The sequence below is a fragment of the Amborella trichopoda genome, chromosome 1 (genome assembly GCF_054954075.1).
Source record: "Amborella trichopoda isolate Santa Cruz 75 chromosome 1, AtrichopodaSantaCruz75HAP2 v2.0, whole genome shotgun sequence".
Lineage (NCBI taxonomy): Eukaryota > Viridiplantae > Streptophyta > Magnoliopsida > Amborellales > Amborellaceae > Amborella > Amborella trichopoda.
Genome location: NC_142336.1, coordinates 4,831,019 through 4,903,107, shown reverse-complemented (window position 1 = coordinate 4,903,107; position 72,089 = coordinate 4,831,019). Strand labels below are relative to the sequence as shown.

The 72,089-nt window shown below is 35.0% G+C and overlaps 3 protein-coding genes across 7 annotated transcripts in view; 2 read left to right on the top strand and 1 right to left on the bottom strand.

Moving 5' to 3' along the window:
- LOC18426098 (pentatricopeptide repeat-containing protein At1g80270, mitochondrial) overlaps positions 1-7,088 on the bottom strand; it is a 17,112-nt gene extending 10,024 nt beyond the window's left edge. For both annotated transcript variants that reach the window (XM_006832764.4, XM_088858359.1), the window contains exons 1-2: positions 6,868-7,088; positions 5,418-6,018 (exon numbers count right to left, since the gene is read on the bottom strand). In XM_006832764.4, coding sequence (XP_006832827.3) covers positions 5,418-6,018; positions 6,868-6,902 — 636 coding nt within the window. In that variant the 5' untranslated portion in view covers positions 6,903-7,088. The remainder of the gene's footprint in view (positions 1-5,417; positions 6,019-6,867) is intronic.
- A 31,959-nt stretch (positions 7,089-39,047) lies between these two features.
- Positions 39,048-42,209, top strand: LOC18426138 (heat stress transcription factor B-4). The gene is made up of 2 exons (XM_020662339.2): positions 39,048-39,399; positions 41,394-42,209. Exons 1-2 carry the CDS (start codon positions 39,151-39,153, stop codon positions 42,003-42,005), a joined length of 861 nt encoding a protein of 286 aa, XP_020517998.1. The 5' UTR covers positions 39,048-39,150; the 3' UTR covers positions 42,006-42,209.
- Positions 42,210-53,728: 11,519 nt separating this feature from the next.
- On the top strand, positions 53,729-63,358 carry LOC148783492 (uncharacterized). Of its 4 annotated transcripts, none has more exons than XR_016049447.1 (10): positions 53,729-54,154; positions 55,818-55,969; positions 59,901-59,972; positions 60,182-60,262; positions 60,418-60,588; positions 61,864-61,950; positions 62,292-62,352; positions 62,469-62,544; positions 62,759-62,832; positions 62,943-63,358. XR_016049447.1 is itself a non-coding variant. In XM_088858330.1 (10 exons), the coding sequence occupies exons 1-10, from the start codon at positions 54,016-54,018 to the stop codon at positions 63,071-63,073; spliced, it is 903 nt and encodes a 300-aa protein (XP_088714456.1). In that variant the 5' UTR covers positions 53,729-54,015; the 3' UTR covers positions 63,074-63,358. The 4 variants fall into 4 exon arrangements, 3 of the variants coding, with proteins under 3 accessions (XP_088714456.1, XP_088714466.1, XP_088714460.1); XM_088858330.1 differs by having other exon boundaries at positions 60,418-60,447; XM_088858340.1 differs by having other exon boundaries at positions 55,808-55,969; positions 60,418-60,447.
- Positions 63,359-72,089: the final 8,731 nt, after the last annotated feature.

Here is a 72,089-nt window from a genome sequence, read left to right as displayed (position 1 = left end):
AAAATCGCATAAGATGCAATTATTGTGAAAATGATACAAAAGGGAGCATAAACCAGTTTAAGAAACATCTTGACGGTATTAAGGAGAATGTTGCCCTTTGTAAAAATGGTCATGAAGCTATCAGAGAGGAGATTAACCAATATATGAGTTCAGTAAAACACAAACAGGAACAAAATCCTCGTCATTTGGATAGATGTACTCTTGGTTCTGCTAAAAGAGGTGATCCGGGTTGGAAGTATAGTTATAACTCGAAACCAAATGATAAAAATTGTATAAGGTGTAATTTTTGTGAAAAAGATACCAATAGGTATTAGCCGATTCAAGAAACACCTTGCCAATATTAAAAAGAATGTTGCATCTTGTAAAAAGGTTCCTTAGGGATGAGATTAGACAATATTTGAATTTAATAGAACCAGAAAAGGAAGAAAATGAGCCTTGTTCTATGAAAATATCTTCTCCAGATTCTTTTAAAAGTGGTGCTCCACGTTGGAAGTATGATCATAACCCGAATCCGAATGACAAAAATCGTATTATGTGTAATTATTGTGGAAAGAACACTAATGGGGATACTTATTGGTTCAAGAAACACCTTGCCGGTATTAAGGGGGATGTTGCCACATGTAAAAATATTCATGAGGCTACCAAGGACGAGATTATACAATATTTGAGTTCATGAAAGCATAAAAAGAAAGAAAAGGGTGAAGACACACCAAGTAAAGCAGCCAATACTCATCTGCACAGAGTAAGAAGGGGGGTAGAAGAAGAGAAGGAAGAGGCATATTAAAAAAAAACAGAAGAGGACAAACGTTATGTTGAAAAGGGGGATGATTCTGATGATGATGGTCTCGAATCTAATGCATATGAAGAGGCTTACCCTGCTTCATCTGATGATGACTAAAGAATGAAGACACTCGACTCTTGGTATTGACTGTTCAATCATAGACTGTATATTTTTTTATTTTTTTTTTTCCAATTTGTAGTTTCTACTATCAAATTCTTGTGTGTATACTTGTATTGAAATATGGATTATGGACTATCTAAATTCTCCTCATTCACTTATGACCTTTCCAATAAATTTTTTATTTTTTTGCCACCCAGGTTCTAAGCGGCCTACTACCCAACCGCTTAGGCGCCACCTGCCGTTTTTTGAAACACTGGTGCGGGTTTTTTTTTTTTTTTTCAACATGGACTGTTTGCACTAATAGGATTGAGCGTTTTTCATGAGGAATGTTGCATGCTGGAGCTTGGATTTAAATTTCCCTAAAACCACAGTACATTTGGTCCTGAATATAATTACTTACTAATAGGAAGTTGAGTTCTATGGCAGCCGCAAGAAATTTCCAATATTGCAAAATCTTGAAATTATTCGTCATTTTCCTCACATCTTTCAATATAGTTCCCATTTGTTTCCCATATCTGTCCAAACTCCAAACATGTCAAATACATATAATTTCCAAGTTCTGAACCATTTTTTCCCAAGACAATACTGCTAGTTTAATTCATCATCAACCCAAGATGCAAAAAGTAACAAAGACACAACAAGAGGCTTACAACAATGTTTATTGCATGTCAGGCCAACAAGCTACACATAACTCAATTATACAGGTAACACTGTCGATATATAATAAAAAAATAACTTACCAACTACAATCGCCAACGAGACCTCTTTTTTGTAGGCAAACTAAATTCAATACTTAGCAATAAGAATATGGCATTTTATCTTAGGTATAGCTACTAGTTGATTCCATGAATCCCGAAGATGTAACATTCATTCAACAACTTAATGTATAAACTACAATCACTAACCATTGTGTTCAGCATCCCACTATACCTATTAGTGCCTATATTTGCGCACGCATTATGGAACCTTTAAAGGAGATTCAAAGGTCTCATTTTTTATTCAATGGGTAATTCGAGATCATAGCCATTCATTTTTCAAAGACATCATGCCCTGCAAGTCATACTATCAACAAGTTAAGGTAAAAAATACAAACACCAACAAATGCATTCACTAATGGGTAGAATTTGTATCCCTTAAAAACATTATAGGCTATAGCTTTCCCCGACCTTGAAAAACATTTATGAGGTAGTAATGAGGAGCCCATAAATGTTCCAAGTTATGATTCTCCAAGTAAGATTTAAATTGGAGCCCAAAAAAAAGCTCCATATTCCTAAGATTCACCATCCATTCAAAATGGATAACCCAAATCTGATTTTGGGGTGACAAGTGGTTTGGAGATTATTTAGGATATTATTCTCAGAGGCTTCTCCAAAAAAGGATTTCATTTGAAGCACCATAGAAACTCCTAACCCCATCCAGTGCCCTGAACAACCTAGATTTGCGTTAGTTAGCATAGGTACATGCATTAACAAATTTCAAAGGGCTATGAATCACATCAAGGAGTGAGAGAACAAGCTCATATAAAAGCCAACCAAAACTTATCTTCTTCTGCATTTCTCTTCCTTGCTAAGCAAATCCTTTTGATAATTAGTGGGCTCCCTTTCTCTCTAAAAAGTGTGTTTGCTCCCATAACCAATTCATACTCCTTATTCCGAGTTGTTTAGCTTTAGTGGGTTTCCTCCATTGGGAGAACTGGTAAATCATATAATATTTTGGCAATTTAGACCCTCTCCAAGAGTGGAAGCTATAGAGAATAATAGTAGTTCACAGAGAGGTTGTATCTTGGGGGTGATTTCCCCATGCACCCCATTGCATCTTGAGCAACCAAGGGGCATCGACCACCTTGAAGACAATGGCCCTAGTGTGGTACCTCTAGCCCAGAGAAGAAACACTTCATTAAGTTTGTTTTCAAGCCCTACAATCTAAAAAATCTAGTTTCGAAGGACCCCAAAACCAACATACTGGGGGAAGCTCACCATCATGCATACCAGCCTCCGTTATAATCCTTCGTTCAGCTTCCTTTAATCTCCTTTAACAGGCCACATACTCTGAAAGTGGGCTTGTTCTTGCACTATACCCAATAACAATTGAATGAACCTTCCCAATACCTTTTTGTTATAAACAATAGAAGAGTACCACAGTCAAGGTCCCAACATATGGGGGATTAATGAAGCTGCAAGTATTGTAAATCGAGGGGAGAAGAGTTAGACCTTAAGCTATTCATTCAATGACCTTCGGTCAGTGATAGCCTCGAGCACCATAATGTTGGTTTTGGGGTTCTTCAATATCAGATTTTGTACAAAATAGAGATTGAAAACAAACTCTCAAAAGTGCTTGCTCTCTAGACCAGAGGCACAACACTGGAGTCATTATCCTTAAGGTGATTAATGTCCCTTGCTTCATTGCCCAAGACATAAAGTGTCTAGCGAAATCCCCCCCATCCAGGAGACAACTGCCCAGTGAAGCACTCTTCAGCATGCACTTTTAGAGAATACCCCAGGTATCACACTAGCATATTTTGCAACTTCTACCAAATGAGGAAACCCACTAAAAGGGCACTGCTCTGAGAGTGAGAGAGAGAGAGAGAGAGAGAGAGAGAGAGCTCCAAATATGGAGTGCGAAAAACATAGTTGTTTATGAGAGACAGCATACTATTTATCGAAGCAAGCAACTGGTAACAAAAGGGAACTATTTAGCAGATAAAAGAAGCAGAAGATGAGTTTCAGGTGGGTTTACAAAGAGCACTTCTCTCTCTAGTTTTAAGTTATTTATGGGCTCCCTTACCAATCTATGACTACGGTTTTAAACGACATGGTTGGTGGATTTCAAGTAGCAATAAATCACATAGAGGGGAAAGGGGGAGTGGGGGGTAGAGAGAGAGAGAGAGAGAGAGAGAGAGAGAGAGAGAGAGAGAGAGAGAGAGAGGGTGGGAGGGAGGGAGGGAGGGAGGGAGAGCATGTTGGGTACTTTAAGGGCATGCACAGCCCAAAATGCCACTCTCTCATGCATATACAGCAATACGTACACACTGCAGTTTACAGTTCACTGCAGTTTGTGGAACATACCTAGTTGCAACTATCTCACATAGTGGAACAATTTTTTGAGCTCCAAATCAATTTTGTTTTAAGGAGATTGTTTTTGGAGAGGAGATTGATAATTCTATTAGGTCTAAACTCCAAAGCGGTTTGAGGTAAGTTAACATAGAAATCTAATGTTCCAAGGGACAGAAGAAAGTTCACCCGTCAACTATTTCCCTCTAGAGCCTAAATCTTGCAATGAAAATTATTTGCATAATGAAGTATTTATATTAGATTCAAAGGTTGCATGTTTTCTCAAATGGACGATTCAAAGATTACAGTCTTTAGTTTTGAACACCATGCCCTAGAGTCATATAATGACTTAAAACTAAAAGGAAGGAATAAACAAAATAAAAATGCAACAATCACATGTTACTAAAAAGATGACTTTGAACTTCGTGAACAGACAGCTCTCATGAGTCATAACAATCAAACTGGTTACTCCAAATTCCCATGAAAATCAAAGAAGATGTCATTAAGAAGAAAAACTTCCAATGCAGCATGCAAGCATTTTTATGCTATTAAAGTATTAAAAGTGGGTACCCAAGAGCCATCTCCATGAGACGCCACACGCACAAACACACTTACATATGTATGTTGTATGTTGTGAATCGATTTGAATACATGCACATATACATGTATTAACACATATACAGAAAAATATGCATGTGCATTTATTCCACTTAGGCATCCCAACCACGGCAGTCCAAATATTGTCAAGAGACACCAAGTTTTATCAATCATATCATCACACAATCCAAACATCCCGTAATGGCAGGCAGCCAACACAATGTTCAGAGCCACCTAGCACCTTCAAACATGTGTTCTCACAATCCAACAATTGGTTCTTTCTAGGCTAACATATACGAGAAAAACTTGCCAAGGAAGCTCTTCAGCTGTAAGTGTTCCATTTAACAGTTAAGATAACCATGAATCCAAGATTTATTCCCTACCCTAAACCCTAAAATTTAGTTTGCATACTTTGGCAAAGAGATGATGTCTACGGTCAATCATGGGAGCATGACCATCCATCCAGTGCATACATTGTACATGGCTTTCAAAACCACGCTAAAAATAATCCAATTTCAATATGATAACACATGTTTCAAACTTAAAATATCCACAATTAAACTTCAGACTATGACACCATGTTATTACTAAGAAAAAACTGAAGTTATCATCCTACCAAAACAGAAACAGCTTTCCTATCATCTTATTCAAAGCTAACAAACAAAGAATCTGTTAACATTCAATTATGGATGCATCCCATAAAAGTTTTTTTTCTATGACAGGTAAATGATATTCACCAATGACAAGCGGTACACATCAAGTTGCACCAGGAGAAGGCATGCATCAATGCGGATGAGAGAGAGAGAGAGAGAGAGAGAGAGAGAGCAGATACAGCTTGGCATCAATCAAGTTTAAAACATGTTGCTTACCTGTAGAGCCCTTGCAAACATCCGACGCTTCCGAAGATTGAACATGGCTCCCCAAACACCCTCCCTGTTGACAACATTACCATCTGCCACCCACTTATCAATAGCACTATGGATCGATTGGTGCTGAGCATTCAAGATAACCTTAAACAAACGAGATTCGACACTCTTTTTTGGGGCCTCCTTCTCAACACATGATCCTCCTTCTTCTTCTGAAAGACAAGGCTCAACTTGTGAATTTTCTGAAATATTTTCAGTTGAATTGTCGTCAGATAACTCAGGTTCTGAAACCTTTGATTCTCCAACTTCCTCTCCTGACTCATCAGTGTCTTGGGCAGTTTCCAGCTCTGAAAACCCATCTTCTAATTCTTCATCATCCTTACCAGACTCAGTGCCAGCTTGTGAAGAGAGAGAGCGAACCTCCACCATGAATTTATTTTTGAAAGATGGACAGTGGAAAAACCTCTTGGTCGAGTGACACTGATGGCATTCAATGTTATTTACAGTCCTTTGCCAGTTTTGAAAGACATTTGCTTCTGTGTCATTTGGAAATTCTAGCTTGCTAAATGAAGCTCGAGACACACACAAAAGATATCCATTGTTCCTGATAAACATCAGATTATGCATGTCGAATTAACTTAGAGGAATTAACTCAACAATGAACAGAAAGAGAAAACAAGCAATATTCTCATATACATTCAATATGTAAGTAGTTGAAGGGAATTTGCATTTGTCTTTGGGTCAATGAAGAGACCTTAATATAAAATCTACTAATCCCCAATGTGAGAGCAACATTATCACAAACCAATAAAACAAAAAAATATAGAAATAAAGAGGGGGACTCACAAAGCAGACAGTGCAATCACATAAGTATTATTTACAACTACTTGAAAGTTGGAGTCCAATCTGGTTTCATACGATTCCTGAAGATAATGCTGTCCGAATGAAATGAACTGAACAAAAACAAATGGGAATGATCCTTGGACATGAAAATTTCACATTCTAAATAAAACAGGAGCAATTATTCTAAGCTTAAAATATTATAAATCCTATCTGAATTCCTTCCTGCATATTAAGGTGGAACAAAAAAAAAACAGGCGAAGTAAAACAAAACCGGTACAGCTACAAAAGAATCCCAACAAAAAAATGGAAGATAACGTGAATGATAACAGATTCACAGCTTGCAAATGCAAAACAAAATGTTTTTTGGGATAAGCAAATGCAAAAGCAAAGATGTTCATATTGCACTAAAAAACAAAAGCAACAGAACTTCCCTATATAAGCTTGGACTTCTACTGATATACCAATAGAGATGGATAAACTATTAGAGAGAGAAACAAATAACTTACACTCCCTGAAGAACACAGAGAAGTATGGCTCAGAAGTAAGTAAAAACCATGGCGAAAAAAAAAACACAGAGCAAAGGAATTTTAGAGAGAGAAAGAAGCATTACCTGAATGGATTGGCTCCTCTGCGCAGAGCCCACATGACAACAGTTGGTGGGAGAAGGGAGAAAAGAGAGAGAAAGAAGCGTGAGATCAAATGCAGAGAGAGAATATGTCAAATGTTAGAGAGAGAAAGGGGAAGATAGTTGTAGTTTGGAAGTACTGTTAGAGAGCGAGACGTGCAGGGGTGCATAAACCCTAAACCACAGGTACTTCGATCTTGAGTTCTGAAGTTTGTTAGAGACGCGCAGGGGTGCATAAACCCAAAACCACAGGTCACGGATGTTTATCGGAAAATGGCATTCACTCCCAAAAACAGAGAGCGGGCATACTATGCTCCGGCGGGATCAAACTATTCATTTGCTTCCTCGTGCAAAAACATGTACTAAAAACTTTTTAGATCTGAAAATCTGCAAACCATTTAAATATCGTAAGGTGATTACTTCCAAATAAAAAAGTTGAATTTAGATTTTTCTTTGCAAGAATCGGGTGGTGTTTGTTCAATTTGGGACATTGCTTTAGTCTTGTAGAATGTGTGCTTGATTTCTCCCTCTTTTTCTTTTTCTTTTTTAGAGAAATTCAGAGCTTTATTAATCAACAATTAAACGGAAATTACAGAATTTGATACCAAAGTTTCAGCTAAAGCAGTGCCTCCTTTGGCAAGGAAATCCGCCAATACATTAGCTCACGGAAAACATACACAAAGGAGAAGAGAAAAGGCCTAGATATGTCCCAAATTTGTAACAAAATGGACCGAAATCCCAATGCGATTTTTGCTCCGTATTACACCACTTTGATGACATTCAATGAATCACCTTCCACAAACCCTAAATTCCTTGCCACAAAAAGTTTTAAACTATTAAAAAGAGCGAAGAGTTTTGCACAGTTTGCAGTTTTCTCTCCCAGAGGGCCTGCATAAGCAAAGATAACATATCCATTTCAATCCCTCACCACTCCTCCAAAACCAGCTAGACCTAGGTTTCTTAATGAGCTACCATCGAAATTAAGTTTTAAAATCCCTTCCAAAGGAGGTACCTATCTCCCCTTAGGCATGCACGTAAAAGAGCCAAATTGGAAAAGATTCAATAGGTTTCTCCTATCATCCACGTCTAGAATATCTTTCTCAACTTTTGTAATTGAGCATGAAAGCCAAATAGAGTGTAACATTTTTTCCAAAATTCTCTCAATAGACATACAAATTCCATCAAACACTCTTCTATTTCTTTTAATCCAAACTTCTCATACTATCAGTCCTCTTGCAATTTGCCAAATCTCCATGCTTGTTTGTGGAAGCATAGATAACACTAAGTTTGAGATTATCCCCTTGACTTCTAAAAGCATAACCATTACAATCCCAAGTTGGTTAAAAAATTATAGCCAAATTTTAAAAAGCAAAAGAATAATGGAGAAACAGATGAGTACATGTTTCAACATCATCCTTACGCAATAGGCATATATTAAGCAAAATCTTGCCTATCTTAATATGATTATCAACTGTGAGAATCTTATCTTGCACTGCCAACCATAAAAAGACATAAATCTTAAGCGGCAAAGGTCACTTTCAAATAATGGCAATTTCAGGCATAAACCATCCCCAACGGTCATGGAAAAGTAGCTTATACATTAACTTCACCGAGTATGAGCCATTTGAGTCAATCTCCCAAACAACCTCATCGGATGCATTCTGTGGAATATAAACTTTCTAAAGAAGTGTTAACAGTCCAACATACTCTTGAAAAATCTATTCCAAAATTCTATTAGAGGGGAGAAAAATATTCCATATAATCTGATTGCCCCTAATTTCAAAAATATCGGCAATAACGGCATTGGGATTATCCCTCTTTTTCTTTTTCATTCTCTCAATTTTGTTTGGGTGCAATTTGGAAGTAATCACCTTATGATATTTAAATGGATTGCAGATTTTCAGAAAGGGTGCGGTTTCAACAGAGCCGAGGCTCTAAACAACAAAATTAGAACCCACCTTCACATAGTGTCGAGAAATATGGTTTCAATACTGGAAATCATTGACTAGCCTTAAAATATATTTTCATCTTTAATTATAAAACATAAAACTTCAAAAATAGTGTAGATCTAGTAGATCTATAGAAATTTGAATAACTTAAAATTTGACTGTCTAAAAATGTGTTACAAGATGCACTATTTCCAAACACTTGAAATCCATTTTTTTTTCTCAAGTCCATGCATCTTGATGTCAAGATGATCAATTTGAGGATATTTGGGCATCAAAACAACCTCTTCTAGTGAAATTTTTAGATTAGGCTCTAATTTAATTGTTTAGAGCCTAGGCTCTGCATATACTTTTCCCATTTTGTTTTATAGAGTTGGTTTTTATATGGTACATTCCCAAAATTTGGGGTACTAACATTAGGCTCATTTTATTTTTTAGTGTTGGAGTAAATGGACAGTTTACTCCTTCGGCAGAAAAAAGTTATTTGGCAAATAAAATATCCAAATATATATTGAGAGAGGAAAGAAGGAAAGAAAGTGTGGAGAGAGTACAACAAAGAGACTTCAATTATGTTGTTACAAAGGGTTTATCACCACCGTCCAAATAGTAAGTTCCAAGATGATGAAGAGACCAAAACCATCCCTTTTTTTTGGGTAAGTCAGTGGGGGACCCGTTTTATCGTTAACAAAAGAGCAAAGAAAAATAATTAACATACAGCCCTATGATAAGGCAATTTCGCCAGATCATGTAATGAAAGCTATGAAAGGAAATCTAGTGGTCTATGGCACCACACAGTAGCACCAGGGCCAGCAGCTTCCCTCTTAGCTAGGGCATCAGCAACCATGTTAGCCTCCCGAAAGACATGTGATATGGACCATCGATGAGAAGAAAGTCTAGTGCAACAATTGTCTACAACCATATTTAGCCTTCATAGAGCACGTCATCGATTCTGAATGACATTCACAACCAAGGCTGAGTCACTTTTTATCTGAATTGGAAAGCAATTCCTTTGAATAACCAATTGAACTCCTTCTTCAAGTGCCAAGAATTCGGCATGGTTATTAGAAGAAAACCAAAATGTTTTGCGAAAGCAGCAATAAAACCGCTCGCTCTGTTCCTGATAACTCTACCACCACCTGCTAAACCAATATTTCTCAAGGAAGCATCATCAATATTGAGCTTGTAATTATGAGCCTCAGGAAAAAACCACGGTATCGTAATAAAGGATTCTGACCTGTGCTGCTATCAAGTTATCCGAAGACTACCAATGATGGCCTTTCCTGATAAATGAAAAGAGCACTTCTTAACTTCTGCTAGTGCCTGAACATGTAAGAAAGTCATTTTCACAATAATCTCTCTCTTGGTAGGTCTTGACTCAAATACTATTATGTTACGCTCTTCCCATAGAAACCAAATAGCAGTAAAAAAAAATGGAAGACCAAATATTATGAAGTCCATGTGATTTAAATCTGAAAAGTAACCACCACCTACGTAAATTAGGGATAGAAGTACTGAGGACGAACTGTTTTCCACATCTCCAAGCTAGTGATCTCCATACACCCTGCATAAAGGCATATTGGAATAATAGATGAAAAAGGTTATCATAATGGTTACTACAAAAATGGACATAAGGAATCCAGTTGCATGCCACGCTACTGTAATAAAAATGAACTAGGCAATCAATTATGCAAGGCCAGCCATGAAAACCATTTCATCTTTGGGTGGCATTTAGAGGACCAAAGTACACGGAAAAATAGGTTGTGATGAGCCTTGATGCCTAATAAAATCCCATGCCCTTTTAATAGAGAATAATCCATCAGTATAATGAATCCAAACTAGTGAATCCTTCTTGGGCTATAGAGAGAGAGTATAATTATCAACATCTCTCTATATATTGCTCAAAAATTCAAATGTGGGATGTGGCAAAACCCAAGATTGAGGTGCACCTCTGATAAAGTTTGACACCCTCCTTCCTACAGCATCCCCCAAATATTCATGAATGTCATTATCATCGAAATCTGAAAGTGATAGACCTGTTAACCACGGGTCCATCCAGAAATCCACATTTGACCATTACCAATATTCCACTGTACATTGCTCATATGAGAGATCCACATTTGACCATTACCAATATTCCACTGTACATTTCTCATATGAGAGACATAAAGGCTACCAAGACCCAATCTTAACGAACACAACTTGGCAATAACTGTGCCTCAAATCTCTACGAAATAATGGTAGGCCCAAATAGCAGACTGGAATGACTCATTCAACAAACTTTAACTCCCTTAGAATTCTCTGACGTCCTCCCCATGGTGCACCAAAGAAAAAAACCTTGTTTTTAGATGAATTTAGAATATGACCAGTACCCCTTTCAAACTTATGAATAAGTTCACGCATAGTTATGGCAGAAGAGATGGATGCTTCACAGAAAATAAACACATCATCAGCATAAAAAAAATGAGAGATCCCATAGTCACACCCTGAAGGAAACGCCTGGGAACCATACCTTGAAACATAGTACAATCAAGTTGTCTACTAAAAAAATCCATGACCAGCAAAAACAGATAAGGAGATAGAGGATCCCCTTGCCTCAAACCTCTCTTCCCTTTAAACCCTTGGGTGAGCCATTCCTCAGAACAAAGAAGAAAGTAGTGGAAATACACAAGTGAACCCGAGAAACAAATAACGCAAAAAAACTCAAAGCATACATCTTACCCACAATAAATTCCCATGACACCCTGTATGCATCCTACCCACAATAAATTCCCATGACACCCAGTCATGGGCACTGCTCAACTCGATTTGCAGACATATTTTAGGCCAAGCAGAATTCATATGGCAAAGAGACAAAAGTTCACTTGCCATGATAATATTATCAGTAATAAGCCTACCTTTCAAAAATGCAACTTGCCTAGGGTCGATAAAGTCCACAATAACAATTCGTAGGCGATTAGAAATTATTTTGCTGATGATTTTGTATAAGACATTACACAACCCTATAAGTTGAAAGTCTTTCATCATCCTAGGTGCATCCACTTTAGGAATCCAACAAATAAAGGTAGAATTGATTTGTTTGAGCAACTTACCCTTAGTGAAGAAATCTTTAAGGGCCAAAAAAAGATCATTTTTAATGATTTCCCGTCCAAATTTGTAGAATTCTACTGAAAAGCCATCTGGTCTTGGAGCACTTTCATTTTTCATATCCCAATTGCATGCTTTGATCTTCTCCATAGTTATTGCATCCACTAGTTTGTCCTTCTGAGAGGAATTGAGATGAAATAGCGGCTAGAGTGATCACCCATGTGAGGTCAATATTTCTCTCCTGAGCTAGTAAATCTTTGAAATAGCCAATCATATGGTTTTCAATTTCAGCCTCAGTAGACAAGAGATTCTCATACTGATCTTTCAAAGAGATAATCATATCATTCCTCATTCTGACCACAGCCGATAAATGAAAATATTTGATATTAGAGTCCCCCTCTTTTAACCAATTTTGTCTTGATTTTTACCTCCAGAATCTTTCTTCATTGGGCAGAAGAGTTTGCAACTTCTGCTCAACTGGTTATTAGACCAGGAGAACCATCCTCTAACTCCACCAAGATCAGCAAGATCATAACACGACATTACTTGAGCAAAATCGCATGAATCTGGTGGTAGAGAACTGCTCCCCCCCCCCCACCGATTCCGAGGGATCCAATAGCGTATTAAAATGCCTTAATACCAGCCAGGGAAGAGAAATAGTTGCTTCTAAAGTCCTCATATGGTCCCATAACAAGGCCCTTTAGGACACATAATTAGAGCCATAACTCTTGAAATCACTGAAATGTTTCCATTACAAATACGAGTAGCCTCCACAGTAATCATTTGATCATTTACATCAATCCGATTGATTGAGTAAATTAGAGGATTCCATGGGACTAAAATTCTAGATCTACCCTCAATCACATTAGCAATAAAGTTATTATAGAATCCCAACTTTTTTGACCAACTACGACTCAGCTCCACATGAAGCTTAGTTTCCAATAAGAAAATAAGACTTAGATTATGTTGTCCTTTTAAAACCCCAATATCCGATATTCTGCCCTGGCCCTGAAAGCCCTTGACATTCCAAGCGGCAATCATAAAAAAAAAATTAAAGGCTTGGACGTTTGGTAAGGGAAACCTTACCTTCAGAAGTTATAGGAGTACGCTGAGCCTTATAGGGTAACCCCTTCTTGTTATCAATAGAAGCTGGAGTTAATCCTTTTGTATCACCTGTAGCTGATGAAGAATGACATGTCTTGTCACCAGAAGCTGCCAAAGAGGCTTTTAATTGCAACCTAGTTCGAGCTTGAGGAAGCTTCTCACTATTCAAATGATCATGTACTCGTTTATTAGAACCTTCCACCTTATCGACTATGCGCTTGGGATTGTGACCACCAACAATATTCCCCATGCCATCCTCTAGTGTGTCCCCCTGTGGCCCAATCACACCCTTACCATTAACAAGGGTTTTCAGATTCTTCATAAGCAAGTGATAGGTGTCGTCACTGGCGACAGATCCTCGACCTCTCCAGACACACCAATATTAGCAACATAAGTCATAGCAGTAACCTCATACCCCTGTTGCACATCAGACTCACTCATAGGAATACAAGTGACGACTGTATTTTACTCATAAGGGCTAACAGCCAGCTCAAAAAGAGACCCCTTGTTATCCTTATGGACATTGGCTAGATTTTCAAAAGCATTAGAAATGATATCCTTCGGATCCACTATGTTGTTAGTATGAGAAACAACAACATTATTCTCCTCTGACACATTAAGAAGGGCTGGAAAAACATTCCTTCCCCTTTCTTTTATAAACTAATTGTTGTCTCCCTTTGACTACCTTCCAACCTTCTTCCCCTGAGGGTAACTTAACAGAAGTACCACCATTGAGAACAATTGTTGCGCTGACCTTGAAGGGAGCCTTTGCACTTAAGCCTGCTCAACATAATTCAGGCTTGTGGCCCACCCCCCTACATTTGGAACAAATCGAGGGTATAAACTCATAGACTATATCTTGCATATACTCCTTCCAAAAAAAATCCAACCAAACTTCAATCGAACAAATCGTACCTAGATCCAATGCAACACACACCCTTGGCTCAGTCCTTCATCTTAGTTTTATTGGTTTGTCCATGAAGATGGGTTTTCCAACATTGGAGGCATATAGAAAAGAATTTATAGTTCGCAATACACCAATGGTAACCTTGGAAATTTGATCCAAACTAGCACAATATGGCGAGTATGCCTAGAGAGTTGAACTGAAGGATCCCATTCTTGAAGCGTCAAACATTTTTTGTTGACAAACCAAGGACCCCCCATATGTGCAACCTCCATCTCCTTCCTAAACTTGAAACGAAAATGAAGAAGTCCCCATCAATGGAGAATACTTCAAGATCCAGTTCAAGCCTTTACATCTTCTTCAACATCTCTTTCATATAATTCCAGTCAGGTCAGCGCCCAAGAAGTATTCCAATATACAGTTTTCCCACCAGCTCTGACATAAATCCATCAACTTCTTGTCAATTTTGACAAATTTTTTACCATTAATAATTTTAATAGGTGAAGTATCCATCTCCTCAAAGTAAAACACTCCATTTTGGACTTCTTTGGCACCAAATAACAGATCTGAGGACCTACTCGAGCCCCAACAGCTTTTAGCTAAACTATCATTCTTGTTCTTTGGAACCAAGGATGAAAACTCCTCCCGTACAACGCCTTCACCATGAGGACCCGAGATAAATCCTAATTTGTTCTTATTACCCAAAATTTTTTTTGAAGAAGGAGTAACAACCACCTCCTTGCCTTTGCCAGAAACACCCTTCAAGTGATGAGAGACCTCCCTTACAGGACTCCTGATGACCCCATCAAGAACAACAACATTAGATCTCGGGGCAGGACTACAAACGCCGAAACCTTCCCCAAAGTGGGCACCTTCACGATCATCTTCTGTAGAATTATCCAAAAGATTGTGACCATAACTTTAGTTGTTACATTACTATTGTCAGCTACCACACGAAAGGCAGCACCATTATACTCATTCGAATTGTTATTCTTCACAGGCATCTCCCCAAAACCAAACCTAGAAACCACACGATATACAGCACCAAAATCTAGCTTTGAAACTAAAACATCAGAGACTTTGGGCCCAGATCCATCTTTGTTGATATATATTTGATCAGAAATGATAGGATCATGACCAGATCCATTCTTATCACCACCGAGATGATGGCTACAATAAGAAATATGAGCAGATCTTGTCATATCCTTATGGAGAGAGTTTACTTTTATGGACACAAAATTTTAATTTTAGGGAAAATTGCTTAAAACCCCCTAAAACATACTTTCTAGACACTCTACCCCCACCCTAAACTTCCTCACTTCTTTTTCTTAAAACCATCTTTTCTAACTAAAACCCCTCTAACTAAAAAAGTTGTAATTTTTTTGATGAAAATACCCCTTCGCGTAGGAACAAATCATTTGGATGGACCCCAATAATACTTTTTTCGAACCGCGGTTCTTATTTGCCAGACTCATGACATATGCCGAACTGCATTTCTGCAATACTGGACTACTTATTTAGACAGTGATACGCTGGATCGTAGATTACTAACGTCGGACAACCCTACTCCTGTATCTAAAACGTCGGACCGAGACAATGAAATGCCGGACTTACATGTCCAGTAATAAAACCACCGGAGCGAAGCTCTGCAATGTCAGACCACGAGTAAAAATATGCCACACATTACAAACGCCGGACTGACCCCACTGAAGCACTAATTCAAATCGTCGGACCACGCAATGTAAATGTCGGACCACGTAATGTCAGTTGCCAGACAACTGCATTAAAACGCCTGAGTGCTTCTTTTATAGTACCAAAGACGCTGAACCGCGCCCACAAAACAACGGAATGCCCTATGAAATCACCAAATCGAAGCTCAGAAAAGCCGGACCGACGATTTTCGTAAGGAATCACTTGACTATGATAGTAAATGCCGGACTGTTCGACGATATTGCCGGACTGCTCAAAACTAAAACTGGATTGACCTTTGCTCGAGTGAATGCCGTCGGGCTGCCGCGGTGACTCTGCCGGAGTGCCATGATTCTAGGAACCAAATCGTCGGACTGTTGTGGTGACTGCGCCGAAGTGCCGATGAATCCAGGAATGACATCGTCGGACTGCCGCGTGAGTGTGCCGAGGTGCCATGAATCTAGGAAGCAAATCGCCGGACTCCCACAGTGACTATGCCGAAGTGCCCATGAATCCAAGAACCAAATTGTTGGACTGCCGCAGTGAGTGTGCCGGAGTGCCCATGAATCAAGGAATGAAATCGCTGGATTACCGCGTGATTATGTCGGAGTGCCCATGAATCCAGGAATAAAATCGTCGAACCGCTACTGTTAAATTGCCGGAGTAGCCATGAATCTATTGAAATTTTCTCCAGACCGCTCTTCATGAAATGCCGAAGCGCTCTTCATGCAGTGCTGAAGCGCGTTTATGAAGTGCCAGAGCGCTCTTTATAAGTGTCGGACTGCTATGAATTTCCATTGAGAAAATTAATATTGAGAGAAACCATTTAAGATATGGTTGTCCAACCTCTTTTGTTGCGAAAATAATCTATTGAGCTATGAATGATCATCTTTATTAGAAAATCTTTGGTCCACCTCTTTTTGTTGATCAAATTACTTCGACTAATTTATGAGATGAATGAGTAATGACTAACAATCAATTTTGATCTTATATGGAGCTGATTTGATAATGTAATTGCACAAATTCCTCACCCACACACTATTGAATTTCTGTCTTCTTTGTGCACCATGCTTATCACATTTGATCCTCAAATTTTCAATAGTAATTTAGCCTGTTTTCTTGTGATCTTGATTAATACTTAGTTGTCACTACTTTGCATAATGATTGAGACAAACTTGAATAAATTGTGGCATCAAAATGATTCTGATACTACCTCATATATGCATAAACTTATGCCTAATTTCAGACAACATAGATCATTGATTTTGAGATAGGATTTGTTTATTACCTTATCAAATTAATATCAAATCCATAGAGAAGTATCTTCTCTGGTGTGAATTAAAGATTTGATTAGGAATTGTGAATCATTTAGAGACTGTTTACTGATTTCAGTTTGGATATGCAATATATTTCATATGATCATAAACATGACATTCTCTTGTGAGAAGTTGCTAAGTCTCAAAGATAAGTTTGATCCTTCTTGTGATTTTGATCTAGATCAGTGGGAACTCTGTTTTGCATGTATTTTAGCTTTTAATTTTCTCACAGTCTCAGCTCATATCTTCCAATAGTAGGCGAGTGTTTGATAACAGGTGTAAGTGGTGTAACTTCAATGGGCTTCCATATTGTGGCATCAACATTTACAGCCATCCATCAGCAAAATCAGCAAAGAATGATCTCTTTCATCATAAAAACTTTTATTTTGTTGTGTTTAATATGACTCTATTCCATCATCTTAATTATCAACCACCATATTTTCTCAATCTTTTCATACTCATGGCCTAAGCTTGACTAAGTTTCAAAATAGGAACTACATTGATAAGAAATACATTGAGTTGTTTACATTGCTATTAGATTTTGCTTCCATTAACATAATGCCAACAAAAAGAACGAACATTTTATTAACTGGCTGCTATGATAGAATAGCTTCAATTGTACAAAAAAAACTTAACATATGTCTCAAAAAAAGGTTCATAACCTTTTCAATTTACATTTTCAGGTATCTTCTAAAAAGCACATGTCAAAATGAAAAATACATGATATTCACTTTCTTGGCCTCAACCATTTTTTGGGCCAACTTGCAATCCCTTGCCCTTGTCATTTATGCTCCTTGTTCTTCTCTCATTTTCCTCATCAGTCTCGTTCTCTCTTTCCTCATCTGTACCATCTACGTCCTCAGTCTCTCTTTTCTCATCTCCACCATCTTCCTCCTCAATCTTGCTTTCCTTATCTCCACTTTTTCCCTCCTCGCTCTCGCTTTCTTCATCTCCACCATCTCTCTCCTCACCCTCGCTTCCACCATCTCCCTCCACCATCTCCTCGGTATTCTCTATAGGAGTATTCTGTAATAACAAATCGTGGGTCGCCTGTACATAATGTCTGGATTCCCCTGCTAATACTTCAGCATTAAGTGCAGCTTGTAGCATCCCTATACATGTTAATCGTTGCAAGTAGACAATAAAAACAATATAGATAACTACTTTGAATAGATAATTACTTTAAGTCAATGAAAACTAAAATACATAATATGCTCCTATCGTCATCATGGCATGCGAGGGTGAGCATATTTGATTGCGACTGCAGGGGGGGCATATGAGAGTATTTCTATATCTATGGGCGAACATGTTGTACCAGATCATATAATCTTTTGTAGGTATTCCACCATGTTTATCGACGGTTGCGTTGACAATATTGCGTTCTCGTTGTTACCAGTTGCTTATGTAGATGCCAACTCGTCAATTCAACTTGTGGGGTGTAGATCGACCTTCTCCCTCCTCTCCCACTTTGGTGGCCTAATAAGAATCGCTTACATCTTTCCAAATTGCTGCAACACACGATCTAGCATATAACAAAAAAAACTAGAAGTAGTAGTTTGACTGTAAATATCAAAATATTGACTAAATAAAGGTAAAAATTACATGTAGTAGTGTTGCTTACCCACTAAAATGTGTATCCTCTTATACGACCTTAGACAATGAACGGTACAAGAAGGCAAGTGTTGCTGCTCCCCATGCATACTTCTCTACCTCATCAAGATCTCATAACAGTTGTAGGTTACTTGTAAGCATGGACCATTGAGATAAGTTGGCAAATATAGTTGTGCTGACTAAATAAAGGAGATAAGCTCGAGTGTGTCGAAGCAGTTTTAATTTTATAGGCTTTTTTAGTATTTGCCTGAATTTCGTTCTCAACCATGTGTAAGACGACTTAACTTATCGCCTTTAGGGCAATCTCTCAAATACTCCATGATGAAAGCCTTGTAGTCTGTAGGTCTGATGCATATTATAGGCTCTCCTGTTAAAGGTATCATTAATATATGCTACACATTGTACAAGGTTGGAGTCATCTCACCAACAGTTAAACATGCGGTATTTGTCACCCTGCACCATTTCCTATAAAGGCCCTCAATAGACTGCAATTGACATGAGAGCAGTGTTTTAAAAAATGGCGAGTCGAACCGAACTCTCCCAGTTCGACTCGAAAACACGCGTGCCCGTGCCGGTTCCAACCAAAAACCGGGAACCGCCCGGTTCTAGAGTGGAACCGCCGGTTCCCATCCGGTTCAGCCCGGTTCTAGAGTGGAACCGCTGGTTCCCATCCGGTTCAGTCCGGTTCACACACGTAACACATGACACGCACGTGCAAGCGTGCCCCAGCACACTCACACTCGCACACGTGTGTCAGAGCGCACGTGCGAGCGTGCCCCACGCACACTCACACATGCACACGTATGTCCGAGCGCACGTGCGAGCGTGCCACACACACACTCACACGTGCACACGTGTGTTTAAACGCACGTGCGAGGTTGCCATAATATTCTTATACACATTTTATAATTCATATTGCATAGGTATTTATATACCAAATTTGAATACCCATCTTTCGATATGGGATAATTCCCAAACATCATTAAATGAAAACGAAATATAAATATAGTCTATTAATCAGTAATTTATAATCACATGTAGTTAGATGGCTTGATGGTTATGACTTTGATTTTGTGGTTGGTATAAATATAAATATTTTTGTTGTATTCGAATCCCCTTGGGCATGTGTTGCATATTTGTTGTATATATAGTGGTTGATATAAATATAAATATTTTTGTTGTGTATATAGTGGTTGGTATAAATATAAATATTTTTGTAAATAATATAAAGACATAAAAAAATGAAAAATAAAAAAAATTAATTTTTTATATAACAGTTAATTTTTGTTGTATATAGTGGTATAAGTATTTTTGTAAATAATATGAAAGGTATAAAAAAAATAAAAATAAAAATTTTATTCTATTTGAAATCTCCATCTTTTTACTAACAATCTCTTTTACTAAATTTATTATAGAAACCTAAAAAAATAAATTTTTGAAAAATTGAAGTGTTATTTCCAAAATTTGTACGTATTTTATTAATTTTTACATTGATAACCAAATGTTTTATTTTATTTATGAATTTTTACATTATAAATCATGTAATGTACTATTTTCTTACTCAATAATACATTTTAAATTAGATAATATTATAAAATATTTTTAATTTGCTATTATTTGTCTAATAAAATAATTATACAATGTAAACTAATAAATATAATTTCATTATTTAATATTATAATTAGTGAGGTTGTAATAATTTTGGATTATAGTTAGTTAGGCTGTAATAGTTTGGGTTTTTTTAGTGGGTTAGTGTTTTTCTTCAAAACGAGACTTTAATGGCCATTCTTTCATTGATTAGTCTACTCTTTATAATAGTCCATATATAATTATATATTTTATCCATGATAATTCTATGATTTTTCTTTTATGTGATGCAAATTTAATAATAAAAATAAATTTATACAGGGAAAGAACATCTCAATATTCACAAATTGATAAAAAAAAATGAAAGTTAATAATGTAGTACCCTCATTTTTTTATTGGATTCCTAAAAAACAACATTTATAATGAATTTTAATAATTTTTTCGGATTTTTTTGAAGCTTTAATCCGACCGATTCAACCGATTCCCGATCCGGATCGCCGATTCGCTGATCCGGATCGGTTTTTTAGGTGCCCGATCTGGGTCACCGATCCGCTTTTTAAACCATTGCATGAGAGTATTTCCATATCTATGGGTGAACATGTTGTACCAGATCATATAATCTTTTGTAGGCATTCCACCATATTTATCTGCGATTGCCTTGACAATATTGCTTTCTCATTGTCGTCAGTGGCTTATTTCACTGCTAACTCATCAATCCAATTAGTGGGGTGTAGATCGACCTTTTCCCTCCTCTCTCACTTGGGTGGCCCAATAGGAATCACTTACATCTTCTCAAATTGTCGCAACACACAATCTAGCATATAATATTCTGCAATGTGGAAACTTATCAGATTTGATCAACACAACCTGTTTTCTTTACTAAGTGTATCTAATGGGCTGTACTCCTCATATGGTTGCCAATTCACCTACAACAATAGCATAACATAACACCATTAAATGGATCTTTCTATTAAACGCTGTTAATTGAGATGTCATAAAAAACATAACACTAACAATGTCAATTGAGATGTCATCAAACGTTGTTAATGGGTATTTGCAACATGGTTATTTCTTCCACTTGCAAGCTCTATGCATTTCTATGGTGATAGTATTAGGTTTGGTGCCTAGAGCTGGGAAATATTCATAGATCCAACACTGCAACAAAAAAGACTAGAAGTATTAGTTTGACTGCAAATATCTAAATATTGACTAAATAAAGTTGAAAATTACCTGTAGTAGTATTGCTAACCCACTAAAATGTGTATTCTCGTACACGACCTTAGACAATGAACGATACAAGAAGGCAAATGCTTATGCTCCCCATGCATACTTCCCTGCTTCATCAAGATCTCGGAACAATTGTAGGCAACTTGTAAGCATGGACCCTTGAGGTGCATCGACAAATATAGTTGTGCTGACTAAATAAAGGAGATAAGCTCGAGTGTGTTGAAGCAGTTTTAATTTGGTAGGCTTTTTTGGTAGTATTCTGAATTTCGTCCTCAACCAAGTATGTTTAAGACGACTTAACTTATCTCCTTTAGGGCAATCTCTCAAATACTTCATGATGAAAGCATTGTGGTCTGTAGGTCTGATGCATGTTATAGGCTCTTCTGTCAGAGGTATCCTTAATATATGCTACACATTGTACAAGGTTGGAGTCATCTCACCAACAGTTAAATGTGTGGTATTTGTCACCTTGCACCATTTCCTTACAAAGTCCCTCAATAAACTGCAATCGATATAGGAGACCCTAATGTTTATCAAGGAGCTCAATTTAGTCTTTTCAACCAAAGCTAACTGTCGTGGATCTAGCTCCCAATTTCTTAGGGTCTTAATTGATTCATTAATACGAAAATTTTGTTTCTTCTGAAACAAACATTCCAATAAGAAATGACAGTAGTTATTAATAATATAATATTATCTAATTAATGTAAATCATGAATTAAAGTAAATAGATTGTCGTATCTTTTCCATGTGCTCATACGAAGTGGATAGGCCCCTTATTCCTCTTGACTATTTTGAGTCTTACATTGCTAGATCTATTTATATTATCAGAGTTTTAACATGTGCACATCACATCAATTAACATAATATGTACATATGAATGGGCTAAAAGAGGATAATATATGTACTAACAAAAAAGCGAATAATAAAATAAACAAACATCAATATATGTGCCTCAAAAGCGCAAAATTAACATAAATAGAACAAATACTAAAAACGAACACCATTAATATATGTAATAACAAAATTTCCAACAAGTGGGTGTTACAAATTAAAAATACAGAATAAAGAAGATAAATACAAGTATATGCCTTCAAGTGGGTGCCTTATATGTTGTCATATTATGACCAGTTCCTTTGCACCGACTACAATGAATAGGTCGCACATGTACTTCTTAGGACGCGATGCGCTTCTTTTAGGTCAGTCAGGAGGGTGCCTTGAGTGAGGTGGAGGCATTCTTTCTCCCTCTGGAGGAAGCTGTCGACGTAAACTACGCCCAGACAAGTCGATCAAGGTAACTAGCATGATAGGTATGAAATATGTTTCACGAAATTCGAAACTGTGAAGTATTCTTCACAATAGCAAGATCCCTAGTCATTCTTTGAAGAGCTTTACAAGCATGCTTACAAGGCAAACTCGTTATTTGCCAACCCCGGCATTCACATTCTTGTGAAATTGATTTGTTTCATAATCAAGTCAACACACTAGGGAATTGGCATATCTCGTGCTTTTAAAATCCACTTGTTATATGACTCAGCCACATTGGTTAGTACTTGGTCGTATCACTTACCCCTGAACTGTGACGTGACACAATGGTTTGGTGATGCTTCCATGAACATTTGAATGTGTCATCCGAAAGTGATATAATTTCCATAATCTTATCAAAATACTATTGCTGCCTATATGTTCTACATGCTCCGATAAAGGCAGATACAACTGCTTTCTTAAAATCATTAGGTATGTGTTTTCCTTACTTCTTGAAATTCTCCGTTAAACGACTCTCACATAAGGCATAATGAGCATTCTCAAAAACTTGACAGACAGTATCCACTAAGTCAGGGTGTCCATCTGACAAAAAAATGATTTCACGATCCGTTCCAATAGCAATCTTGAGATATTCCATGAACCATAACCAGGTATCGATACTTTTGGCATCCACAATTGCGAATGCAACAGGAAACATTTGTCCATCCCCATTAAGTGAATTGGCAGCAAGTAGAGTTCCAAGGTATCGTGCCTTTAGTCATGTCCCATCGAGAAATAAAAATGGATGACATCCATTTTTGAAACCATGTATTGACCCATAAAAGCTTAAGAACAATCGACGAAATCTACACCCTGACCATACTTGTCATATCGCATACTACTAAGATTTTGTCTCCATCACATGGTTTACATATCCTAGTAACTGGCTGTATGCCTCATCTTGCGAACCATGTATGTCTTTGATGGCTGTTTTTTTCCTCACAAAGTCTTCCAATAGGGTACTTATAACCCATAATCTCGAGACAAATCACTCATGATTTATCTAGCCTTGTAATGCGCTTAACTTATCCTTGATTAAAGATGCAACAAATTTTTGTGATGCTCTTCTCTATACATCATTGCTTGTCCCAATATTGCATGAGTGATATTTTTTTCGTGTTTGGATTTTAAAAACATTCGTCTTGCCAAGCTTCGCAGTATATATCTCCCAATTACATCCATCACCCTTGCCCTTTGCCCTTTGCCCTTATATGATACCCCTCATTTTTAACAAGACAGTATGCGAAATGGTTTGCTATAGCAAACTTGTTAAGGGCTTTACGAAAATCTTCTAAAGATTCAAACTACTGCCCTACCCCAACAAGTGCATCCTCCAATGTGCTAAGCAATCTTGGTGCAGTACTTTGTTCAGAGCCAAAGACCAAAACATTAGAGGGTTGTGGGGGTCTGACCTCTTCGACTGTCATAGTATTATGTGAAGTACTTCCACCCCTACGTTCACTCCTATGAAATACATTGACGAACACTTGATTCTCCCCTTCATGGGCGTTCAACATCCTAATAATATCATCGTCAATGAATAGGTTCACCATAAATCTCTTATTTCTCGGGACAAAATACCTCAGTGATATCATGTGCGTGTCAAGTGAGAAATACTCTGCTACGTATTGTCGCATGTCATCTAACTTAGTTTTACAGTCAGTGAAAAAAATAAATGCATCACCACCAATATAATTTAAAGTCCCATCGACACTTGTTCGGCGTTCTCTACCAAAAATGCAATAAATTAATCTACTATCACCCATTTTCTTTTGTTATGCATAATATTTGTAGTAACTTACTCCATACATTGCATATACAACATCTTAAATACTAGCCTTAAACTTATCCTATGCTTATTGTTTTTTAATGACAAATTATATTTTAATAAGAGCTCTGCAAATTTTAAGAAAGATTTTTGTAACTAGAATTGCTACTAAATTTTAACAAAAGAAAGATGATGGATCATCATCTACATTACCATCAATCACATTCATACCTTCAAAAGACAAATACAAAGAAAATGACAATATCTATAACAAATTAAGAAAAAAAAAAAAACAATACATCTTAAACCATTATCAATCCATTCCTTCAATTGTCATTAACAAATTAAATTTTAACAAGAGCTAGGCAAATTTTAAGAAAGATTATTGTAAACAAAAATTGCTACAAAATTTGAACAAAAGAAATATTATGGATCAAAATCTATAAGATCAACATAATACAATAAAAATAACTAAAAAATTAGAATCACCAATAACATCCATACCTTAAAATGACAATAGAGAGACATTGATAACATCCATAAGAAATTAAGAAAAAAAAAATCAATACATCTTAAGAATCACCTATCCATTCCTTCAATTGTCAATGACAGTAAAAATAACCCAAAAATTAGAATTACTAATAACATTCATACCTTAAAATGACAATAGAGAGACATTGGCAATATCCATAACAAATTAAGAAGAAAAAAAAAAATCAATACAACTTAAGAATCAGCTATCCATTCCTTCAAGTGTCAATGACAAATTAAATACAGCCAATGTGGCTAAATAAAAGCCCAACAATAGATTTTAGGGAAAGGTTCTCATCCATTTTTTGATTAGAAACAACATAAATTTAATTTTCCCTAAATTTAAAGACAATCAACAAGCTTTTGATTCACATTTTTATTTCATATGATTAAGGAAAATCTTTTCATGCCAAGCTTTAACCACAAAGTTGAAGTTACAACATAAATATTAGATCAAAAATGTTTTTAAATATTTAATTGAACTATTCTTTCATACTTGGGCCTCAAAAATCGAGCTCGATCCCTAATGTGGCTCGTTTCAAAATAGCAGTACTCTGTAGGGCTTTCGTAGAGAGCTGTAGGACCTTCGATTGTAGAAAGAGAGGGAGAGAAAAATCTTCATAGAGATAGTGACATAGTTGTGGGACCTTCGATTGTAGAGAGAGAAAAAAAATGTGGTACTTTGTGGGAGAGAGTGAGTGAGTAGGGCCTTGGTAGAACGAGAGATTGAGAGAGAAGCAAAGTTTTGGCTTAAGTAGAGAGAGTGAGTAGGGCCAAAAGTAGAGAGAGGGGAAGAATAAAAAAATTGGTCATGAGAGAGACTGAGTGTGCCTTGTAGAAAAAGAGAGAGACAAGAACTCACCTTTCAAGAGAAAGAAATAACCTCGTAAGGGGGAAAAATCGTGGAGAAGGAAATGAGAATGCCGTAGGGAAGGAGAAAGAAAAGAGAAGGACGTTAGGGAAAATTGTGGAGAGGGAAAGGGGGAATACCATCAGGAATGAGAAGGAAATGGGGAATTTCGTGAGGAAGGAGAAGGAAGGGAGATGCGAATGGAAAAAACGCACGGTAAAGGTAAAAGAAAGAGTAAAAGAGTAGAAGCTAAAAAGGAGGGGTAATTTTGTATTAATTTCTATTTTTTTAGGTTGGGGGTACTAGTTAGAAAAGATGGTTTTTTAGAAAAATAAGTGAGGAAAGTTTAGGGTGGGGGTAGAGTGTCTAAAAAGTATGTTTTAGGGGGTTTTAAGCAATTTTTCCTTAATTTTATGGAAATTTTAAGTTTTAATCTGTATGTTTTCTCAAGCATTTTGTAACTCATGGATTATGATTGTGAGAGAGGTTTACTTTTACGGATATTGAACTTTAATGTTCAAAAAATTGTTTCATGTGGGCTGGACAGCATGACTACATATGCGGTCTAAAAAGTGTAAAGCATCCATCTTAAAGATGGATGCAAGTAGGTGTTCCATCTAAAAAGAATGGAAACTAACAGTCCAAATGCTTTCTTATTAGAATTATTATTTATAGTTTTTAACATTTACGTACTTTTTATATTCATGATCTCCATGTTAAAGATTACATGTCCTTAAATATTAAGTCCAAAAATCTACCTAAAATATATATGTATTAATAAGGCCACATTTCTACATATACACGCTTGGCCACATAGAAACCCCCTTAAGGTCTCAACTATATACTAAGGTATATTGCAAAAACTCATAAAAAAAGGTTGTTCTCATACTAGAAAACCCTTAAATTGATTGTCTCGTCCCTCAAGTGTATATATATATATATATATATATATATATATATATATATATATATATATATATATATATATATATATATATTAAAAAAATATTTCAAGTCATGAAAGTAGTGCACATTATAACGCATTACCTTTTTCAATATCTTTAATCATTTATAGTTTTGATTGTTCTGCATAGTTTTTGGAGCTTTAAATTTCAAAGTTATGGGGTAAAAAAAATTGTTCATTTCATTGCAAGACTTTCCAACAACGAAACATCATTTCTCGGCATAATTTTGAGGTGCACCTTACTTTGATTATTCAAGGTTGGTGCCTTATACCAACCTCACCCTTTAACTTTTCATGGAGTCAATTCAGGGGGAAAATAGTAACTAGAAATTATTAAAAAATAATTATAAGATAATATAAGATAATGAAAAAAGTAAAAAAAATGCAAAAAACAAAAAATATACATATTTTTTAATAGTAATGATCCTATGAGACCCTCCCACACCCATGTGTGTAGGACCCCAAATGATCACCATTAAATTTGGCACATAAAAGTTATTACATAGGTGTGTGACTTGACGTTTCTAGATATCTGTACCAAATTTAATGGTAATCCTTTGGGGTCCTACACACATGGGTGTGGGAGGGTCTTATAGGATCATTACTCACTTTTAATGCAGTTTTTTTCTTTCCTTTCGTTTTTTTTAATTTTCTCAATATCTATTCTTTCTTTTTCGCATTTCACAAAATGATTTTTTCCATTCTCTCTATCTTTTTTTTTTTCTTTATATATATATATATAGGAATTCAAACATGAAAAGAATAAAAAACATTAAGTTTTTTTTAAAAAAAGGGAGAAAATATAAAAATCATTTTATCTAATTTTTAAATCTATTTTTATTTTCTTTATTATGCATTTCTATTTTTAATTTTTTATATTTTCCAAACCAGAATTGAAAAAAAAAAATTGGCAAAAACATATTTCTGTTTTTTAGGTTTTCGGTTTTTCTATTTTTTCTTTTTGGCATGTTCAAAAATGATTTTTTATTTTCTTATTTTTAGAAACTTAAAGATGCAAAAAATAAACAAATAAAACGTTAAAACTGAGAAAAGAAACAATTCAGAAGCAAAAAATTCAATATATTTTCACTTTTATTTTTCTATTTTTGTATTATCTATTTTTTTTATTTTTTATTGTTTCCAAACCAAAATTGAAAAATAAAAAATTAAAGAGAATATAAAATCAAAAATATTTTTTTTATTTTCTTTGCTTTTATTCTACGAACGCCCTTGCAAGTTGCTATTAAAACTTGAAAACCGAAGTACAAAAAAAATTGCACAAAAGTACTGAACATATTTCTTTTTCTATCTTTCTTTTTTTGAATTTTCAGATCTGCCTTTCAATGGCTTTAAGCCTTTTACAAATTTTAATTGTATATTACTGTATTTAAAGTTAAAGCCATATATGTAAATAACAAAATATCTAACATTGTTAGTTTTTTTTCTTTTTTAGATATTTTTGTATAAAATTTTAATGGGCTTTTACATGTTGTAAAAGCCTTTCAAACTTATAAAAAAAAAAAAAGGGATAGGCATCATTCCAAAATCATAAAACCCTAATTTCCTAAACCTAACTAACAAGACAAAAACATAAAATTTGTTCATTTATTTTTGTATTTTACGAAGTAAATTACTAAATATTAAAATAAATAAAAACACCAACTCACCTAGAAGCTACACTGGAATTGTCATGGAATCTGACTTCATTCCGTGAAGCTTCAATGGGGCTCACTTGAGAGGAGAGACATAGGATTGAGTAAAGAACTAAAAGGTGAGGTCTACATGTCTCCCTATATTGTAGAAGTAGAGCACACTTTTAAATTTTGTGTGGATATGTAGTTTCATTATTAGAAATCTTACAATGGCATGAAAATTTATATCTGACGCTACTGTTTTTATTCTTATATGTTCATAAAAAAAACTAAGAGACCAATCATTCTTAGAGTTGTACAGCGAAACAAATCTTTATAAACGATAGCGAATATAGTCCGCATCCTTACGTATGTTTATCGTCAACATTCAAATTCTAAGCATCATTATTTGATGAAAGGGGTACAACTAACTGAACTGTGGTCGAGCCGACCTATAAAGGATCAACGTGACTAGGACATGTACATCCACATTCCTTATTCCTGGAGTGGGCCTTTCCTCAGCTTTGCCATCTGGTTCACATTAGGACTGGTTGGTCTACTATTTGGACGGGCTAGTTCAACTATTCACTTCCAGTATGAACGAGCCGGTCCGGTATGGTTCTTAAAATATGGATTTAAATAGATCTATGTTGGTAACTAAATAGATTTAGATACCACATATGAAGATTACTAAGGAAGTGGGACCTCTTTAAAAAGGATAGTAGAGAGAGAAATGGCATTCAATTTTTTGGTGAGTTGCACTTAGCTTTCATGAGGCATTCCCGTCTCTCGCTTTTTTAGAAAACCTTAGCAATTGAATTACTTTTAGCAAAAGTGAGAACTCTCACGCCAAAACAGATCCCTTCAATCTAAAAGTAAGAACTCTCGAACCATCTATCAAAGTTCAAAATTTGCATTATATTCACCTAAGGGGGTATCGAAATCTCGACACGTGAAAATGAGCGATCAACTTTCAAAAAGGAGATCCGATACGCAAAATGTATGTAACCTCTATCCAATCCTAGTACATCGAGTTTTTGTTATCGTTTTCGCTGTATTGAGAAGCCTATAGTATCTTGCATCTTTGAAGTAAGGAGATAATGCACTGGGAACACACAATCTTTTCGCTATTATAAAGACCCTGTTCACAAGGCGTGGCACTAATTTTTTATACTATGGTCCCACTTGTTAAACACCTCAGCTTGAACCAATTTTGAGCAGCAAAAGTATTAAATCATGTTACTATAACATTGATCGGTTAACAATTAAAATTTAAAGATCAAAACTTGCCCCAAATCAAATTATGTATTGAGACTAAATCTAGACTTTCCAATTTTATGGATGTCAAATTAGGAAAGTTCTGAAATGAAAAACTAATTTCACTTTGAGTTTGATCTTGCCATGCATCAAACACCTCAATGAAAGGTTTTGGGGTACACAAGCCCCCTAACTTGGCTGGACAAATGTACAATTTGGTCCTGTAGGACCACCTATAAGTAATCTAGCTTAATTATTGTGCGGCAGAGAGAGAGCTCCTAATTATTTTTGACCCAATAGGGGAGAGATATATGAGATCTTATGCTCCAAGACCATTTGTAATGTCAATCACCTAAAGCTACGAGATGTGAATTCTAATGGCTTAAAGGGTCACAGAATTTGAAAAACTTTATGACGACTTTGAGCCCAGTTAATATAAAATCGCTTCATTTCACATCCAACTGCATATAATAATTAAGAATAGTCTTATAGTATATTTTTCCTTCTTCATTTTATCAAGAGAGACTTTATAAATCCTATTGTATAGGTGCACATAGGGTTTTGGAGGAATCTTTAGAATTACCCCCTAAATTAACTCCTAACTACATGTGTTTTGGAGGAATCTTTATAATTACCTCCTAAATTAACTCCAACAGTGTGTGTTTTGGAGGAATCTTTAGAATTACCCCCAAAATTAACTTCCATCTGCACCTTTACCCACATCAACCTTGTCGCTTGGTCCCTTGCTAGAGCACACATTTCACATGCAAGGGCTACGAAATTGAGGATTAAACTAAGTCAACACCCTAGCATAAAGACAGAGTGTGAGAGAGATTAGGGTTGGTAAAGGACCTTCTAGGTGGATCTGATTGGGTGATTAGTCTCTTGGACTGGGCCGGTTGGATTGTATTCCACTTGATTTGGACTTGATCTGACCCAGTATATATGCGTGTACTAAGAGAAATTTAGAAAGGAGAAGAACTATTTTTATGGTGAAATTCTGAGGTTAGCTCATTAGCTGATAGCTACAATAAATACCCAACAGCTTAAATTAAATCTAAGTTGAATCTGGGCTGATCTAATGATCACGATTGCATTTTATATAAGATTTCTTTTAATATATAAATTCCATTCAATTGAATTTTTGAGAATCTACTCTTGAAAAGTAGACAAACCTAATAAAAATGTTGAAAACATAATTTATAAAAAATAAATTAACCAAAATATACCTAAAAGTTATAATGGTATTTTGGTTAATTTATTTTTATAAATAATTATTTTAATTTTATATTTTGAATAAGCCAGTTAAGGATTGGTCTAAGTTGGACTCAAGAGTTAGGTTTGGGTCAAGGTCAACTGGATCTTATTAGTGGTTGAGAGAGAGAGAGAGGGAGAGGGAGGTAGGTAAGTCCTCTCATTGGTAAGGGTAGGTTTAGGGGGAATGCAGATGGGGCATTGGTGGTTAGGGGTGCCGATGCCTCAACATAACGTTCCGCCCTCCATTTTCGTCGTTATCATGGCGCCGATGCCTCAACATAACGTCCTCGCCTTCCATTTCCACCGTCAACATGTCAAAAAAAAAAAAAGAAAAAAAAAAGAAAAAAAAAGAAAGAAAGTAATGTCAATCAAAAAGACCAGACCTCCATTAGTATCGTTAGCTTTAGAGCCACCCCAATCATATCTCTCTCTATCATCTGTGTGTAACTTTTTAAACATTTGCCAATTCTGTAAATTATGGTTGTTGCAATAATCATCTCTTTATATTATCCACTATTAAAAAGCTTGATGGGTATACATGAATATGAAATGACTTGTCTTATCCACTACTTTTGGCAGCCTTTATTTCTCTCTCGCCCCTTTCTCTCTCTTCCTCTCTCTAGAATGGCTAATAAACTGTACATTATTGGTAACTTTATATGTTAAGAGGGAGAAAAGTAAGGATCTTGGCATGTGAATCTGCAAGATTTTGTCTCTCTTAAGTAACTACAAACTTACAAGGGTTAGAATCATTACCCCACTCTTAAAAAAAACCTTAAAGTTTCTTAAATATTTGAGGCTTGTCTATGATCACATGGAGTGCATCTAGGGTTCTAATGATTTACTAGGAAAAAGGGGCAGTGTGGGGCTCAATGGGACAGTAAAAGGTAATGAAGGAATCTTCAATCTCTTTCTCTCTCTAGGAATTAGGCAAAAACTCTCTTTCTCTCTCTAGGAATCAGGTAAACTATGTCTCTCTCTCTTGAATGAGATTGGTGAAGAAGATAAAAGGAAATGGAGACATTATGGAATCTTCCAATCTCTGTTTTTCTCTCTAGATTGATGCATGAAGAGTATAAAATACAGAGGTTATGGAATCTTCTCTCTCTCTCTATCTAGGTTTGGTGTCCAATGGATAGGACTTTAGACTGTGTAAAATGATAACTGGATGGTTAAATATAGAAAAGCTAGAAAACAATGGAACCTTCTCTCTCTTGCTCTCACTCACTAAAACAATGGAACCTTCTCTCTTCCATCTCTCTCTGTAAAACAATAGAACCTTCTCTCTCTTCCATCTCTCTCTCAAACAATGGAACCTTCTTTCTTCCACCTCTGTCTATATCTCTCAGAGAATGTAATCTTCTCTCTCTTCCATCTCTCTCTACTCTCAAAGAACACTCTCTACTGAGCTTTAATGGCCAAAATGATACCGTATGGGTAGAGAGAGAAAAGCAAGAAACCAATGGAACCTTCTCTCTCTTCAATCTCTCTCTGAAATTGATGTGAAATGCATTGCATGGGAATTTCACTTTGAATGGGGAAGCAGGAATTTATGGAACCTTCTCTCTCTTCTCTCTCTCTTCACTCTATTTAAAGTTTTAAATCAATGGAACATTCTCTCTCTTCAAACTCCTGTACTCTCTTCTCAATTTACTCTCTTTCTCTCTCTAAAATTGATGTGAAATGCATTACATGGAAAAATTATCTTTGTACGGGGAAAGTAGGAATTTATGGAGCTTTCTCTCTCCTCTCTCTTCACTCTCTCTCTGACGCATGGGCGTGCACTTCTGTGCCACACCCATGAAGTAATCCAGCAGAATATTTGGCACCATAAAATTGATTTGTTTTTTTAGAACTTATTTAATTTTCAAAAACGTATTAGTATATAAAATTAAAAATAGGATGCAGTTTGTATAAGGCCTAAGCTCTAAACAATCAAGTTAGAACCTATCTTCGTATAGTGTCGAGAAATGTGGTTTCAATATTGAAAATCTTTGTGATAGGCTTAAAGTATTTTTTCATATTTCTTTATAAATTTTTAAACCTCAAAAATAGTGTAGATCCACATATCTATGAAAACTTAAAAATTAACGGTCAAAAAATATATTATAAAATACATTATTTTCAAAACTTGAGTTATACATTTCGATCAAATAATCAATTTGAAGATATTTAGGTATCAAAACAACCTCTTCTAGTGAAATTTTTGTAGTAGACTCAAATTTGATTGTTTAGAGTCTTGGCTCTATATAAGATTTTCCCTTAAAAATGTTTTATCTTTTTTTTTTGAAATTTTGACTTTTTTTTAAAGTTTTTCAAATAGAGGACTGCATAGCAAATAATAATTATGACCCAAAAAATCGTCAGCTTTCTAAGTTTTGTAAAGATTTTGTGCATAAATGATTATTCAAAACCTTAGAAAGAGAAAGATGAGAGAGACAGAACCAAACGGGCGTGGGTATTGGTGCACACGTTGGGAAGACAGCCCTAGAAAATATACCTAAATTGTCCCTGAGCAATCCCTTGAAACTAACTCTATACCCATATTTTTCTTTCTTAATATATGGATTGTTTATATAAAAAAAAAACTATTTATTTATTTTATATATAGGTCATAATTATTTAAGTCCCTTAAAATTCAAAATGGATGGTTGTAGGAGTGTCATTGAATAGACACAAAATTTCAAAAAAATAATTTCTCGAACTTTTCGACTCATCCCAAGCCATCCAATATGATATCTAATAAGTATTAACTAAAAGATGTAATTCAAAATATTGTGGGTGAAAAGTGAAGAATTACTTTTTATTTGCTTTCATTTGTTGAAGAGGTTTTTTCGATTTGGCCAAGAAATGGATGCGTTTTAGCTATGTTGAGTGAAGAATGCAGGATTTTTAGAAGGATGCAGTTAGCAAGCGGCTTGACCTGTACATGTACAAATGAGGTTTTGTTTTTTAAATATAATTTGATTCTAATTTTTAAAGTATATAATCTTTAACATGGAGATCATGAATAAGAAAAAATAAATAAAATGTGAAAACTAGAAATAATAATTATATTAAAAAAACATTTAGACCATTAGTTACAATTGTTTTTAGATGGACCACCTATTTGCATCTATCTTTAAGATGGATGCTTAAGATGCTTTATACATCATGACCGCATATTTTACAAATGCGGTCTAACCCGCATGAAACAATTGTTTTTTTTTTAATTAAAATAGTTAAAAGAATGTTTGGTCGCCGATCTGGACCAATTTCCCATATGGCCTATTTAAACGACCGATCCAAATGGTATAGCTAAAAAAAAAATTTATTATTATTTGAAGTAAATATAATTTTGGTCCCTTTACTTTAAACATTGTCCTTTTTTGATATTTTTTAATTCTTTTGAGCAATATTTTCCCTTTTCTTTTCACTTGAAATTGTTCTCAATCATTAAAAATATCATTTGCCCTTTTGAGATTAATGTTCAAACCTTTTTTGATGTTTTTTTAATTCTTTAAAGCAACATTTTTTCATTTTCTTTTCACTTAAAATTGTTCTCAATCATTAAAAAGATCGATTGCCCACCTCCCAAAAACTCATATTGGAGATAGAATTTCTAATTTACAATTTTACTTGTCTATCTCGACCACTATTATTATGAATCTTAAAAAAAGAAATTAAATATAAGATCAAGATGGATGAGTGGTATGGCAAGAAAGGATAAAATTAGGAATGAGCACATCGGAAAGAACTTAGCAGTAGCTCTAATAGGTAATAAGATAAGGGAAAGTAGATTTAGGTGGTCTAGCCATCTGCAGCTTTGACCTATAACAAAACTGGCTGAAAGGGAGATTTGATTTAAGTGGAAAGCTCTAAAAAGACAAAAAAAATGCCCAAAAAATTATAGTTCAAAGGAGTGAGAAGAGAAATAGTGACTTACATTTGACTGAATGTATATAATTTTGGATAAAGTGGAATGACATAAATGATTCATATAGCTAGCCTCAAATATTTGAAATAAAGCTCTAATGATGATGACAATGATTTTAATTCTTCAAAAATCATTAGAATTGAATATTATTTTTGAGCTACAAATTTATGAATCCGAGATGAAAGTAGATTTCGATTGATTTAAGATTTCTTTTGAACTCTAAATCCCTCAAAAACTAAGGTGGTAATACTTTCCCTCACAGTAAATAAATATTTATCCATTCTCTTTTTTCGTAAGTAATGGATCTCTCTGTTATCATTAACCTACGCACTATGAGACACCTTTTCTGGTCTTTATTACAGTATGGTCCACTCATGAGTGTTTGGGTAAATTGTCATTTGTGAACTTGAGTCTCAAGAAAGCCAAAAGGTGCTCTACTGAATAGAATATTCATCTTCACTCCCTTGGTAAAACATACCTGAAATTGATTTTAGGATCTTAAAATTTAGGCATGTAACCCCTTCATTAAGTAAATAAATTTTCAATAAAAGGAATTATATCTATATCTTTTTTGTACTTGAAAAAAACAATGTTTCGAGATTGAATAGAAAAAATAATATCTCGAGATTAAATAAAGATCATCTAATTTTTATATGGTAAGATCCAAGCATTAAAAAACTCAAATTTTATTTTTTAAATAATTATCTAATAATTCTGAAGTGGTACCCCATCTCTCTCTCTATAGAGTAGATTGCCACTTTTGAACTTGAGTGTGATGAAATGGGTATGGGCAATTTAACTTTGGAAAAAGTTTATATAAGATTGTAATTTTAGATATAGAATTACAGATGCACCGCAAAAATCCATCGAAAAATATTGTTTGAATGTTGAAAAACCCTCTAATTGATCATCTCGATATCGAGATATATGAATATGAAAAAGAAATGATTATGAGTCTCAGAAATAGTGCATCTTGCAACACATTATCTAGACCGTTCATTTTCGAGATTTTCATATATTTAAAGGCCAACTTGATTTTAACGATTTTTTGAGTTTAAAATTTTATAATTAAAAATAAAGATAAATTTTAAGATAATCTTAAGAAACTTTTACTCCAAAATTACATAACTTTAATTGGATTATTTAAAGTTGCAACCTCATAGAAACCGCACACTCTAACTTTTAGAGGATGGGTTGGTTCGTCTCTTTTCTCCTCTCTCTGGCTTTACCCCATCTCTTTATCTCTCTACAATTCATTTTTTAACCCTAAAAGCATGTGAGGAGAGTCAAAGAAAAAGGCCCACTTTTGTGGTTCCAGAAGGAGAAAACAGGAAAGCAATCGTGAAGGTCCAGTCATAATAAAAAAACAAAATGACATTAAAGGAAAAAGATAATAGCCATCTTAAAATTAAATGAATAAATAAAAGAAAAGGCCTGCTTGGGGGGGTTGTAGCCCCCCTGTCAAATGCAGGTATCTGAGGAGAGACGTAGCAAAACAGATTGCAGAATAGAATCTTCTTCTTAGTTTACCCATTTCTATTTTGCCTTCTCTCACATTAATCAATAATCTCTCTCTCTCTCTCTCTCTCTCTAGAGTTCCCCGTTGGATTTTGCCTTTTCTCACATTAATCAATAATCTCTCTCTCTCTCTCCATAGTTTCCCCATTGGATTTTTGCATTATCTCACATTAATAGGAAATATCTCTCTCTTATAGGAATCAACAATTTTCTCCAAATTAAAACTTACTAACATCCTCTTAATATTTAGATATCCTCTAATAGGTAGGTTTATCTTTTGATTAATGGATCTCTCTCTCATTAGAACTACCAATGACCAATTGGCCATCTTAATTGAGCTTATTTGTCAAAATTAGATCTCTTTCTTTCTCTCTCTATGAATATTTTTAAATCTACCAATTAAGGGAAATCTCTCTCTCCCTAGTGGCGGCAATGGGCTAGGGTCTGGCAACCATGACCGGAGGGTAGGGCTGGGCTAGGCCTGGCCCTTTTTTTTTTTTTGGTTGGCCCGGCTGGCCCTAATAGCTAGGGTTGGGTTTCGGTTAGGGCCTCTTTGGCTGAGTCAGGGCCGGCCCTATGGAGACTAGGGCCAGGCTAAGCTTAGGCCTGGCCTGGCCTAAGTCCAACCCGTGGCCGGCCCCATGAAAATTAGGGCCCGGCAAAGCCCAGGTCCGGCCCGTTGCCCACCCCATGGAGACTAGGGCCAAGCCTGGCCCGGCCTAGGTCCAGCCCGTTGCCACCCCCCCCTCTCTCTCTCTCTAAGAAGTACTAATGACCAATTCACCATTTGACATTCACTTAATCTTCTTAAAACTGTATGCTCTTGAACTTAAAATTCACCTTATTTTCTTGAATCTCTCTCTATATAATCAATATATATTTCCATGTAGCAAAGCAACATTGATCTAAAACTCTAAACTCCCCAAAATCTAGACAACCCACCACACATGTGGCACGTGCCAACCACGTGCTAACCAAGCATGGGAAACTGGGCCTAACCAAAGTTAAATTTGACCGCAAAAATAGAAAGAAGAATAATGAAGAAGAAGCACAGAGGGCAATGTAAACAAGAGGGATGTCTGTCTCTTGTGTATTTATTATTATTACTCATTTATTTATTTTATTTTATGTTTTTCTTTTTTCATAAATTTCTAACTATTTAAAAATAAAATAAATATTTATTCCTCATTTATTTTTGGGGGGAGCAGCTTTAAATCCCATCACGTAGCCCAATGCCATTTTTGGCACTAGAAAATGATGGTTCATGGAAACAGGCATGGAAAATATTTATTAACAGATTATTCCCCCCTTTTAATAAATATTTTTGGCTCCCTTTTAATAATTTTTTTTAAAAAATTTAACTTGCGATGAAAATTAATATATTCCTCCTTTCACGGGTTTGCATTGAGATCACAAAAAAACACACAAATTCTCTCACAAGGACACCACCCAAACCCCCAAAACAAACAAACATATTATTCCCCCCATATTTATTGTATGTAAAAAATTGCCAAGGGGTACCCTCAGAGTCCAATCATTTATAGAATACCCAATTAATACTACATGTGCCTTATTCCCCAACTAGATGTGACTTATTCCCCTATATTATGGTCTCAATATTCATGCCATTTTACCCTAGTGATCCACAATTGTTTGAAATACAATTTATTAATTTACTCTTGTTATTAGTGCAATTTACTCTTGTTATTAGTGTTAGATATTCGACATGTTGTGGAGTCTGGAACCGAAACCATGGAAATTAAGCAGGTCTCTCCCAGTTTTCAAGATTATTATTATTACTATTATTTAGGACTCTGCTATGTGCATAATTCTAAAAAAGAAAAGCAAATGTAGGTGGGCTGGCTATGTGCAACGTAGATCTAATACGAAACTTGTTAGAAGGTATGAGTTGGTTCATGTGGATGGTTCAAAAAAGACAAGAGGTAGGCCCAAAAAGAAATACTTGAAAATAGTGAGAAAATATATAGGGACTAATCACTTTCATTGAGAGTATAGTCCTCAATAGATCAGAATGAAGGAGTAGAATTTGTTTAGGATATCCAAATAGTTGAGAAAATGCTTTGATGATGATGATTATTCTGTCAGTTTTTTGGCAGACTTGATAGCGTCGATTGCCTAGCCCGAGACTCTGCATGTCCAACCTGAGTCCTTGCTTGAAAACACTAGTATGGAACATCATACGATTTATGTTTGCGTAGTTACACTATGTGCCCTAAACACCACCGTGATATTTGAAACTTTGTTGAGGGCATGGGTGCGGTCATACCAAAACTAATGCCACCGGATCCCATCAAAACTCTAAAGTTAAGCACTTAGTGGTATCCATTCCGACCACTAACACTACTCCATTAATACCTTTAAAATAGCTAACTCCTAACCTACTTAAGAAAACAAGTTGAGGCATGTCTTCTCCACTGAATGCCCTAGATAAAAACTTTGTTGACGGCACTAGCATGGTATTTAAAACTTTGCTACCTAGATAAAAACTTTGTTGAGGGCACTAGCATGATATTTAAAACTTTGCTGAGGGCACCGCCATGGCATTTCAAACTTTGTTGAGGCCAATATCTGACCTCAACCCACTAGAGAGTAAAAGGCAAAAAGAACTAAAAAGAGAAAATGGTGATATTGGGGGTGCAAAAGACACATATATAACACCTTTCACTGTGACATAAGATATGTATACTAGACAGTGTAGAGAGAGAGACATTTGCTGTATACACTTTTCATGTCTTTTGACTCTTTTTCCTCATTTTATATGTGTTAGTTCCTTAGTTTTGAGCTCATGGGTTTAGTGGTAGAAGGTGTTGGAGAGATGTTGGTCTCATTGGAAAACCAGAAGGCAGTTCCTGCCCCTTTTCTCACTAAAACTTATCAATTGGTGAATGATCCTTGCACTGATCACATTGTTTCTTGGGGAGAAGATGACACAAGTTTTGTGGTGTGGAGGCCACCTGAGTTTGCAAGGGATTTGCTCCCTAATTACTTCAAGCACAACAATTTCTCAAGCTTTGTTAGGCAGCTCAACACCTATGTGAGTTCCACAGATTTTGACAAGTTTTTTATCTCTTTCTATGTTTTTTTTGTCCTTGAGATTGGGTTTTGAGGGGTTTGAAGGTGTGTTTTTCTGCAATCTCTCCCCCCTCTGCTAATTCCATGAACGTTAATTTCTACAGTTTTATGAGCATGGGCTTCGCTTTGTTGAAGATCTCTATCCCTCCTCCCCCTTCTCTCTCTTCCCCCCACTATAATAAAATTTGATTTTTACAGCTTTAAGAGTTTGGGTTTTGTTCTCTCTCTCTCTCTCATTTCATAAACTTTGATTTCTACAGCTTTAAGAGTTTGGGTTTTGCATTGTTGGTGAATGTGACTCAGAAGCTCTCTCTCACTTTCTCTCTCTAATATTATGTTTTGTACCGTATTTTTTACCCTAGTTTTGCGATCCTCCATCTCCATCTTTAATCTTCTTTTGACTTTGTGGGTTTTCTTTTTATTTCATTATTGCTATGGTTTATTGGATGTTGAAAGAAGTCTTGAGCTTTGAATCAGTTGGCTCTTTGTCTTAAAAAGGCTCTTTTTCTCAGTCTGAGTGGTGCTCTCTCTCTCTCTCTCTCTCTCTCTCTCTCTCTCTCTCTCACACACACACACACACAGTTTGAGTGCCTCTCTCCCACACACACACACACAGTTTGAGTGCCTCTCTCCCACACACACACACACAGTTTGAGTGTCTCTGTCTCTTCTCTCTCACAGTTTGAGTGTCTCTCTCTATCTCACACACAGTTTGAGTGTCTCCTCTCCACACACAGTTTGAGTGTATCTCTCTTTCTCTCTCTCTCTCTCTCTCTCTCTCTCTCTTTAGGTTCACTTTAGTTTTCCTTTTTCTGGGGACACTTCACTGGGAGTTAAGAAGGTTCTGAGTTATTTGAAGGAACTACAAGGCATTGTGATTTCATGGGGGTCTGCATTATTTGTCTTTGTCTGTATGATAGTTCCATGACACTGATTTGGAGCATGTGTTTTCAGAAATGGCTCTTTCTTCAGTGTTTCAGCCTTCTAAATCATCCCTGGTGCAGATTTCTTTGATCTCTCCCTTTCTCTCTCATGTTTCTTTGATGTGTACTCTCTCTTTCTCTCTCATCAACATTGTTGGAACTTGGAATCACATGTGACATTGTACCAGATTTGTAAGATGTTTCATGGTTTGATTCATTTTACTATTATCCTTTGTGTACTGCAATATATTTTTTTTACCATTATTCTCTGTAACCTCAAGATTCTTGTTCATGAGGTTATCACCTGAGATTCATTTGCTCCAATGGAGTGATGGGCATCAATTTCTTGGTTTTTGCAGCATCATTCTCATGGATTTTTAATTGAGTGATGTGATATATACCTTAGTCTGTACCACATTTTGTTATATAGGACTAATCATTCTATTTCTCGAGCTCTTCAACTAAGAGAGAGATACATGGAGAGAAAGATAAAGAGATAGAGAGAGATAGAGAGGAAAAGAGAGAGAGAGAGAGAGAAAGAGAGATCATTTCATTGCTATCTTGTGTATGTTAGAGAGGAAGAGAGAGAAATCACTTCATTTTCTCTACTTAGCTTGTAGTATGTTAGAAGAGAGAGAAGTAGCTTCATTTCCTCTCCTAAGCTTGGGTGTATGTTAGAGAGAGAGAGAGAGGGAGAGAGATCATTTCATTTTATCTAACTATGATTGTCTAACTATGATTGTGTGTGTATATAGAGTGTGATCATTTATTTTGTTTAACTAGGCTTATGTGTGTAGAGAGAGAGGTCATTTCATTTTATTTAATTATTTTTGTGTGTGTAAAAAAAAGAGATTGTGTTAACCTATTTATTGTAATTTGTGGGTATAAAAAAAAACTTGTATGTTTTTAACTTATTTAAAATCCGTATATAAATAACTCATAATATTATATCTATATATATCTAGAGAGAGAAAGAGGGGCAGGCAGCTGATAAGCACAAACTAATGATATCTCACTCTCTCTCCTGTCACAGGGATTCAGGAAGGTGGTTCCTGATCGATGGGAATTTGCAAATGAGTTCTTCAAAAGAGGAGAAATGCACCTCTTATGTGAAATCCACAGAAGAAAAGCCACACACCCTCCCCCCCCGCCTCCTCCTCCTCCTCCTCCTCTCACTCTCTCTCATCTAAACACTTTCTCTCTCTACACCAAACCCTTTGAATCTGATGAGCTCCAAACCTACCCTGAATCTCCTCTCTCTTCTCCAAACACAACTGATTTGGCAACTGCCTTAGCAGAAGATAACAAGAGGCTGAGAAGGAGCAACTCTTTGCTTTTATCTGAGCTCTCTCATATGAGAAGGCTCTACAATGGCATCATCTATTTCCTTCAAAACCATGTAAAACCAGTGCCCCATCCCAAGTTCTCAGACCCACCATTGATAACCCAGCAAAGACTCCATGATTCAATAGGTTTTGAGGATCCTCTCAAGGAAACAGAGGAGAGAGAAAGGAACTTAGGAGAAGAAGAAGAAGACCCCATCAACACTGTTAAGCTTTTTGGGGTGCCACTTCATGGAAGGAAGAGATTGAGATCAGAGGTGCTGGAGCATGAAGACCATAGGCTGGAGTTTCATGTACATTAAGAGAGAGAGAGCGAGAGAGAGAGAGAGAGAGAGAGAGAGAGAGAGAGGTACACAGGAAGATGTAAAAGATGCGGTCATGTGCAAAAATGTGAGCATGATTTCATAACTCTCTCTCTCTCTCTCTCTCTAACTTGCAATGGCTGCACCAAATGTTCACGAGCTTTGGTTTAACGGTTTTAATATATTGAAATATGCTTTCCATCATATGAAGTATCTTTGTGATGGATTTTGCTATTATTTGCACACAGAAACACAAGGCATCATTGTTCTGAGAAGACCCACTACTCTAAATCAATGAAATATGATGCCCAACCACGTCTGGTGTTTAAGTTCGAGAGAGAGAGAGAGAGAGAGGGATCATAGATCAATTTAAAGGTGCAGCTTAAAGGCGAATTAATCAATGAGAGAAGCACTTTGGCATATTCATTGCCAAATGTGTCTAATGTGTATGTCTATGTGGGTTTGTGTGTATTTTTATGTACAGATTTTAAAATTTTAGGTAAAATATGAAATGCTTCATTTATACGCATAAATTACAAAGAAAGTCGGTCAACTCATTATTTTTTATTTTTTTCAAAATTGCTTTTGGCCAACTTGAATTTTGATTTTTTAAAAAAACGTTTTTAGTTTTTTTCATTAGTAGGGCTGTGCTTTAAAGCTTCCGACACTACTTTACTAAAAAAACCAAAAGGAGAAAGTCAAAATTTGGGTTGACGAAAAGGCAATTTTTAAAAAAGTAAAGAGGGGTTGACACTTTCTTTGTAATTTCCACATTTACTTGGAGCATTTTATAGTTTACCTAAAATTTTAGGATCCATACGTAAATCACTCCAAATCAATAGCGAGAGAGATCATTGTGCAATTTAAAGGTGCACCCTAAAGATGAAAGAATCCATGAGAATAGACATATTCATTGGCAAATGAGAGAGAGAAAGAGTAGAGAAACATAGAGAGATCATTGCTCAATTTTAAAGAGACAGAGAGATCATTCCTCAATTTAAAGGCACACTTTAATGAATGAATCAATGAGAGAAGCACTTGGTATATTCATTGCAAAGAGAGAGATAGAGAGGAGAGAGATTGCTCAATTTAAATGCATCAATGACAGAAGCACTTAGCATATTCATTACCAAATGTGTGTAAGAGAGTGAGAGAGAGAGATCATTGCTCAATTTAAAGGTAGAGATGAGTGAATCAATGAGAGTAGCACTTGGCATATTCATCACCAAATGTGTGTATGACAGAGAGAGAGATCATTGCTCAATTTAAAGGTGCACTTTAGAGATGAATCAATCAATAAGATAAGCACTTTGGCATATTCATCACCATACACGAGAGAGAGAGAGAGAGAGAGAGAGAGAGAGAGAGAGAGCATATTCATTGCTTAAAACAAACAAATGTGCCACCCCATGGAACACATCAAAAGATATTCACTGCCAAAATTAAGGGCCACAGTTAAGCTTTTAGAATAGTGTAAGGAAACAGAATCCATGTTCATTACTCATGAAAAAACACTACTCCGTATCTGCTTTCTATTAGGGAAAGCATGCTGAGTCACCTTAAGTGTTATGGCATGAGAGAGGGAGAGATAGAGAGAGAGAGGAGAGAAAGAGACTACTTTTTTGCCTCCTGGATCTTTATATTGCCTTCCTGCAACTGATAAAGAAAGAAGATGAGATTTATAACAATAGACATCAAAGAAGATTAGATTCATCAAGAAAAAGGAAAGACGTCAAAGAAGGTTAGATTTATCAAGAAAAAGAAAAGACATTGTTTTTTTTTTTATGGGGCATTAATTTCCAGAAGTCTCTATGCACTACAAAAAGGGATAAATGGATAAAAGAAAGCAGCAAAAGTAACGAGAAGATCTTAAATTTAAAGCCTTGAGTTTTTAACTTTCCCTTCACTTTCCATTTAGGATAATGCATTGGACAAACCAAGAACATCAATAAAAGCTAGTTCACCTAGTCGTTTTCCAATGGTAAATCTGAGTTTTATTCATTTTACTTGTTTGGCTTTTGAATAAGTAACAAGATAGGTAAAGAAAAGAAGAAGAAATTTGAATAGATGTTTTAAAAATCCCCGAGTCGGCAAACCCTAGGCCTCAGATTTTGAATCACTAACCGCAGAATCAACTAGGGTTGTCCAGAACCAGGCAGTTCACTGCACTGAGTCTCCCGGATCACCGTTGGGCCCAAGTAATTCCTGAGACCTAGGACAACTTTTTATTTTTCAACATTTTTGCTTTTTTTGTGTCCCTCTTAAGAACCGGAATCGAAGAGCCAACTCAAGGAGTCCAACTCGGATCACGGATTGTTCAGTGCCCAATTTGATATCTTCTTTTCTAGATTATTAGTATTATTATTATTATTATGAGTAATTCAGTGAGGAAGACGAACTCTGCTTGTTTTTTAATTAATTAATGGTTTTTAAAGTTGTCAATAGAATCGGAAACCACAACGTGGAACTGAGGTATGGGGTGTACAACTACTACAACCGCATACTCTTTCCCCTTAAGTGTTTAGGAGTTCCTCTCTCTCTCTTGAGAATTTGAGTGAGCATATATGCATTAGGGTTGCAATAGAGAGGGAAAAATAAATTTAAGTCTGCATTTACATGAGCATTGCATTTTTTAGCCCCCCTCTCTCTCTCTAAATTTTAGTTGTTCTCTCTCTACTAACACAACCTCTCTCTCTCTCTACATTTGATTTGTTCTCTCTCTACTAACGCAAGAAAGAAAAAGAGTTGTTCCTCTCTGACCAGGGGTTTGAGTAAGAGGCCCGTTAATGGGTAATCATCATTTGCTTTAAGTGCACTTTCCATCAGGTGGAATCTTGACTTTTGTGCATGGTTATGTCAGTGTCTATTTTCACTATCTATTGGAGCATAAAGTGAGAACACTTAAAGCTGGAAAGAGAGAGAATGAAACAACCCTCAAAAGAGGAGTCTTTGCTTTAAACAAGAGTATATCCATCCCTTATATTTAACTTGGGGCACATTAGTGCATGGTGCCATTGAGAAATGACTAAAACGCCCTTCATTAGATTATGGCACTCCTTTAAACTATGAGAAAGCATATTTGATGATACAATTTTTCTTTTGTACAAGGTGGTCATAATTAATGCTGATCATTGGATGTGAAATTGAGAAAGCATATTTGATGATATCATTTCTCTTTTGTACAAGTTGGTCATAATTAATGTTGATCATTGGATGTGAAATTGAGTCGCTGCATTTATTTCATCGACCAAGCTCAAAGTTCAAAAGAAATTTTCTCAAACTTTGTAACATACCCAAGCTATCAGATTTCATATCGAATGGTTGTAAGTAATTGTGACTTCTCTGCACTAAAGGTAAATGGTCACATTGCATACAATTCCATGACCAAAATATCCACCATGGGTGATAAGTGTACTCATTCACATGACCATAATAGTGCTCTTATTGGGCTCAGTTTTCGGCCCGGTTCGCACTGCATGTTAAGCCAATGGCTTGGGCACATGCTCGAAATATTTTTGGGCTGGCAAGTTCAACTTGTTTATATATAGGGAAAAAAGTATATATAGCAAAGGCTCTAAACAATCAAATTATAGCCTACCTCAAAATTTTCACTAGAAGAGGTTGTTTTGATGCCTAAATATCGTCAAATTGATCATGTCGACATCAAGATGCATGGACACGAGAAAAAAATGGATTTCAAGTATTGGAAATAGTTATTTTGTAACGCATTTTTTGACCGTCAATTTTCAAGATTTTTCAAGTTTTCATAGATCTGTCGGTCTACACTATTTTTGAAGTTTTAAATTTTTTAAATAAAGATGAAAATATATTTCAAGGCAATCACAATGATTTCTAGTCTTTAAACCACATTTCTCTACACTACTTGAAGGTAGGCTCTAATTTGATTGTTTAGAGCCTAGGCTCTATACAAACCGCATATATATATATATATACACAAAACACCTATAGATGAAGTTTTATAGTACTTCACCTATACATCATCACCGTCTAAAGTTCATCACACAATCACAATTTTTGGTAGTATTTGAAATTTTTATAATTTTTGTACTAATCAAATTTATCTAAAATTTGGGGTGTGTATAGATATGACCAAATCTCACCAAAATAAAATATTAAAAAAATAATAGTCATAAAATAAAATGATAAAATTACCTCTGAAACTTTATAAAGGCATTTTATGTATATTTTATCATTCTAATTATTTTTTTTATATTTTATTCATATGCATCTCACTAAGGATCACACACCTACAAAATTACAGATCATTATGATTTATAAAAATATATTAAAATTCAAAAACTATCAGACATTTGTGATCGGGTGCTAAACTTTGAACAGTGATAAAATCGTAGGTGAAGTACTATATAATTCACCTATAGGTGTTGCATAGTATTTTTCTATATATATATATATATATATATAGCAAGGCCTATAGGCGAAAATGAACAGTGATTTAACCTATGTTCATCGCACAGTCACAGTTGTCCGATAGTATTTTATTTTTTATTTTTTTCTATAAATCATAATGATCTAAAATTTGGAGCATGTGTTTATCAAAAATAGAATAATCTAATAAAAACATAAAAAATAATAATTTGAAAAATATAAATTGACCAAAATATCCCTGAAATTTTATAATGGTATTTTGGTTAATTTATGTTCTTCGAAATATTTTTTTCATATTTTTATTAGGTGTGCCTCACTAAGATGTACACACAGTATAAATTTCAAATCATTCAGATTTATAGAAAAAAATATAAACTGAAACACTACTGGACAATCGTGACCGTAGATGAACTTTAAATAGTGATGAGCATAGGCGAAATCACTGTTCATTTTCGCCTCTAGGTATTGGAAAGACTTATATATATATATATATATATATATATATATATATATATATATATTACAAAAGTTCTATCATATATATATTACAAAGGTTCAAGATAGAGAGAATTGTGAAGGGTGGATTTATTAATTTTGTTGCCTATTTTTTTAAAAAAATTACTTTTATGGGGCAAATTTGTAAATATTATTACAAGACAAAGGGTATTTGTCTCATCTCCATAATAGGTAAAATTGTAATTTTAACTAAAGGACAATGCCACTCTACAAATAAAGTTCTAAGACACTAACTTCCAAAATGTCAACGTACTTTTGTGAAAATTTTAAATTTATCTTTATTTAATGATAAAGTTACCTATTTAAATTATTTTTTAATGAAAAATAATGATTATTTTGATAAATACACCCATCACAACCCCTTCTAATTTAAACGTTTCTATTTTAAGGGTTTGTTAACTCTAGACAAACATATATATATATATATATATATATATATATATATATATATATATATATATATATATATATATATATATATATATGACTTGGCCCTCCGAGCTTTGGCCTCATTATCATGAATTCAAGTCAGGATTGGGTTGAACTGAAAATAAATGTTTAGGCCCAAGTCTACCCTATATGTTTTAGGCTAGATTTAGACTAGGGTAGGACAACCCTAACCCATACTGAAATGGCCCTCTCTCACTGGATCCATCCTCCCTCTAAATGGAGTTAAAGGAAGGCATAAAATTTTTTCTTTCTTGAGGAACTAAAATTTACTTTTGATACAAGGTCACGATCACATGTGCCCATCAAATATGAGATCGAATAGTTGGGAGTGGACCATTAATTGTTCGCAATATTCATGAATTGCCTTTTTGAACTTTATTAACTTACCTTTACTCACCACAATTCACATATGACAGTTAGCAATAATTGTGATAGCCTTAAAATATACAAAAGCTAATATATAATCCCCAGCGGGTCGGGTCTGGGTCCAAATATAGAACCGAACACTATTTAGATCTGGGTCCGGGTCTATGTGAACCTGACTCAAATGGTCTTATTATTTAAATAATATTTAATATATACTTTTTTAATAATATTTAAATAAATATAATCATATATTTTTAGTTATAATATTTAAATAATGCACATATATATTTAATATAATTTTTCAATATATTGAAAAATATAAATTTTTTTCATTTTTGGTTGGGGCCAGACTCGGACCCAGACCGACCTGTTGCCACCCCTAGCCTTTGTCTTCTTCAAAAGTTCCCATATTTCCTCCAAATTGTTGCAAAGTGCTCATGGTGAAATGACATTTTGTGAAGACCACTATCATCCTAAGGGGAAAAATAGTTATATTTTAAAAGTTAGTTTGAAAAGTGTCGAAAATAGACCCAAAAAAAAAGAGTTCATGTTAGGAAATAAAAAGAAAAAAAAAATGCAAAGGACGAAAAGGTAATCCCTCTCTTGAAAAAATTTCCATATTTAATACCATTCAAATCTTTACTTGCTCCCAAGGAATAGTTGACATTGATTTAAGCAAGGAATGGCCCATGATCTCTTTTCAGCCCTAAAAAGCTCTAGAAAGTGAAAGCGAGAAATGGAGTAGATTGGGATTGAGAAAAAGTACAATTTGTAGGCAGTAAAAACTACAATAAAACATTGAAAAAGTGATTTGAAATTTGAGAGGTATATAAAGTGAAACACTATTAATGCAAATATTTTATCAAAGGGAACTTTTAACATGTTCTATGGTGCTGTTTAGAAGCAGTTTAACGCAAGAAATACCCCTAGAGCGCAAATGCCTGACTCTTGGCTCAGGGAATTAAGGGCATACATGTGTGTGATTTGGATAAGGTTGAGGTCCTAAACTATCAAAGTAATGTGCACTTTCAAATAGTGTCGAAAGATATTGTTTCAGTGCTGGAAATCTTTATGGTAGCCTGAAAAATTTATTTTTATCTCTAGTTATGAAATTTAAAGCTTAAAAAAATAGTGTAGATCAAGTAGATCTATGAATACTTGAAAATTGTAAAAATTGACGACCCAAAAAATGTATGATAAGATACACTATTTTCAAGAGTTGAAACTTATTTTTTCTCATGTCTATACTTCTTGATGCCAAGATGATCAATTTGAGGATTTTTAGGCATCAAAATAACCTCTTTTAATGAATTTTTGAGCTTATGTGACCCAAACCTGGACTCGAAGTTATTGGACCTAGACCCGGACCGGACCCAAAAATAATCAAAATATATATTTAAATATTATATTAGATGTATACATGTATTATTTAAAGAGTAATGATCTACAGGACCCTCCCCCACCCATGTGTGTAGGACCCCCCAAAGAATCACCATTAAATTTGGCACGGATCCCTAAAAAAGTTATCACATAAGTTTGAGACTTGATTTTTTTTAAAATCCGTGCCGAATTTTATGGTGATCCTTTGAGGTCCTACACACATGGATAGGAGAGGGTCCTATAGGATTATTTCTCTTATTTCATTGCTATAATAAAAAATAAATAGTTACATTATTTAAATATCACTTAAATATTATTAAAATATTATATGTTATATATTATTTACATAATAATATTATTCAGGTCAGGTCCACATGGACCCTTATCCAACCCACCGGGTCCCATTTTTTGACTCATACCCAAATCCGGGTTGGGTTTAGTCGTCGGATCCCAAGACAGGGTCCATTGCCACCCCTAAGTATACAAGTGCACTATTCATAAAGAGAAGGAATGCTACAAAGTGTATACAACAATGATTTATGGTATATTTTGTAATTTATCAAAGGGCCATCAACCTTCCATTCCTGTGACGAACGGTGGAGATGAATTGCAGCAAGCCCATTGGAACACTCGCCTTGATACATGAGGGGACAATGCTGCTAACGCCTTAGAATACAGAAGTTACATGGGAGAGAGCAGATTAGTATTTGCCTTTCATTGTATGGATTATGTAAAAAAGATTGCATGCTCCTGCGAGAGCAAAATGTACATATGTTCCTTTGATATAGGGGGAAGTTTTTGAGGGATTGTCTATAACAAGACCATTTATTTTTTTGGTGCAGTTTGCATAGAGCTGAGGCTTTAAACTATTAATTAAAGCGCATCTTGAAATAGTGTCGATAAATGTGGTTTCAATATTGAAAATCTTTGTGATAGCTTTATAATATATTTTCTTTTTTAATTATCAAATTTAAAATTTCAAAAAAGCGTAGATCGAGCAGATCTATGAAAACTTGAAAATCTTGAAAACTGACGGTCAAAAAATGCATTACAAGACACACTGTTTCCAAAACTTGAGATCTATTTTTTTCATATGCCCATACATCTCGATGTCGAGATGATCAATTCGAGGATATTTGAGCATCAAAACGACCTCTTCTAATGAATTTTTAAAGTGGGCTCTAATTTGATTGTTTAGAGTATCAGCTCTATATAAACTTTTTCCTTTATCTTTTGTACATAGAGGTCACAATCATTCACATTCATTAGATTTTGATGGTTTGGAGTGAGTCACGAAGTCTGAGAACTTTTTTTTTTAATGGTCTCTTTGTAAATAATCTCATTTTTGGACTCCGATTCTGAGACTCTCTGCTCGTCATAGTGACCAATCTAAAATATAGACAAATTTAAAGCAACATGAAAAAGCTAGCATTAGAGTAATTTTGTGAATCTAAATTTTGTCCACATTCTCTCTTCATCCCAAATATCAATATCAAAAAGAAAATTTTTGAAAATACATCCTAAAATGTAATTTTCATAACACAATGAAATCAGATTCTCTTTGATAAGACAGGTAGACCACAGTTCTAGGGGGATTTTTTTGACCTCAAGTTTTGTAGATGGCTTTATAAGCAATAGGTGAACGCTTTTTATATCGAAATTTGCTTTTCAGTTCTTAATGGCCTAGATTTATATGTCCACTAAATAGATGCCTTGCATTCAGTGTTGGGCAATTTCAATTATTATTATTATTACCTCAATTCCAAAATAGTTGTTTTAGTGCTAAAAGTCCTCCAAGTAATCATCTAGATCACGAAGTATATGTATGTAAAAAACAAAAATTCAAACTTTAAAAATAGTGCATTTTGTAATACACACTATCTAACTGTTTATTTTCATTTTGTTTCAAGTGTTTATAGATCCGCTTAATTTGCACAATTTTCAAACTTTAAATTTCATAATTGAGAGTGGAAATAATTTTAGGAATGTTTGGAGATGTATTTTATTTTGATTGTTTGAGGTGGATACCTTAGATAACGCACCCCATTGATAAAAAAACAATAGAAAATTATAACATTTTGTAGTTGTTTGAATGGGGTATGAAAGATGAGTTCAAAATGTGATTTTATCCTAAAGACAAATTGTTCCATATTTCCTTATGGGAAGCTGGGCCCCTATAATGACCCACTACATTATGTTAAACGTTAACGGTTTATATTTTTTTGTTATTTCGTTTAGGGTGTGGTTTGTATAATGCCGAGGCACTAAACAATCAAAGTAAAGCGCACCTTGAAATAGTATCGAGAAATATGATTTTGATAACGAAAATTTTTGTGATAGATTTAAAATATATTTTCATCTCTAATTACAAAATTTAAAGCTTTAAAAATAGTGTATATCGAGCAGATCTATGAAAATATTAAAAATTGACGGTTCAAAAATACATTACAAGATGCATTATTTTAAAAACTTAAAATCCATTTTTTTTCTCATGTACATGCATCTTGAAGTCGAGATAATCAATTTGAGGATATTTGAGCATCAAAACAACATCTTCTAATAAAATTTTTGAGTTGCGCCTTAATTTAATTATTTAGAGCCTCGCACTTATATAAACCTTTTCGTAAGGTGCAATGGGATCTCCTTTTAGACTTTGGGATGCACGTATGTAATATGAATATAACCAATAAGGGCTCAATTCGATCTACTCGTTAACATTGATAAATTGCCTTTTCAATAAAATTAATCACAATAGTGAATTAAATGTTGTTTGGCGGTATTTCTCACAAGATTTACATGAGATTAACTAATGCTAATTTTACATATAAGTATATGATTTTTAGTAGGAAAAAGTTTTATGAGGTTGCAACGTTATAATGTAGAATTACATATGCACTTTAAAAATCTATCGGAAAGGTTGTTTTAATATTGAAAAACTCTTTATTTGATCATCTCGACATCGAGATATATGAATATAAAAGAAAAAGTTTTTGAATCTCAGAAATAGTGCATCTTGCAACACATTATCTAGGCCGTCCATTTTCAAGATTTTCATATGTTAATAGATCTCCTTAATTTTAACTATCTTTGGAGTTAAATTTTTTTTAATTAGATATGAAAATAGATTTTAAGATAATCCTACGAATTTTTTACAATAAAATTACATGTTATGATAAAATTTGGAGGTGCGCCTTAATTGGATTGTTTAAGGTTGCAACCTTATAGAAACCGCACCCTTTTAAATATTTCTTTTAGCTTTGAAGTATTTGTTAGAAATTACATGTTTTTAGCAAGAAGTAACTGAAAAGGCTGAAAATCACTGAGAAAGTTAAAGAATTAGATAAGATATGTACCAAACAATTAACAAAATAATGCTATAAAGAGTGAATTAATTTCATTTAAGAAGTTAAATAGAAATTTTGAATTCAAAATCATTTTTTCAATTAGAGATAATTTGAAAGAATCACTCACTCAAGGTAGGAGGAAACATTCATCTCCTAGCAGGAAGACCACTCAACTCTAAATGTAGCAAAAAAATTGCTTGCAACAAAAGTTTCTTTCATTAAAATTCATCAATCCTAATTTTGGCCACATCATAGAGAACTGCTTGCAACAAATACTTTTTATTCAAAATCCATCAATCTTCAGCAATGTTACAAGACTCTTCTTGTACACTAAAAACTTAAGTTTAGATGCTTCTAAAGACCTTTCACGAAATCTACAAGCATGTGTTTGATTCGCACAGTGCCACCTTAGGGTGGGGCTGGCAACGGGCCGGGCTAGCCATGGCTCTAGCCCAGCCCTATCATGACCGGTCTAGTAAAATTCAAGGAAAACAATGCAAAAAAGATAGGAAAAATAAGAGCCGGGCATGTCCGAACCGGAACTAGGCCGGGCCACCCGAAAAAAATAAGGGCGGGGCAGGTCAAAAAAATATTTTAAGTCCAAAAAATAATGCTCTTACAACAGATTATTTGGACCGTCCATTTTCAAGGTTTTTATATATGTATAAATCTACTTCATTTGAATCATTTTTTTAGTGTAAAATTCTATAATTTGATATGAAAACGGCTTCTCAAGCCATCTTAAATTTTTTTAGGATTGTATATTAATGAGGCCATTTATTTTTTGTACAAGCAGGTTATAAATATTTTTAGCCCTTTGATGTGAAATCCAATAAATGATAGTGTGATGCAACATTCAATAAATTTTGTTTTGAACTTTATGCCCAGATAATGGTACTTACTCAACCACCCGAATTCAAATTTAGCACTTAATAATGATTGTGACATCTTATAATAAAACTAATAAAAATTAATTCAAAACATTTAATAAAACTAATAAAAGTTAAGAATAATGATCTTATAGGACATTTCTTGTGTATGATTTCATATAATTATTATTAAATTTGACACGAATCCTTAAAAGATTTTGTTTCATTAATATAGGACTTGACATTTTTTAGAGATTTAATTTATATTTGGGGGTGATGCTTTTGGATCCTACACATATAATTGAGGGACGGTCGTGATTGCTCAAGAACTAATTCCAAATTTTTTACGCTCTTAGTAGATGATAAAATTTGGTCGTGCATCATGGTTTACGATTGCAACATTATGCAAACCACACCCGGTTTGAAAACCATGGCCTTTACAAACCCGAGCTGAACAGATGCTCAAAAACTTCAACATCATCTTCTTCTCCACTGGAATTCAACCGTTGCAACCCTAAAATCTTCTGAATTTGCAAGACAAAACCCTAGAAAAACCAAGGAAAGTTCCCTGAAACGCTACATTCGAAGCGTTTCAAACTTAGAGAACCTTTTTAAAAATTGTGGTGTAAAACCTCAGAGAAACCCTAGCAAGAATTTACTCAAACCAAAAATCGAAAAATGCAGGGTGTCATGCCTCTAAAGCGTGTGTTGCCTGCAAATAATCCTCTGGTTCCTAACACGAGAACTAGGCGACTCCTCCAATTGAAGAGCAAGACCTCATCTTTATCAGTTTCAGCGGATTCTCATTCTCAGAGCCGTATGTGTCGATAAACTAATCGAAACATCTTTGTTTGGTTATTATTTTATTAACTAAACCTGATATATTGTGTTCTCTGATCTTTTACTTTGGGGAATAAGTTCCTGGGATTTCTGGGGCTTTAGTCATGAAAGTTCTAAGATGTATCAGATTCCATTTTTGGATCATTTTTGGTAAGAATTGCGATTATTGGGTATTTGTGGTGAGGGATTTTACTTGAATGTTATTGTGGAAACCTTTTTAATCTTTAATTTTATTGGTAAATACATGAATGCAATTTCTTTTTTAGGAGAAGATTAGTGGTTTTTTATTTGAAAGAACTAAATTGCTAATTGCATGTCAAGTTCGAGCAATTTATAATTTAGAATTTCCGTCAAGTTATTTACAAAAAGTGATGCTTCATAAATGCTAAGAGAAGGCTATCTTACTATTTTGATGATATCAAGCATATGGATTATGTCAGGGACTGTTTTACCATGGTGCAAATGAACGGATGCTATGGTGAATGTGTGACTAGAGACACTATTCAAAGTATTTTCCGCTCTAACTTTTAACATGTTGTGTGCCTTTTCTTGACTCGATTATGAAAGTTCATTAGAATTAGAGATCTATAATGGGTCTCATACATGCATGTCAGAAGGTGAATGGAAACCATTTTTTCACCATTTTGGTGCCAATTGATCATGTGATGGTCCTTCATGTTGATAGTAACTAAACTCGCATGGTTGATTTCTTCTATGAGTTGTATATGCATGTGAATGTCATTTGAAAAGAGGATAAAAGATGGAGTGACATGTGTCAGTTGAGATTGATTAGGTCATTTGCATGGGCATTTTGATGATGCAGCAGCCAATTTTTTGATTTTGTTAATTGACAAATTAGGGCATTTTATGAGTGTCATGGGTGATTATAAAGACATTATCGCCGAAAGTATTATAATGTAATGCAAATTTAGGAGCAAGGGGCTACACAATTGATTTGTGAAAGATGTGCGGGTACGTTAAGTGGTCTCAAGAAAGGACATAATTCATGAAATGGGGAACATCTGAAATACTATGAAATGGGGCTACAAATGCGACAGGGAACTTGGAAAGTAGGATGTGTAGATATTGTTGCCGATACTGGATATGTTAGTGGTTATATGGAGAAATATATGTATTGGACAAACTGATACTCATAATGCATACTCTATATATTTATACGAAATGTTATATGTTTTCTAGTATCCTAGCAGTATTAGTGTCATATCGTGTTGATACTGGTACATTAGGCATATACAAGGATCTAACTACCATGGCTTGGAAAGTATGCTGTCCCAGTATAACATGAAAAATGAAGGGGTACTTAGGGGAACTGGAAGTGAGAGTGAGGAAACATGGGTTGAGCATATTGAGAAAGCATTTACTATGAATTTACGAAACATTATCATACCTTTATCTGGATACATTTCTGTGCATCTAATTTCCATTCATAGGAAAACTTCCTTTCATCAATTGTGTAAACTACCTTGGCTCAATAGGATTCTCTCCACATAATCTACTTATATTTTATTGTGTTATTGTCCTATACTTAATTTGTTGATGACAATAGATTGTTTTGTATCTTTTTTTTATTGGTGTTGCGTAGAGTTCACTAAAGTAATAGTCTTCTTAGCCATGTGCAGTGACGACTCCTGAAGCACAAGATGCATTGAAGCGTGCTCTTGCTAGGAGGGCTGTGGGCCTTGTGAAATCTGGAATGGTGATAGGCCTTGGCACAGGAAGTACGGCATCTCTTGCAATTGAGGAGTTAGGGAAAATCATTGCACAAGGAAAGGTTAATCTTCTATTTTGCTATCACTTTCAGAGACTTCTACCCATATCCACAAGTATAGATTTTAAAATTCTCTGACATCTACAAAAGAAAACCTATATCCTCAAGTATAGGTTAAAAATTGAAATCATCTATCTTCAATCACATTAAGAAATTGCTGAAACTTTTTTTTGGCCATTTTATGATTATAAAATGAGTTATGAGTATTACATTTATTTTTCATCCTAAATTTAATAAGTGCATAATCAATGGTTATTTCCGGTTTAAATTATAAAAGTTCGAAGGAAAGTAACATATCATTGTAATTAAAAACAAAAGTGGAAGACTTTCATTTCTCAATGAATATCCTTTTAAATCCAGACTTCACAAACCCTTAACAAACAGCCTTGTTTTCAAGGATATTCCTCAAGGGAATACGTTGGATATCTCACCACCAATTGACCTTGTGTATTTGTAATAGTTTTGGATTTTCCTTGTACTTCCCGCTTCTTTTGGGAGTAAAGTGACTATATATTCAGTGTATGTAGTACTATCTTACAAGGGTATGCATTTACAGAGTACAAAACCATATATATAACATGTATGTAAGGCAGGTGATGAGGCTGTTACAAGAATTCCCAAATATATGCAAGTATAACTGAAAAGTACATATACATGTTCCCACTCCCCCTCAAACTTGAGATGGTTTGAAAGAAATCAAGAAGAGTTTGGACATAAACTGGGAGAATTTGTTGTGCAAGATGAGTTTTAACAAAGAAGTCCATGAGTTGTGCAAATGAAGTTACATAGGGAAGAGAAATTGTGCCTGCTAAGTATTCTAGTCTTATAAAAATTGCAACAGACTTCAATATGTTTTGTGAACGCTGGAATCTTGGAAGTATAATATGGTGCTTTGATTGTGTAGGTTTGGTGATGTTTACTCCTAAAATTATAAGAAGGAGCAAAGCCAAACGGAATTATGGTCTGAGCCATGGCCCTATATTCTACTTCAGTTGTTCACTGTGCAATATGCTTTTGTTTTATGCTTTTCTAGGACAGAAGGGACCCTATGAATATACAAAACCCTATAGTAGTTTTGTGATCTCTTGGATTTCCTGCAAAGTTTGAGTTAATCTATGTTTGAGTCCAAACTATGATGATGATGAGAAGAATAGACCTAACAGGTGATTTTTAAATATTTATGTTGGATGAACTAATCATAGTGCATCCAGAAATTGGCTGACTAGATGAATTGCATAAGTTATATCTAGCCGTGAATTGTCAGATAAATCAGCTTCCAAACCAATTATTTGTAGGTTGTTAGGTCTAAAGGTTTTCCATCGGTAGCTCGATGCTTGACATGTAACTTTGTCGGAGTTTCAACTCTTCTTGTATCCTTAGCAAGCTGAGGTTGAGAAATAATTTTTGAGGCATATTTGAGCTAAAGAAAGTAAATATCCGTGAGGAGAGTAGGCAACTTCTGACCCAAGAAAATAGTGTATGAATCCCAAATCTTTCATTTGAAAGATCTGGTTGAGTTTCTGTTTGATCTTATAAATAGTGCTTAAATCATTAGTAGAGACAATCATGTTATCCACATAGAGTAACAAAATGACCCATCCTTTCGATGTTTCAGATACAAATAGGGTTGAATCATGACGACTTTGCCGAAACCCAGTTGATACTACCGTACTTTGAAATTTCTCACGGTCAAGCATGAGGAGCTTATTCAAGTCCATATAGGGCTCGTAGAAGTCTACGCACTCTATTTTGTAGATTGACTCTAACTGCTTTCTTCCTTTAGCTGTGGTACATGATCCCAAGCTCTGATCCAGAGCATTCAACTCTTCTACCATTGCCTATCCCCATTCAGGCTGAATTTGCAGCTTCCTGTAAATCTAAGGTTCAGAATAGGATTAAACAGAGGCAAGAAAAGCTTGATGTTAGGGGAGCAAGGTTTCATAATCAACAAGACGAGCGCATGGAATGGAACCACGAGTGCTTCGTCGGACAGTGGGAACTTGTACAAGATCAACAGACGATTTTGTCTGATGGGGGCATTTTCAGTAGCAGTTGGTTGATCTTCTTCCTAAGTTTCCAGTGTAGGGATAGAGTGTGGGATTCCATAGGCTATTGGAACATCATTAGAGGAAGGGACAAGGAGCGAGATGTTAGAGGATGAATGATCAGTTATTTTGTTTGAAAAAAAGGGGATATGTTCGAAGTAGGTTAAACTCTTGGACACCCATAGTTTCTTCATGATTGTGGCATAGCACCTATGACCTTTATGATCATTAGGATAACCTAGAAAACAACATTTAACAACTTTAGAAGGCAATTTTTCCCTCTGAGATTCAATTATTAACACACAGCCATTGCAGCCAACAATCTAACAAGATGTTAAGAAGATAGACCGTAGTACAAACAACTTCTGTGCATTCAGCTATACCATTTTGTTCAAGCATAAAGATATGTTTTTTTATGTTGAGTATTTTTTTTCAAAAGGAATTTTAAAAGTATCTCAATCATGTATTCCCCTCTAGAATCCGTGCGCAGGGTCTCAATTTCAGTAGAAATTGAGTTTCCACATTAGAGTATGAAAATTTTGTGAAGCTCAATGCGGCTATTCATGAAAAAGACCCATGTGTACCTAGTGTGATCATCAATGAGGGCTACAAATAGTATGATCCTCCTTTTGAGATTAGAGGAGCCAGTTTGTACATACAAGTATGCACCAAACTAAAAATTGAAGCAGAAATTTCTAGTTATACTTGCGTATATTGAGGAATTCTTGCAACAACCTCACAACCTACCTTACAGCCTGTACATGATATGTGCACGGCTTTATATTCAATAAATGTGTACACTTGTAAAGCAATACAATCACAATGAGAATGCAATTACTTTACCCTCATGTGGTATCAACACCAGGTTGTACGCCTATTGGTCTCTATCAAATCTGTGACCTGAAACCACCATCTAAAACCACTCCGTGAAACTGCCTCTAAAACCACGCAACCGAAACGACATGCCTAAAACCTCCCAAGCAAAAATCACTTACCTCACCACCTGAAATCACCCTCTGAAACCACCATTTAAAACCACCCTTGAAATCGGTCTATGATACCACCCTCTGAAACCACCTAACTAAAACTGTCTATCCAAAATAGCCCTAACAAAATCACCTACCTCAGCACCCGAAACCACTCTTTAAAACCAAAACTACAATTTGAAACCACCTATTAAAAACTGCCCATCCAAAACCACCCCAGCAAGAGTGGTTTTGGGTGGTGAGGTAGGCGCTTTTGCTTGAGCAGATTTGGATACACGGTTTCGGCTAGATGGTATTGGTTTAAAAAATTGGTTTCAAGTGTTGGGGTAGTCGGTTTTGCTTGGGTGGTTTAGAATTTTATACTGTGGTTTCGAAGAGTGATTTCAGGGGTGGTTTTAAATGGTGGTTTCAAAGGGTGGTTATAGGTGGTGAGGGAGGTCATTTTGCTTGCGTGGTTTTGGATAGCCCGTTTTGGTTGGGTGGTTTCGGAGGGTGGTCTTAGTGGGAGTGGCTTCAAAGTGTGGTTTCAGGTGACCGATGTGATAGAAATAAACAAGCCTACATCATGGCTTTGACATCATGTTACAGTGATTGTATTTTGAATATTGTATTGCTTTACTAGAATATGCATTTATAGAATATAAAGCCGTATACATATTGTGTACAGACTGTGAGGTTTCTTACAAGAATTCCTAAATATAAGCATGGGTAACTTGAAAGTGAATATACATGTTTACAATTATAACTATCACGTTCACTTCATGACTGCAAACTTTAAACCTGTGCGTAGACTGATCGACTGAGATGCTTGCTAATGGGAAATATATAGATAAGATACCTTGCTTCAATGGTATCCATAACTTCTATAAATTGATTTGTTTTCTCTTGGTAATCCTTGTTCAGTTGAAAGATGTCACTGCTGTGGGTGCAAATTACCAATCCCGAGTACTTGCCAGACAATTTGGTGTAAAAACGGTGAGTTTGTTACTACTTTTTGCAAATCAGGGTACTGTCTGTTTTTCTGATTTTCTTTATACTGAACAGTGTTAATTTTGGTCATTGCTTGCTTCAGATTTGTTGTATTTAATCCACTTCCAGAACTTTTGAGCGGTTAATAATAAAATTGCTTACCCCCTGTATTTAGCATGGAAATTGCATCTAAGCTTGAAATATATGCTTCACAGGTTGATTTGAATGATGTTAATTATATTGACATTGCATTTGATGGAGCAGATGAGGTGGATGTCAATAAGAACATATTGAAGGTTCGGAATATATTCTTCCATTCAAAATCCTATATATTTGCATAACAAAAGTTCGTAATTATTTGCTTAAGTATGGTTATGTATCTCAGTGTTAAGTTTTGGGTTTTATTCCCTCCTATTTTCTCTTGCTTATTGATTTTAGCATTTTCTTGTAGGGTGGTGGTGCTGCTCACACATTGCAAAAGGTAGGTTGCAGTTTTGCATGGCAAGAAAGGTTTAATCTGCTATTTACTTCTCATAACTGTGGCGTTGTGTCTACTCGGTGATTCTGTATCTGAAAAAGGCTAATCCATGGATTATATTAGAAGAACCATAGATTGCTCAAGGTACAAGTATGAAAATAATCCTAAACATCCTGAAGCTTTAACTTCCTTGGGTGCCGTGGTTATAAGTTTGGTAGTATTCTGTGGTGAATCTGACATTCTTGTAGCAGCCCCCTTAGTACTTAGGATGAGTGTCATTTGCGATTGGCCAATCCTTGTCCAGTGAAATGCATTGAGCAAATTTTTCTTGGTGGGATGATTTCAATGGTGTGAATGCAGGGGGTGTACCTTCAAGGGGGATGCGAGCTCACGAGAATGTTCCTATAAAAGGCTACTTTTTCTTTTCTTTTTTTTTTAATTCCCAATTGAATTACATCCCGATTATTTTTCTTTGGAACTTTTTTATAGTATCTGCTGCAAAGAAGAAAACTTGGGTTACAGAATATTCATAACTGTATCGTACTAATGTATATTGTCTCACTTTTCCCCCCCTTGTGCCATTTTGTTGCACATTAATTTCTCTCACATATCTGCATATGGGTCCTTTTAAAATCAGAATAGTTCCTTATGGAAACACTCTTTTCCCCTTCGCTCACTCCTTTCTTTTATTTCTATGATTTTTTTTGTTGTTGTTGTATATTTGTTTCCCATCTTTCCTCTTATTCAAAGCATATAAGAGTTGCTGCTCCCCCACATTTTGTAACCAAGGATGAGGGAGCCACCCACCTTTAGTTCGTGCGCAAAATGACTCCTCCATTGCACTTTGTCAATTGTTGCTAGTATTACAAGCTACGTAACGTAGACATGCATGCCTATTTGTTTTTGCACATGTCGACTCACCAAGTACACGACACACATGTTTGATACTTTTGAAATTTAGACACTTATTTTTTGCTTTTCTTCTTAAATTCTCACTATAATAAGTACTTAATATCACCTTAAATCCATCCTCCCCTTTCATCTAGATAGTGTACGAACGTCTTGTTTGAAACGACAATTTTAAGGTTGGCGTTGTCACACTCGTATCCATATCAGATACTGACACACATACCATGTCTTTTTAACATAAAATCAAGAGTATTTTGCAAGTGTATATTAGTTGCTGCTATTCACTCAATTAGATGTGCATATGAATTAAAATGCGCCGGAGAATGTGTGGATGGATGCCTGCAAGTAACATTGTAGATCTGTCATTTCTTATGAAACGAAGTATCTTATTGTGTTTTCCTGATATCTTATGATCTTGTGAGGGAAGGTTCTGAAACTATGCTGCATGTGTTTTCTTGGCCAATTAAGAGATTTTGGATATTGATGCATTCCTTTTGTATCTTTATTTAGGTTGTTGATTCCATGGCAAATGAATGTGTGATTTTGGTAGATCAATCGAAAGTTGTTCTTCAACTTGGGAGTACATTTCCTGTTGCGGTTAGTATGTAATTCTTTTTTATTCATGTGTTATGCTTTGCATACATAGAATTTACCTTGTGTTTGGTCTTCTAGCATGGAGTATTTCTCTGCAATATCTTTCTGTAAAATCATCATACCAAAAATGTAACTGAAATTCTATCCGAAATCCATGGTGACAGTCTCAGCTTGGAACTGAAACCTTGTCAAGATTTCAAAATTATAAGCCTTAATCTGGCACAATCTCTGCTGTACATATATAAGCTTTTGTGGTGCATCTTTTTTCCATAGATATTTATGATGATTCCTCCTGTTATATTTCTTTGTTTCTTGGTGATCACTGATTTATTATTTCTTTGCAGGTGGAAGTTCTTCCCCCTGCTATTACTCCAGTTCTAAGGAGGCTTATTAGCCTTGGAGGAGGTAAGAATTGGAATAACTGTGTATATTAGTAACTGTTATACCTGCTCATGGATTCTTGAAAATCTATATTTTGCCTACAAACCTTTGCATTCACATATTTGATTGTCAAATGGCAGTTCCCGAAATTCGATCAGCCCTGAGAAAAGATGGTCCAGTGATCACAGACCTAGGCAATATGGTTTTAGATGTTAGGTACATAGCTTTGGTCTACCTTACTTCCATCTCTCTCTCTCTCTCTCTCTCTCTCTCTCTCTCTCTCTCTCTCTTTGAATCAAACTCAACTACTTCTCATGTTTTATAGCTTCCATCGTATCATATTCTTTCAGTGTGACTGTCATATGTCATTTACATCTGCTGGTGTTATGATGTTTGATATACTTGTTAAATGAATTTGCCTGTGGAACAGCTTCCCAGGAGGCATCCAGAACCCAGCAGAACTTGAGAAGAGCATCAACATGATACCTGGAGTCGTTGAGAATGGTTTGTGTGGAGAGAGAGAGAGAGAGAGAGAGAGAGAGGAGAGAGACTTCATTCTTGGCCTTCTGATTTTCTGTAATTCTTGTTCACAATGGGGATCTTTTATCGTGTAGGAATTGTCGTTGGTGTGGCAACATCGGTGCTGGTCGCCATTCAAGATGGAGATGATGCCACTGTCGTGGACTTAATCGAGTTTAGGAAAGTTTTGGACAGTCAGATGCATGGCAATTCACCACCTGTATAAGTTTATTGTTTTCTTGCAAGTTTTTTAGTCCAGGGGGAGGGGGAGAGAGATCCTGTTTAGGAAGAGAATAACAGCGTCTTTGTATGTTTTCCTTGGATGCATAAACGTGCTAGAAGAGAGAGAGAGAGCTCCTGTTTAGGAAGAGAATAACAGCTTCTTTGTATGTTTTCCTGTCGTCCAATTTGGGTGCGTAAATGTGCTAGAAGAAAGCGACCAAACTTAACCGGGCAGTGATTTCATACAACAGTTGTACAGGAATATAATGCAACAACAGCCTTCAAACCATGTTCGGGCTATTTGTTTGATCCAAATTTTCAAATATATACTCTTTTTATTTTAATGAACAATCACAAAACAGAAAAAATAAAAAATGCAATTTAGAAATTAATTTTTTAGCCCAATTAACGTAGGCTGTCCATTTTGATGATAAGTTGTTTAGATCTAGGTCTTAGAAGGATTTTTTCTTTTCTATTTTTTTAGATGGATTTATAATCATTAGATGAATAATGTTAAAAAAGAAAAAATCAATTTTGAGTTTTTAAATTATAAGATTTTGAAATTCATCAAATGAATGGTTTAGATTTGTTGTTGGAGGGGATTCATTTTAACCATATCACGGTTGAAATTGAATTTGGTTTTTTTTTTTTTTTTGGATTCATTATTGAGATGACGAGTGTGTGCAAAATTTTGGGTTATACGAATACCATAAACATGGTTTTGGTTTTTTAGAAGTGTGGTTGTATTATCACTGCCCAATTTCCCAAGCTTTGTAATATAGCCATGTACTTTTGTATTAAGGTCATTTGGCTAAGTGAGTAAATGGGTGTTTTTGCTCACTCAGGAGCATAGTACACGCTTGTAAATAAAGAAAATGTTTATATAGGACCTCAACCTTATACTACAGATGAAACGATTACCTCATAAACCCATTGGAAAAGGTTTTTCTGATGTTAAAAAGCCCTTCAATTGATTATCTTAAACCTTGAGATCGCTGGCTATGAAAAAAAATAAAAAAATATCAAGTCACAAAAAATTACATACTGTAATGCATTATTTGGACCATTTATTTTCAACATCTTCAAATATCTCTTGATGTGTTCAATTTGTATCGGTTTTTTGAGCTTTAAGTTTCATACTTAGAGGTGAAAATCGATTCGAGTCATCGCAAGGCTTTGTAATGGGCTTTCCGGTAGTACTAAAACCACGAGATCTTACTATTATTTTTAAGGTGGTACTAAAACTGCAAGTTCTTACTTTTATTTTTACGGTTGAAGCCTTATTTAAATTGTACCCTATAAATAAAGGGTGTGGTTTGTATAGAGCCGAGGCTCTAAACGTTCAAAACCTTTAATGGTATCGAGAAATATGGTTTCAATATTGAAAAATTTTGTGATAGCTTTAAATTATATTTTTCATCTTTAATTATAAAATTTAAAGCTAAAAAAATAGTGTAGATCGAGCAGGTCTATGAAAACTTGAAAATTTTGAAAATTGACGGTCCAAAAATGCATTATTTCTAAAACTTTAAATCCATTTTTTTTCTCAATGCATCTTGACGTTGAGATGATCAATTTGATGATATTTGAGCATCAAAACAACCTCTTCTAGTGAAAATTTTGAGGTAGGCTCTAATTGGATTGTTTAAAGCCTAACTTTTCCCTTGAATAAATATGTTGTTGTGTATGACCATGCCCACAATGTTTTTCTATTGAATCCAGTAATTTAAAAATCTCTTAGGCGGTTGCGGATTGATCGGGATCTAGTCTCGGACCCCACAGATTTGCTCAGTTTCAACTGGTTTCATGGATTTTTTATTTTTATTGGTTAACACAAGAAGCCCGGAAGAACCAGCGATCAGGCTCTAAATTGGTTCGGAAAAGGTCGCCGATGCATTTGACTCGGTGGTCTGAATCTAATGAATCTAGGTGATATAAAGTTCTGGTTGGGTTTCTATATCAGCCCACTGTTGCATGTCCATGGCTGGATTATTGAAGTATTTTTTAGTGACTTAGAATGGAGAATGAGAAATCTCAGTCGTTCATCACTTGTTACTTGTTTCCAGTGTTTTAAAATCTGGGAATTTTCAAACTGAATCACCAATTTGGATGGAAATCGGTCAAGACCAAACCTCTTCTAGGATGGTATGGATCCGAGCCCGGTTCCCATGTAAAATCTCTTTATATATTTTTTCTTCTTTTTGGTAAAGAAGCTTATCTAATATTTTTTTGATCCCCTCTAAATCTCCACCGCATAACACCCTATTTTAATTTCTATTTCATTTTATATATTTTTTAATATTTTTGTAAATCACTAGTTCAAACTGATTCAATTCCAATCATAATTGTCGATCTAGCAATCCGATACAGATACCCATTGATCAAGGTTTTGAAACACTATTTATTTTTTATTCTTGGGATTGTGTTAAAGCATGGAAGACTACTTCACTACACTCAATTGAAAGAAATACCTGTGATCTTTTACCAAGGCATATATTTTTTTATTTTTCCCTATCTTTTTAGCAAAAGATCCCTTACAGGTGGTCTTTATTATAATAAGATAAATTTCAAAATAAAATCAAGATCTTATCAACTTGATGCCATTGAAACAACTATGCACTATTCTTGAGAATAACAGATAAGATTGCAAGAAACAAAAGGAAGAGTGCCGGAGATTACCTCAAAATTTGACCACATGCCACAAATCAAACTAACCTGATCTTAAAAGTAAATAAGAGAATCTAAAGAGGGCGGGGCATGCCACCCTTTTGTGGCCCACCCACATGCCACATGGTGCGTCCATGTGCATTATGGGCCCCCATGGAATTTTATAAAAAAAAAAAAAATTATTTTTAAAATTGAATAAAATACTTTAAAATATATATTTGAATTTTTATAACTTTGTAAGAACAATAACTGTATTTTTATAAATCCAAAAATCACAAATAAAATATTAAGAGATTCATAAAAATTCAAATAATAAAACTAAAATCATTTCAATAATAAAATGAACACAATTAAATTAATATGATGGGAAAATGATTCATATGGTTTTAGAAATCCAATCTGTAATAACGGGGTACTCTACCTTTAACTGTAGACTACATACCACACTAGCTTTATCGAACCGACTCAGTGTTTCCCATGACCCACAGTCCAAGCAGGGGCTCATTAGCGGGCATCAAAATCAGGTCAATGAATCAAGGGGTCGCAATCCCAATCTGTTGATTACAGGTCATCCCCTAGAGACGAGTCAAGGTCACCACGACCTGATGCGACCACAGCTCTATGGCGCATAGGGGTCTCTCGCTCATGCATACGCTTCACCTTAAAAGGTGAATTTCTGGCTTTTTCGAATGATCTATCGATATGCATGCCGTGTGATGGCACATGGATGAGGCTTTGGCCCCCATCTTTGTAGGCCACCATCACACACAAGGGTCACACAGTCCTTCGGCCCACTTATCCGGGCATATTCTTCAACCTCATCAAGGGCTAACCCATTAGAACCCTTCTCAGTTTGTACTTTATGCACAGGTAAAATGGGTTTTTTCCAACCGATTGGGCTAGATCGTTAAGCACAGTTTAGTATTTGTAAACATCGTTTGCTTAGTATGACCCACGAGGGACCACACTCCCATTGAGATTATGTTCCACTTTATCATTTCACTTTACAAGCACTCATAAGGCCTTTAAAGGATACATAAATCCAACATCTCCCATTTGGCTTTTGAAGGCCTTACATTCTCCCTTTCTCACTTTTTCTCATTCCCATCTCTCCCTCCCAATTACAATCTCTCTCAAGCATTTTTACTTATTCTCTCGATACAATAACCATGGCTTTCGCCATCAATTCTTTCACAAAAAGTTTATAGAGGCAACACATTTTTCTCTTTGCTACTCGGATCTCATCCTAAAAATAGTCGTAGCTCATTTTTCACATCGAATCACGAATCATGGACTTGTTGTCGCAAAAGGCATTACGTACCCTCATCGCATGAGGTCGTATGTTCATGGGCTCAAAAGAGTTCTTCAAATAAGTTATTCCCTTTTGTAGTCATACAACTAGCACCAAATATTTGGGTTCCATAGGCAAACAACATTATAGTTTGTTGTTCCATTTGGCATGCCAAATACTAGCAGGTGCTCCCACTAGAATATTTAATTTATTTAGATCTCGATCTTTCTCAATTTCACATCGTTCATCAGGTGATAAAAACATGGTTTATATACTTGGAGTTCTTATTAAATTGTGGCTCATTTGACACGCATATCGTCACCGTGCTGTCGTAGAAAATTCTTACTGCCTCACAACGCACGAGGTGAAAGTCAAGTCTTTTAAGAAATTTCTTAATCCATACAGCCTCTTTGATCACTCAACAGCATGCCACACGCCACGTACTATGCCTTCATGGTGGACAATTTCGTCACATTTTGTGTCTTTGTTTCCAAAAAACTGCACCCCCTCTAAGCTTGAACACATACCTAGATGTTAACTTCACATCATCTGGATCTGTGAGATAGCTTGCACCTATATATCTGAATATCCAAGCAGCTAAAAAAATGTGGGACTCTAGCAGCTTCCACTCAATTATTGCACATACAACACATACATTTTCAACATTCTTATGCATATATCATAAGGTAGCATACAAAGTCTCATACAATATGTAATTCAATACCCGTTGATTTCACAATATGTAAAAACCTTCATGAATTACAAAGGTTCAACCACATTAGATATCTTGGTCGTAAATTCATACAAACCAAGTTATCTAATCAACACAATATGTGTTAGGGAAGCCCAGCATGATGACATTCCTACAACATTCCCTATGGTTCAAAGTCTTAGGTAGTCGAGGATTCTAAATAACTAGAAACATGGGTCAAAGCATATAGGTATTTTAAAAAAAAAAAACATGATAGTTTTTCTCCCACTTTTATAAATACCTTCAAGACACAATGTTTTTCTTTTAATAAAAAAAATAAAAAATTGACTTGGTATATATATATATATATATATATATATATATATATATATATGCATCTAATTTAATTTTAAAATACATGTTTAGCCTTCATAAATCATTTTACCGTATTCACCTTTAATTTCCTACCAAGTCAAGTTCATGGCCACAAAAACAAATCATATATACCATCTTATAATTTTATCCAAAATAAAGCATGACTAAATAATGTATATTACAGCTTTGACAAAATACTTCCTTTTTGGCAATTATAGAGAATTTATCAAGAGATTGTCATCACATGCAACACATCATATTATAAGCATTATTGAGATAATAGTCACTAAGATCAAGTTCCATCAGAACACCCAATTTGTGCTTACATATTTGAATGAGCCACACCCATCTCTCATGTTTCATCCTTAGGGCTCAAAGCCCTTGATCAAATCACATCTCCATGTGTATCACTACATTAAGTAGTTCATACTCATGCACAAGGAGGCACAAAAACACAAGGTATTCAAAACCGGTACTTTCAAATTTGTTAGCATTTATCACTTAATGTTCATACACTCTTTACATATTCATAAAACAATTAGCCAAAATATAACCAAAGCACATTAAACAAAGTTATTGAATCATCTTTCTCTATATGACCTTACCATGTAATGATGGATAGATTTCATACCTCAAAACCATGTAGTGTTGTACTTGGATTTTCTTGATTCTTCGTTTTTACTTGTTTGACAAGCTTTTGTGAAGTGCACGCAACTGATGGAGAATATAGGTCATTGGTTTCACATGTCACGAAGTGTCCATCTCTTCGGCACTTAGATTCTCTTGTCTTACACGATGAAGAAAATATATTTTTCATCCCATTATTTCAAATATCACAATTTCGATTCTTCTACTGATCTTTATCGTTTCTATGTTACCACCAAGCAGCGTTTCAAAAAACGCCCGGTTCAACTCGGAATTCGCGAAAACGGACCGGATCGGTTGAAAAATCGGAAATCGTCCGGTTCTAGAGAAGACCGGACGATTCCGCACAGTGACTCGCCGATTCACTATACGGAATCGGCGAGTCCGAACAGTGAATCGGCGAGTCCATACAGATTTTTTTTTTTTTTTTTTGTAATCCATGATAGATTTTTTTGTAATACTTGATCGATTTTTTTGTAATCCATGATCAAATTGTTTTTGTTTTTTTGTAATCCATGATCGAATTTTTTGGTTTTTTGTAACCCATAATAGAATTTTTTGTAATCCATGATCGAAATATTTGTTTTCTTTTCTTGTAATCCATGATCGCTTTTTTTGTTTTTTTTGTAACCCATGATAGAATTTTTTGTAATCCATGATCGAATGTTTTGTAATACATGATCGAAATGTTTGTTTTTTTTTTGTAATCCATGATTGAAATGTTTGTTTTTTTTTTTGTAATCCATGTTTGAATTTTTTGTTTTTTGCTTTTTTTGTAACCCATGATAAAGTTTTTTGTAATCCATGATTGAATTTTTTGTAATCCATGATCGAACTGTTTTTTTCTTTTTTTGTAATCCATGATTGAATTTTTTGTTTTTTTTTGTTTGTTTTTTTTTGTAATCCATGATCGAATTTTATGTAATCCATGATCGAATTTTATGTAATCCATGATCGAATTTTATGTAATCCATGATCGAATTTTATGTAGTCCATGATTGAATTTTTTGAAAATTTGTGATTTTTTTTTTTTAATCCATGATCGAATTTTTTTTTGTAATCCATGATAGAATTTTTTGAAAATTTGTGATTTTTTTTTTAATCCATGATCGATTTTTTTGAAAATTTGTTTTTTTTTTTTTTTAATCCATATTATTCAAAGAGAAAATGAGAGAGATGATGATTCTGAGGCCACCCTATCCCAGCCATATTATTCACATATCGAGTCCTAACAGCAACAGTGTAGGGATGAGCACGAAATACTGTAAATTAAATGCTGAATGGCGGTTCATGCAGAGAAAGAACATATCAATATTCGCATATTCATTCAAAAACATGAAAATTCTTAATGGAGTACCCTCATTTTTTATTGAATTCCTAAAAAACAATATTTATAATGAATTTTAATAATTTTTTCGAATTTTTTTTAAGCTTTATTCTGACCGATTCACCCGATTCTCGATCCGGATCGCCTATTCGCCGATCCGGATCGGTTTTTTGGAAGCCCGATCCGGGTCACCGATCCGTTTTTTAAACCATTGCCACCAAGTCTTTTCGTATATCCCTTCATTTCGAAGAAATCAATATGTTTTTATAGGTATTGTATTTCTTCTTCTTTGTGCTATTTTCAAATCGAATACTCTTCATATAGAGTATCTTATCTTGCTAACTCTGCATTACATCTCTTTGAAGTTGTACTATAATAAACCGTACTTATGGCACACTATAAAGCCTTTTAAAATGAGTCTTAAAGGTCTCCATAATTTAGAATTCAAGGATGTGCCTTAACATGCCACATCTTTTAATTTACTGCAGCATAGAACATGAGCATCCCATGATAAAAATATGACATCTGTCAACTCATAAAAAATTTATCTTTGAATCCTTTTGAGTATTCAAATAGACTCAAAAATATAAAATAATGATCAATTCCATTCATAAATCATACCATATAGTGAGTCTTCGTTTCAATGACATTTAGGTCACAATGCAATTTTCTCAGCAGAAAATCAGATTGAGCACCTCTCAATTAAAAAATTGTTTCTCTCAATTCTCAATGAATTTTTTCTTGAAATATTTGTGTTGAAAATTAGACTCAAAAGCAAATCATAACATCATAGTTTGAATCCCAAATAATACTTTTCTTCAGATAAATAAATAAGTGACATTCACGTCACAAAATAAATCATACTGCAAAATTTCAAGATGAACACTAACTAGTAAAATTGTATTTTTCTCTCTACCATCATAGAGTTTCTCTTTCAAACCAATTCTGTTTGAAATTAGATACATAATAGTAACACATATATTTTCACAAGCCTTATACCACTCTGTTAAGTAGGCTTGATAAATATAGATATTCATGTCTTCAATAAAGAACAAACCAAATTGTAGAAAATTTAGGATGACCTCTCTTCAATCTAAAATTTTTATTCCTCTCTTCCCATAGATATTTCTCTTTCAAATAAATTTTATTATAAAATAGACTCAGAGTAGAAGTCTAAAAATTTAGTGTGGACCATAAAATATTCTGTTAAGAATAGAAATAAAATCATGACTTCCAAGTCATTAAATAGTTTTTGTTGCAAAAAACAACACTTACACACCCTTCAATAAATTAATCATATCTTTCAAACCACAAAGAATTTCTTGATGAAATGTTTTTTTATTGAAAGTAGACTCAATTTTGTGAGTTATAGTAAAATTTTAGCAAGAAATAAAATCATATGATTTGTGGGAAAAATCACAGAATGTAATGGATAGTTCTTGAATTTTGCAAGTAGATCCTATTATTAAATATACAAAATATCACTGAAGTATGTAATAGAAAAATACCTCATTATATTCTTCATATCACTACTCCAAAATAGCCTAGAATACTCATTATGCAGAGTGTCTTTTTTGTGTTGGAATATTTCAATAATTCTTAATCGTGGGTGCATTTCTTGATCACAAAGGTCATTAGCTTTCTTATATCTCATTTCCAAGCTTCATCTAAACGTAATAAAGAGAAAAGATAACTAATGGCATCAGTATCAATAGCTCTGATACCAAGAAAAGAAAGACCAATGTGATCTTTTACCAATGAATACAAATTTTTTTTTCCTTTCTTTTTGGTAAAAGATCACTTACAGGTGGTCTTTATTATAATAAGGTAAATTTCAAAATAAAATCAACATAACAATAAAACCAAGATCTTATCAACTTGATGCCATTGAAACAACTATACACTATGCTTGAGAATAAAAGATAAGATTACAAGAAACAAAAAGAAGAGTGCTGGAGATTACGTCAACCGGGCTTATTACACCCCACATCGAGTCACCACCATCTGATGGCGTGGGATCAACG

Coding starts and splice junctions, on each gene's coding strand:
- LOC148783492 (XM_088858330.1), top strand. CDS start 54,016: ATGCAGGGTGTCATGCCTCTAAAGCGTGTGTTGCCTGCAAATAATCCT. Junction 61,951..62,291: donor GGAGTACATTTCCTGTTGCG/GTTAGTATGTAA, acceptor ATTTCTTTGCAG/GTGGAAGTTCTTCCCCCTGC. Junction 62,545..62,758: donor AATATGGTTTTAGATGTTAG/GTACATAGCTTT, acceptor CCTGTGGAACAG/CTTCCCAGGAGGCATCCAGA.
- LOC18426138 (XM_020662339.2), top strand. CDS start 39,151: ATGGGTTTAGTGGTAGAAGGTGTTGGAGAGATGTTGGTCTCATTGGAA. Junction 39,400..41,393: donor TTAGGCAGCTCAACACCTAT/GTGAGTTCCACA, acceptor CTCCTGTCACAG/GGATTCAGGAAGGTGGTTCC.